Source organism: Pelobates fuscus, chromosome 5, assembly GCF_036172605.1.
Source record: "Pelobates fuscus isolate aPelFus1 chromosome 5, aPelFus1.pri, whole genome shotgun sequence".
In the NCBI taxonomy this organism is placed as follows: domain Eukaryota; kingdom Metazoa; phylum Chordata; class Amphibia; order Anura; family Pelobatidae; genus Pelobates; species Pelobates fuscus.
Window position 1 is genome coordinate 338,490,684 of NC_086321.1, and position 72,089 is coordinate 338,562,772.

At 43.0% G+C, this 72,089-nt stretch overlaps 1 protein-coding gene across 3 annotated transcripts; it reads left to right on the forward strand.

The window, feature by feature from the left end:
- Positions 1-25,823: 25,823 nt before the first annotated feature.
- On the forward strand, positions 25,824-53,646 carry SMIM19 (small integral membrane protein 19). Of its 3 annotated transcripts, none has more exons than XM_063453266.1 (5): positions 25,824-25,921; positions 31,605-31,641; positions 33,365-33,501; positions 33,868-33,989; positions 53,136-53,646. In XM_063453266.1, exons 3-5 carry the CDS (start codon positions 33,368-33,370, stop codon positions 53,189-53,191), a joined length of 312 nt encoding a protein of 103 aa, XP_063309336.1. In that variant the 5' UTR covers positions 25,824-25,921; positions 31,605-31,641; positions 33,365-33,367; the 3' UTR covers positions 53,192-53,646. The 3 variants fall into 3 exon arrangements, with proteins under 3 accessions (XP_063309336.1, XP_063309337.1, XP_063309338.1); XM_063453267.1 differs by lacking the exon at positions 25,824-25,921 and adding an exon at positions 25,957-26,047; XM_063453268.1 differs by lacking the exon at positions 25,824-25,921 and adding an exon at positions 26,075-26,095.
- The last annotated feature ends 18,443 nt before the right edge of the window (positions 53,647-72,089 follow it).

Here is a 72,089-nt window from a genome sequence, read left to right on the forward strand (position 1 = left end):
CTACCACATGTTGAAATGCTATATAATGCTTGTAGCGACTGTTGTGGCTATGCTCGCCTGTTGTTAACTCATACACAAGTAAAAAAAAAAAAATATTGGATGCAAAACTAAGAGGGGGTAAGTACAAATTCCCCTCCCCAGCTAACTCCTAGCGTGGCACCAGGGTTAACGGAGGCGATGCTAACCCCTCCTGACGTCCATGTTCCCTTGACTACTGAGCCGGACTATGGTCTCAGTACCCCAGCGGAAGAGCTGGCAGCTGGACAGAGCGCAGTCGGCCTCTGCCCTACCTTTGTCCCTGGTCCAGAGCCTGATGTCCTGCAGGCTACCCCAGCGGAAGAGCTGGCAGCTGGACAGAGCGCAGTCGGCCTCTGCCCTACCTTTGTCCCTGGTCCAGAGCCTGATGTCCTGCAGGCTACCCCAGCAGAAGAGCTGGCATCTGGGCAGAGTGCAGTTGGCCTCTGCCCTTCAAGTACCCTCGGCATGTGGCCTCATTACCACAGCCAAATACCCAGGTGCAGTAACTGTGTGTTGTGGGTGGGCTGTTCCTGTACTTTGATGTTGTGGGGGGGCTACTCGGACATCTGTTTATTGTGGGTTGGTGGATCGACTAACGGAGGCACTGACCGACAGAAGGTCAGGTGCCTGGTTAGTCTTCCCCCCAAAGGGGAGATGTGTGACGAAGTGCCCTTCGCCACTTTGTCCTGGAGAGGCCTGCTTGCCTGCCTCCTCCCCTGCGACTATGGTCCTGGACTATATTGCACTGTAAACCCTGTATTCAGGCATATGGACTTGTATTAGACTGTCTTTTACCCTTTGTTGTGGCTATGCTCGCCTGTTGTTAACTCATACACAAGTAAAAAAAAAAAAATATTGGATGCAAAACTAAGCTTCTAAAGGGGAGAAAATTAAAAATATAGCGGGTCAGATGACCGCGGCCATTTTGGATCATATCGGGCCAGTCACATGACCACGCGCAATGGAGCATGGGAAATGTAGTGCAGCCGGGGTCTGCTTATATCCACAGACTACATGAAAGAGGGAAGCTCCTCTTAAAAGGGGCAGGGAGCTAGTAATGAATATCTTCCTATGAGAAAATGGAGGATATGGAGCATTTAGACTCCACATGGTGGTGGCCATGTTTTTGGAGTCTTTACTAAGGAAACCCATGTAGGGAAATATGTAAAAAAAATATGTAAAAAAAATAAAATAAAAGCCTATATTGGCAAATAAATGGACGTGAGTAATAAAAACAATAATATAAATCATAAAATAAGAGGGAAATACATAATATAAACAGGTAATATACATCTTTTTTTTTTTTTTTAAATTCTTTATTTTTGTTGAGGCATGTGATTATGGGGGTACAGAAAAAAGAGAGGGAGACGTTCAAGAGTTGTACAGGATGGGGTCGTCATAACATATTGACAAAGTCTCCTATGATTATCAACCTCATTTTATATATAGTAACATGCTGTGGCTAAATACTGTTATCTCTCGCTTTAATACTGTAATCTCTCGCATTGATACTGTTTTCTCTCGCTTTAATATTGTTATCTCTCGCTTTAATACTGTTATCTCTCGCTTTAATACTGTTATCTCTCGCCTTAATACGGTTATCGCTCGCTTTAATACGGTTATCTCTCGCTTTAATACGGTTATCTCTCGCTTTAATACGGTTGTCTTCTCGACTTAATACTGTCAACGTATAGTAGCTTACATGCAAGGCTGTACTCGGTTGGGACAGGTTAATTATTAAACGTTAGGTTACATGCTAGACAGACATATTATATAATAAAGACCACTGACTACCAATTGTATTGTAGTCAAGGATAGCTATAACAAAATGAGGGTATGTTAGGCTAGGTGATATACAGTGCTCTGCATTAATGTTAGGTACACACAAATATATGTATAGTAACAGCCGCATAGTTACTCTTTCAGGAGATGGAATTACCCTTGTGAGTACACTTTTGATGGGCAGTCAGTGGTCGCCTGCCAAGGGACCCCCCTAAATATATCTTGAAGCAGTTAAATAAAAGGGGTATAAGGACTGCTATGGTAGTTATAGTCCCGATGTGTGTCATGTTCGTATGGTGGCAGTCCCTGTATGGGCTATCCAGACGAGTGTCTGTCTTAGGCGGGAAAAGAGTCCCTGTTGCCGTGCCGATCATCGTGTACAGTATGGTGGCTGTAGGTGGTTAATCCGCGTTCGTTGGCCCGCATGCAGTGTGGAAGGTAAGGTTAAGTTGTTGTCCCTCTGTAGTGAGGCTAGTGGGGTATGAGGATGTGCTCGCCTGTTCCTGCTTGGAGTCCTTCGGCAGTCCGTCCTTGAGAAGTCAGAAGGGAGGGTGCCTCAGTCAGCCCTCGGGCATGGATAGCTGGGCATGCAGTCTCCGCCATTTTAAAGGTGGACTCTGCGCTCTGTGGTCTCTTGTGAAGGTGCCGCTTCTAGCCGGTGCTGCCCGCAAGTTTATTCTGTGCAGGGGGAGCGGTGTGGGTCGCTTCTGAGCCTCACTGCCGGTTTTGGTGCCAGCATCCTTGGTCTCCGCCATCTTGCACGCTGCGCTTTGGTGCTGGATCCAGGCGGCCCTGCTGCTGCTCCCGGGATGGTCGGGGCATGCGGGGGTGGGGACCGGGATCACCCCCCCGGTCCATAGGGGGGGGGAACGGGGCCACAGCTCCACGGGTCTGGCTCCTGTCTGAGCACCGATGAGCAGGATAGCGGGGCAGCGACCGTCTGCCCCACTCACCGCCGGAGTAGGCCTCGTTGATGTCAGTGAGGATTCATCCCCCTGGGGACTGAAACCGGTCGGGCCAGCCTCACCCTGGGTCCGGTACTCTCCACCCGATGTGTTTCACTGATTTTTGTCAACTTTTTATGCCAAAATAAACTGATTGCTTGTTCTTTCATTGTAAATTTCGGGAGCTGGTCTGACATGCGACCATCTCGCGCGGCGGCCTGGCCCCGCTCCCAATATACATCTTAATATAACTAATTAATTAATCTGGACAAACCTGGTCCCCATGGCTGTACCTTGTTTTTAAATATAAAAAGAATCTAAAAACCAAAAATAATGGTTATTTAAAATTATATTAATACCTTCTATAATAAAATTGATCATTTCTACTGGGACATTTTTTGGTTCTGCTGGGCATTTTTTTATAATCTATAAAAAATGGGACCAGACAAGGGTGTCCTCTCTCTCCCTTACTGTATATAATGATGCTTGAATCCTTAGCAATTTAATAAGACAGAATTAAAAAATAAAGGGTTTAACGAATTCACTAGGACAAACCAAATTAAACATCTATGCAGATGACATCCTATTAACATTAGAAGAGCCAAACATTTCGGTCCCAGAACTACTGAAGGACATAAACAACTACTCCAAAGTCTCAGGACATAAAATAAATCTGGAGAAATCAACATTTATAGCTAAAAATATGAACAAAAGGACAATCAAACTACCCATGCAGTAGAAAACAGTGATAGACTAAAATGTCTGGGTATCAACATAACTACAGAATTAAAAGATTTAATAGAAGCTAACTTTCTACCCCTACTAAAACAAGCTAAACAAAATTTAGGGGACTGGAAAGGCATGGGTTTTTTAAGGTCGGGCAGGATTAACATCCTAAATGCATATATCCTGCAAAAATGGCTGTACCTGTGGAGAATGATTCCAATTAATTTCCCAGAAAACTGTCTGTCTCTACTACATTCTTCCTTTGTTAAATTTATTTGGGGGAGAGAAGGGGGGGGCCGGAAACCAAGAGTAAAAATTAAAGTATTGGCTAGATCAAGACAGGATGGAGGCTTGGGGTTTGCAATGTTATCAGGGCAGCAGACTATTTCATATAATGCTTACACAAAGCAAGGCGGCTACTCAAGGAATATGGTATAAAATGGAAAAAGCTAAAACTGTGGTTAGAAACTGTGACGAAACCAATCTCGCCACATTGTATTGGAGGAGCCTGGTTGCCCGCCTGCTGCCTTTGGATTATGGACCGGCAGCTAAAGGGTTAATTTTACTGTGCAGAAGGATTTATTTCTCCCTTTCTGCACAGCAGTTCGGTAGATTTCATATACCGAACAAACAGCCGTTCACCAACCTCCCCAGAGCCGTGGGAAGCCGGCCGGCGTTGTTAATTGGCCACCCAGAAGCTGGAGTGTGCTGCCAATTTACCTCCCTGAAGCTGCGGTTAACCGCAGCTTAATTGCTTGTTAACTGTGTGGCCGCTGTTACACTTTGCGGCCGCTAGGTGGCGGTGTTCTGGAGCTCCCCGGGCAGCCAGCGCTTTTCTGCCCGGCTTTCATGCACCAAAATCGGACACTTTTACGTGCAGGCACCGCTGAACCTCCAGCCCCTGGTTCTAATTCGTATGGATTTGGTGAATGCAGGGAAATTCGGTAGTTTGTTTTATGTGAACTGTAGTAACCCAGATAGCCTGCCATGGAGCCTGTTCGTATAATTAAAGACTTTGGCTCCATGGCAATTAAAATGTATTTGTGTGGTCTGGGTGCCATTCACCTAATAATGTGCACCCAGACCTGAGCTATCTGGGGATATGTTACATGTCTGTGTTTTATGTATAAAATGTGTCTGTATGTATTTTAAAGTGATAGTCTGTTTCTGTGTCACCATGTGCATAATGGAGTCTTGCCTTTGTCCTAGGAGATAATTGAATTACTTCATTAATTATCTCCAGGGCAGGGAGGAGGAAACCAAGATGCATGGTGGGAAAGTATTGTGGCTGTGTGTACGAAAATGATACATGTCTGTCTGCTGTTTCAGTCTTCCATCTGGTCCCCTAGGGGAGTGTCCACCAGGTGGGAGACCTGCAGAAATACAGGGGCAGGTAGCCCTGAATAAACAGACCACTGCTTGACCTTCAACACAGAGCCTTGTCTCGTTCTTGGGGGGATTCACTGTATGCTGATAGGGACTGACTGCCAGGAGTGTAAGCCGCTTGGGAGCTTTTCCTGTTCGTCTGCTAGCAGCAATTCGTGAGGTTCCAGTTCGGGAGTTTGGAGTGCTACCTTATTCCCTTGTATGCAGTTCGGGAGTTTGGTGCATTCACCTATATCCAATTCGTGAGTTTTGGTGCTTTTACAGTAGCTGTGCCTTTTTGTGAAAAGGGGATTATCGCCTAAACGGATTTTTCCCCTTTTATGCTGAAACGGTCCGTAACAGAAACTTATCCTCATTATTTTGGGTTGTTGAGGCAAATAAAAAAAATGTATTAGAAGGGGCGGGGCCTGGGAACCAAGATGGCCAGTCAAGCTTTCTGAGAGCTCCAGCACCATCGGGCCCAAAAACGCTATTTTGGACTAAACCAATAACCCCAGCAGCTCAACGTGCCCTAAAAACACTACAAAATCGAAAAGGGAGCAGGGGGATACCTTACCTGACCCGAAACGCCAAGAAGCAGCGGTGACCGGCCATGCGGCCTACTCTGAAGCAGAGCCTAGAGTCCGGGGGAGGCGGCCGATCCCCCAGTACGGGACATGCTCACACACAAGAGTCCACCACAGCCCTGCTGCCCCCCCCCCCCCCCCCCCCCCCCGGACTGGTGGGGGTTATCCCGGTCCTCGCTGGGGACGATCACCTCAACAAATCAGCCTGCAACAAATCAGACCCAAAGTTCCCCTGCAACTGACACCACAGTAGCAGCCACGCAACGCAGGGAGAGTACGGAGAGCCAGAGAAGGCTGTAAGCGAGCCGCAAGGCTGGAAGCGACATTCCAGGCGTTCTGGAACAAACTCGAGCGACGCATGCAGCAGCACGCCAAGCATGCCAAGCATGAACAGGGCACCCGTACCCTACAGCCTCGAGGAGCGCATAAAATGGCTGCCGCAAGACGACCCCAACGCTTGAAGGGCTCACAAAATCGCCCAGCCCCACTCACCTTACCGGGCGCGAGCAACCGTCCAGAGCAGCAGACCTCCCTCAGGACTGGGAACCCGGGGAGGCCGAAAGCTCACTCAATCCACGAGCACCAGAGCTTGAAGCCAACAAACCCACCTATCCACATCGTCCTGGCCTCACCACGCTCCGACCCGGCAAATACCAACCCCTCGTTACCAACTCACTCTGGCAGCAGAGACACACATCACAGGGCCAACCACAGGCACCGAAAGGACCCAGGGAATCTGACCCGAGTCAGAGGCTACAATACCTGACAGCGGTGCAGCGATGTAGAGAACTTCGGCACTGGCAGCACATACGCACTCTTAAAGGAGCACTCTCGGCGGTGGCCTACCAACCGTGGGCATCGGATGATCAACTTACCACACAGACCGGCAGGGAAATACTGTGGCTCAGTAGTCTGTCAGTTAAATTGTGTAATCAGTTACAGACGAGTCTCTAAAATCTAGGGGCCTGGAACTCTTAAGCTAGATACGTATATATTGTTTAATTCAGTAGAAGAAGTGGACTACAGCCTAGATTTGTCTCATATTTTGAATTCCATGGTTGCATAGCACTTGACAGGCTCCATACTGAACCTAGCATGTTACATCTCTCACCACCTTGCTCTGACCAGCGGAGGAGCAAAGTGTGCTTCATTTCCGCTGGTCAGAGCAATTTTCCCATAATCCTTACCTTTCCTCTGTGTTCCCGCGATGCTTCCTGTCATTTTAGACGAAACTGCCGAATTGCGTTCTAACTGAATGAGAACAGTATGTTCGTTTGTTTTAGAACGCAATTCGGCACTTTGTTCGGATCGGAATTTCATTCGAATGAATGAAACTCCGATCCTATTCATTGCTGTGGCTGCATCTTGCAGCCGCTTAGTAGATAACTCCCTAATTCCCACGGTATTAGGGAGCTATCTACTAAAAGGCTGAAAGACCTAAATTGGTCTTTCAGCCAAATTTACTAACACTAAGTAAAAATGACTTAGTATTAGTAAATAATATGCCCCTACTCGCTATACCGCGAGTAGGAGCATGTCTAATAAGCAGTGAGCAGCCTGTGGCTGCTCACTGTAAAAAAACCAAAAACCTATTGGCCCCCACCCCTAAACGACGGGTGGGGGCCCTAAAGTAAAATAAGGGAGGGAGACCTATTGTCCCCCCCGCCCCCCACCCCTGAGCGGTGGGTGGGGGCCATAAAGATAATGAGGGAGGGGGGGACCTACTGTCCTCCCCCCTGGCCCCCACCCCTGCGCGGTGGGTGGGGGCCATAAATTACAATGGGGGGGACCTACTGTCCTCACCCCCGGCCCCCACCCCTGGGCGGCGGGTGGGGGCCATAATGGTAATAAGGGGGGGACCTACTATCCTCCCCCCCCGGCCCCCACCCCTGGGCGGCGGGTGGGTGCCATAATGGTAATAAGGGGGGGACTTACTGTCCTCCCCCCCGGCCCCCACCCCTGTGTCAGGGTACCTGAGGCCTCTACCTCTAAGGGAGGTAGAGACTTGGTGGTTTATCCGTCCAGGCGAGCTGTTTCCTCCGTTCCTCGCGGTTCATCCAGTCACTTAAACACCGGCCGCGAGGAATCCACGTCCTTTTCTAGCAGGACGCTCAATACGTGACGTCATGACGCTATCACGAGCGACCTGTCACTCAAGTCTCCGATATCCAATCGGTACTTGTCAAAGGCGTGATTACCATCCAGAGCCAGGGTATTTAAGCTTACTTCTCACTTCAGCTCATTGCCCTGTCGTGGTTCTAGCTTGTCTAGTCACTCAGCGCTCTGGTATTCTTGTTTGCTCTATTGGTTTTGACTCGGCTCGTTGTACTACCCTGCTTCTCTGTTATCCCTTGACCCGGCTTGTCTCTCGCTTATCTGTCTTCTCGTTCCCTCGACCTCGGCTTGTCTCTGACTATTCTCTATTACTCTCGGTACGTTAGTCCGGCCATTCTAAGGCCCGGTATACGTACCTTTCCTCTCTTTGTACTCTGCGTGTTGGATCCCTGTCCCGATCCTGACATTACGACAGGGCCAATGGATCCTGCAGGTACAAACAGTCAGCTTGGTTCTTCGGATCCCAGGTTTGACGCCATGGAGCATAGGATGGATCAGATGGCTTTGGCACTACAGGCACTTTTGTCCCGTGCTAGTAATCCACCTGAGGAGACACGTACTCCTTCTATTTCTCCTGCAGTCTCAGGTCTAGAGGTAGCCACTGTAGGTGCTTCTTCCCGTATTACCCCACCAGTACGTTATGGCGGGTCACCGGAGAAGTGTCGTGGCTTTCTAAACCAGATTAGCATCCATTTCGAATTACAACCCCGCTCTTATCCTACTGATAGAGCGAAGGTTGGATTTATTATCACTCTACTCATTGAAAAAGCTTTGAGATGGGCCAATCCTTTATGGGAGAATGATAACCCACTAGTCTATAATTATAATGCCTTTGTAGCTGCGTTTAGAAGAACTTTTGACCCCCCTGGTAGGAAGGTCAATGCAGCTAGATTACTGTTGCGCCTTAGACAAGACAATCGAACACTTGTGGATTATGCACTAGAGTTCAGGTCCTTGGCGGCAGAAGTTAAGTGGAACGAACAGGCTTATATAGATGTGTTTCTGAATGGGTTATCAGATGTAATTCTTGACGAGGTCGCTACTAGAGAACTCCCTGAAAATTTGGAGGATTTAATTTCTTTTATATCTCGTATTGATGAACGCTTAAGAGAGAGGCTGAACACTCGAGATAGGACCCGTAGACCCTCCTTTAAACTAACGCCTACCTTTCAAATTTCTGAGTTCGAGGACTTAGGTATTCCTGAACCTATGCAGATAGGCAGTACTCATCTCACAGAGAGTGAGAGACAGTACAGGAGAAGGGAGGGCTTATGTATGTATTGTGGAGTCAGGGGTCATTTACGCCTAAACTGTCCCAATCGTTCGGGAAACGCTCGCACCTAAGTTCCTCTAGAGGACAGGTCTTGGGTGTTTCTACTTTGTCCTCTATTCACAACTACAAAGAGCTCAGGCTTCTGTTACCCGTTTCTTTAAAGTGGGAGAAGGGAGTAGTTAAGACTATGGCACTAATCGATTCTGGAGCTGCTGAGAGCTTTATAGATCAGGGTTTTGCTGCCAAGCATGCTATTCCATCCCAGTTAAAAGAGACACCACTGGCCGTTGAGGCCATCGATGGTAGACCGTTACTTGAGCCTGTTATTTTCCATGAGACCATACCGATTAACTTAACTGTTGGCATCCTACATAGAGAAGACATATCCTTACTGCTCATTTCTTCTCCGTCTATTCCCATAGTGCTGGGGTACTCCTGGTTGAGGAGACATAACCCTATTATTAATTGGGAGTCAGGGGAGATAGTTTCGTGGGGACAGAATTGTCAAGAGAAATGCTTGCGGAAAGTCTCACCTCTCGGCTTAACCAATACAGCGGCTAACTCTGATAATCCTACAGAGACACAAATTCCGTCTCAGTATCTAGATTTAAAGGCTGTATTTGACAAAAAGAAAGCCGATACCTTACCCCCACACAGGTCCTTTGATTGCAAAATTAACCTACTCCCTGGTACCATGCCGCCCAGAGGTCATGTATACCCGTTATCTACGAAAGAGAACTCAGTTCTAGAGGAGTATATTCACGAAAATTTAGACAAGGGATTCATTAGAAGGTCCTCCTCCCCTGCCGGGGCTGGATTTTTTTTTGTTAAAAAGAAGGATGGTTCTCTGAGGCCTTGTATTGATTATCGAGGCCTAAATAAGATAACCATTAAAAATGCCTATCCAATCCCCTTGATTACCGAACTCTTCGATCGTTTGAAGGGCTCTACAATTTTCACCAAGTTAGACCTCAGAGGGGCATATAACTTGGTGAGAATCCAGCAGGGACATGAGTGGATGACGGCATTCAATACTCGATATGGTCACTATGAATATACTGTTATGCCTTTTGGGTTATGCAATGCACCAGCTGTATTCCAGGATCTGATAAATGAGGTTCTTAGGGAATTTCAGCAAGATTGCGTCATTGTATACCTAGATGATATACTCATTCATTCTAGTGACATTGAGATTCATCACAAGCAAGTCAGGAGGGTTTTGCACAAGCTTCTCCAGCATGGCTTGTACTGCAAGTTGGAGAAATGTAGCTTTGATCAAACCCAGGTAACCTTTCTCGGCTATGTGATCTCTGGGGAGGGATTTAAGATGGACCCGGATAAGCTCCAATCCATTCTAGAGTGGCCTTTACCCAAAGGTCTTAAAGCCGTACAGAGATTTATTGGTTTTTCTAATTATTATAGGCGCTTTATTAAGGGCTATTCTTCCATTATCGCACCTATCACTAACATGACCAAACAGGGGGCTGATACTAAGAATTGGACTACTGAAGCTCTCCTGGCGTTCAAAACTCTCAAGGAGCTTTTCGCTTCCGCTCCAATTTTAGTTCACCCCGACACTTCTCTGCCTTTTTTACTTGAGGTAGACGCATCAGAGACTGGTTTAGGTGCTGTCCTATCTCAAAGGTTGGGTGTTGATAAACCATTACATCCATGTGGATTTTTCTCTAAAAAATTGACCGGTACTGAGAGCAGGTATGACATTGGTGACAGAGAATTACTAGCGGTTATCAAGGCTTTGAAAGAGTGGAGACATTTATTGGAAGGTACTTTACATCCTGTTACCATTCTGACAGACCACAAAAACTTGTCTTATATCGGAGAGGCCAAACGTCTGTCCTCCAGGCAGGCTCGTTGGTCGTTGTTTCTTACCCATTTCAATTACGTTCTGACTTACAGACCTGGGTCAAAGAATTCTAAAGCCGATGCGCTATCTCGCCAATATGAGCCCTCTGCCTCAGTTGAACCACTGTTGTCCTCCATTGTACCCAAATGCAATATTATTGCTAATACCAGTCTCAAAATTCATTCTCCGCTACTTGACCAGATCTTGAAGTCACAACATCTAGCTCCTGGAAACACTCCTGAGGGAAGAAACTTTGTTCCTCCTGAACTTCAACTGGAGCTCCTACAATGCTTTCACGAAAGTAAAATAGCTGGTCATCCTGGTATTCGCAAGACATACTCTCTGATATCCAAGGATTTCTGGTGGCCTTCACTTCGAAAAGATATTGAGGAGTTCGTCGCAGCTTGTGAGACTTGTGCCAAGACTAAACTACTTCATGCATCTCCATGTGGTCTGTTACACCCCTTGGACATTCCTGAGAAACCTTGGTCCTGTTTGTCCATAGACTTTATTGTTGATTTGCCTGCTTCCAAGAGACAGACTGTTATTCTCACGGTGGTGGATAGATTTACTAAGATGGCCCATTTCGTGCCATTACCTAAACTTCCGACTTCTCCTGAATTGGCGGAGATTTTTGCGAGAGAGGTTTTTCGCCTACATGGGATTCCTTCAGAGATTGTTTCTGATAGAGGTTCTCAATTTGTCTCACGTTTCTGGAGATCCTTTTGTTCTCAAATGGGCATCAAATTGAACTTCTCCTCTGCCTATCATCCTCAGTCTAACGGAGCTGCTGAACGTACTAATCAAAAGATCGAACAGTATCTACGTTGCTTTGTTTCCGAACACCAGGACGATTGGGTCGGTCTGATTCCTTGGGCGGAGTTCGCACACAATAACCTTGTTTGCGATTCAACTCGCTCTAGCCCTTTCTTCATGAACTATGGCTTTCATCCTTCGATTTTTCCTTCGGTTTCCTCTTCTCAGGGGATACCGTCGGTTGATGATCATGTCGCCAACCTGAAGAAATTATGGGATCAGACTCGGCAAATTCTATTACATAGTTCCTCGCTGTTCAAGAAACACGCTGACAAGCATAGAAGAGCGGCTCCTGTTTTTGTTCCTGGGGATAGGGTGTGGTTGAGTACCAAGAATATTCGCCTAAAAGTTCCATCTATGAAATTTGCTCCTCGTTACATAGGCCCTTACAGGGTTCTCACTCGTATCAATCCGGTTGCGTATCGCCTTGCTCTGCCACCTGCCTTACGCATTCCTAACTCCTTTCATGTCTCCTTGTTGAAACCTCTTATTTGCAACAAATTCTCCTCTAAGGCCTCCTCACCTCGTCCTGTTCAGGTGGAGGGTCGGGAGGAGTACGAGGTCAGCTCCATCATTGACTCCAGAATTTCAAGGGGTAAATTGCAATATCTGGTCAACTGGAGGGGATATGGTCCTGAGGAGAGGAGTTGGGTACCTCAGGAGGACGTTCATGCTTCTCGCCTTCGCAGAGCATTTCACCTCCGCTTCCCATCTCGCCCCGGTTCATTCCGCCCGGTGGGCGTATCTGAGAGGGGGGGTACTGTCAGGGTACCTGAGGCCTCTACCTCTAAGGGAGGTAGAGACTTGGTGGTTTATCCGTCCAGGCGAGCTGTTTCCTCCGTTCCTCGCGGTTCATCCAGTCACTTAAACACCGGCCGCGAGGAATCCACGTCCTTTTCTAGCAGGACGCTCAATACGTGACGTCATGACGCTATCACGAGCGACCTGTCACTCAAGTCTCCGATATCCAATCGGTACTTGTCAAAGGCGTGATTACCATCCAGAGCCAGGGTATTTAAGCTTACTTCTCACTTCAGCTCATTGCCCTGTCGTGGTTCTAGCTTGTCTAGTCACTCAGCGCTCTGGTATTCTTGTTTGCTCTATTGGTTTTGACTCGGCTCGTTGTACTACCCTGCTTCTCTGTTATCCCTTGACCCGGCTTGTCTCTCGCTTATCTGTCTTCTCGTTCCCTCGACCTCGGCTTGTCTCTGACTATTCTCTATTACTCTCGGTACGTTAGTCCGGCCATTCTAAGGCCCGGTATACGTACCTTTCCTCTCTTTGTACTCTGCGTGTTGGATCCCTGTCCCGATCCTGACACCCTGGGCGGCGGGTGGGGGCCATAATGGTAATGAGGGGGGGGACCTACTGTCCTCCCCCCCAGCCCCCACCCCTGGGCGGCGGGTGGGGACCATAATGGTAATAAGGGGGGGGGGGACCTACTGTCCTCCCCCCCGGCCCCCATCCCTGGGCGGCGGGTGGGGGCCATAATGATAATGGGGGGGGACCTACTGTCCTCCCCCCGCCCAACCCCTGGGCGGCGGGTGGGGGCACTAAGTCAATTCCCCCCCAGCCCCCCATTGTCCCCAAACCCCTAGTCACCCACCCCCCACCCAAATAAAAATGCCCCTACCTACCCCCCCTCACCCTAAAAAATAGTGAGGGGGGAATAAAATTGCTAACCTGTAAAGTAAAATTAAACTTACCATTCAACGTCTTCTTTTTTCTAAAATCTTCATTTTTCAGCCCCAAAAAAGGCCAAATAAAAAACCATCATACCCGTCGAACTAAAAATAAAATAAAAAACCTGACCACAAAAAAAAAAACGACGAAAAATAAAAAACCCGAGCGCAAAAAAAATAATCCATCTTCACCCATGGAGGGCACCGCGCAGACTGAGCTCCGCAGGGCGGGGAAAGGCTTATAAAGCCTTGCCCCGCCCTGCAATTAGGCTAAGAACACTCTGATTGGTGGGTTTAAGCCAATCAGAGTGCTCTTTGACATTTTACAAGCGTGGGAAAGTTCTTCGGAATTTTCCCACGCTTGTAAAATGACACAGAGCACTGTGATTGGATGGATTTCAAGCCATCCAATCACAGTGCTCTGTGTCATTTTACAAGCGTGGGAAAGTTCTTTGGAATTTTCCCACGCTTGTAAAATGACACAGAGCACTGTGATTTATTTAACTGGAAGACCCATAACTCCTCCTACACCGATAAACCTCAAGCCATGACAGATTTGATTACCTCCATAATCCAGACACATAATCCCACTTGGGCTGATTGCCAGCAATTGCTTATGACATTGTTCAATAACGAGGAAAGAACACGGATAAATCAGGCGGCAATTAAAGCGCTTGAAGAAGTGGCCCGTACTCAAAATCAGGCCAACCCGGCAGCATGGGCCGCAGCCCATTATCCAAACGCAGATCCGAATTGGAATGTCAATGGCGCAGACATGGCCCATTTAAAAGCTTATAGGGACGCCATTATTGCTGGCATAAAAGCCGGAGGGAAAAAGGCGATCAATATGTCAAAGACATATTGCAGAAATTAGGTATTGCAGAAATGTGATGAGTCGCCCAGTGCCTTTTATGATCGATTATTGGAGGCATACCGGTTGTATACCCCCTTTAATCCAGAGGCTCCTGAGAATTCCCGGATGGTTAACTCTGCCTTTGTCAGCCAGGCCTACGGAGATATAAAGAGAAAGTTACAAAAGTTAGAAGGGTTTGTAGGGATGTCTATAACTCAACTAATGGAGATAGCGAATAAGGTATATATGAATAGGGAGACAGAGACGAAAAAGGAAGAAGAGCGAAAGATGAGAAGGAAAGCAGACATGTTAGCAGTAGCTATCGCGGGTGTAGATAGAAGGGAAAAGGAAGTGTATAGGGGAACTGAGAAAAGCGAGAATAAGTGGAATAGGGAGCCTTTAAGTAGGAACCAATGCGCGTATTGTAGGGAAGAAGGGCATTGGAGAAGTGAGTGTCCACAGAGGGAACAACATGAGAGAGATAGAACAAGGGCAGAATATAGCAATAATTATAGAGGCAGAGCGAGAGGAAGAGGAGGCCCTGGAGGAAATGGTGGGAATAATAGAGGAAGCGTTAATGGGGATAGGTATTACCCAGCAGCGCAGAGACCACGAGAAAGAGAAGATAGGGACTTTGTGGGTTTGGCTGACACTGTCATGGAGGACTATTGATACCGACCGGGCTCCATCCCCCTTGGCCAAGCGGAGCCTATGGTCAATGTAGCAATAGGGGGAAAAAGGAGTTTTTTCATGATTGACACTGGTGCTGAACATTCTGTGGTGACTGACCTAGTCGCTCCTCCTTCAGGAAGAACTATCAACGTAATAGGAGCAACTGGAAGGAGTGCTGGTAAACCGGTTCTTAAAAGTCGACTCTGTACATTGGGAGGCCACGTAGTAAAACATCAGTTCCTTTACATGCCTGAATGTCCAGTCCAACTGCTAGGACGTGATATGTTATCAAAATTACAATCACAGATAACATTTCTGCCTAACGGAACGACATCCTTGAAGTTTAATGGACCCTCAGGTATAATGACAATATCAGTACCAAAGGAAGAAGAGTGGCGACTTTATACAGTGTTGACCAGCCAAAACCCTAAGAGTGATGAATCCTTGTTTAATGTACCAGGAGTGTGGGCAGAGAGCAACCCACCAGGACTTGCTCGCAATATTCCACAAAAGGCAAAGAAGAACATACAGTCTTATTTGGATAAGTTCATAAGGTATGGTATCCTAAAATTCTGTACTTCCCCCTGGAACACCCCATTGTTGCCTGTTCAAAAGCCCGGGACAGATGAGTATCGCCCTGTGCAGGACTTGAGAGCAGTCAATGATGCGGTAGTAAGTATACATCCAGTTGTGCCCAATCCATATAACCTGCTTGCTTTAATTCCGGGCGGGGCTACTTACTTCACAGTTTTGGACCTCAAAGATGCCTTATTTTGCCTACGAATTGCTACAGAAAGCCAGTGTATCTTTGCATTCCAATGGGAAAATGCTGTAACGAGCTCGAAACGCCAGATGACTTGGACAAGACTGCCCCAAGGGTTTAAAAATTCACCTACCCTATTCGGATCAGCATTAAGTCAGGACTTACTAGATTTCAAGTCCATCCCAGGGGAATGTGTACTACTACAATACGTAGATGATTTGTTGATAGCGGCAGTTACAAGAGAGATATGTCAGCAAGCAACATATGGATTTACTGCACATTCTTTGGAAGGCAGGATACAAGGTGTCCAGGAAGAAAGCCCAGTTGTGTCAGCCAACTGTCAAGTATCTGGGATTCCATATCTCTGAAGGTCAAAGGATAATGGGGCCAGAGAGAAAAGAAGCTGTATGCCAAATACCAACACCCAAGAATAGAAGACAAGTGCGGGAGTTCTTGGGGGCAGCAGGCTTCTGCAGGATATGGATTCCCAGTTATGCGATATTGGCGAAACCCCTTTATGCAGCTATAAGAGGCACAGAACACGATCCCTTCCTGTGGACCATCGAACAGCAGAAGGCATTTGAGGATGTTAAGAAGGCATTGATGAGCGCCCCAGCATTAGGTCTACCTGATCATACACGTCCATTATACTTATATGTACACGAGCAAAGAAGGATGGCTGTGGGAGTACTGACACAGTACTTGGGATCATGGGAACGACCTGTTGCATATATGTCCAAACAACTGGATGCAGTGGCCAGTGGCCTTCCACCTTGTCTAAGAGCCGTAGCTGCCGCCGCCCTGCTGGTAGCCGAAGCTGATAAGCTCACTCTGGGCCAGGAACTCTACGTGCGAGTCCCACACGCAGTACAGACGTTGCTAGACTATAAAGGCAATCATTGGTTTTGCAATAGCCGTATGACTAAGTATCAAGCTATGTTATGTGAGAACCCGAGAGTGCATCTTGAGACTGTCAATACCTTGAATCGAGCTACCCTTTTGCCACAACCTATTGAGAGTCAACATGATTGCCTGGAGGTGATGGATGAAGTGTTCTCAAGTAGACCAGACCTTCGTGATTTCCCCATCCAGAACCCCGATGTCCAGTACTATACGGACGGCAGTAGTTATGTGAAAGAAGGGATTCGCTACGCAGGATATGCAGTGACAACCATAGACAAGGTGATAGAAGCTCGGCCATTGTCAAAAGGAACATCGGCACAGAAGGCAGAACTAATCGCTCTCACACGAGCGTTACAATTGGCTGAAGGATTGAGGGTAAACATCGATACGGACTCAAAGTAATCATTTTTAACCACTCATGCCCATGGAGCCTTGTATAAAGAAAGAGGACTACTGAACTCAGAGGGTAAAGAAATCAAGTACGCAGCTGAGATATTACAACTATTGGAAGCCGTGTGGGAACCGAAAGAAGTTGGTATCATACATTGTCGAGCGCATCTGAAAGGTGATGGTGATGTAGTGAAAGGAAATCGGATGGCAGATAATGCAGCCAAGCGTGCCGCTGAATTGGGACAACAGGAATATGTGGAGTGTATAGCTGCTCTCATACCGACCCCTCTGTCTCAGTGGACTCCAGTTTATACAGCTCAAGAAGAAGAGTGGTTAAAGACTGAAGCTGGAAAATACTTGGAGAATAAGTGGTATCAGTTAGAAGATGGAAGGATAGTTATTCCAGCATCGCTAGCCGTAGAAATTGTCCAGAATTATCACAATGGGACACATTCAGGGAGCGATAGTATGGAAGAATCTCTTAGGAAGCATTTCTACATACCAAGATTGTCCAACTTGGGGACGGGGCCGGACCGCCACGCTGACTGGAAGCACGGAGACAGAGCTCCTGCAGAAAACTCGAGTTTTTAGGCTCTATAGCTCGGCAAAACGCTGGTTAACAGCCAGAAACTTGTACCCCAGTTCGTGAGGCAACCCTGGTCCCGAGGAGAGACTTGCCACGCGGTTCTAGTCCCTCGGTGGGGCGATCCCAGCCGACCGTGATGGAGACCACCCGGCGGTGAGTGGGGTGGACGGCCGCCGCCCAGCTATCCTGCCCACCAGCGGTATAGCTGAAACGCAAGGCTAGGCGGGTCTGGCCCTGTTCCCCCCCCCTATGGACCGGCGGGGGTGATCCCGGTCACCACCCTGTGACCCAGAGAAGTGCCGCAACGCCAGCGAGTGTCCGCTCCCAAAATGGCGGAGACCACCCGGCACCCCCGAAGAGAGGGCCGCCGGACGCACCCTCCTCTCCTGCTCCCATACAGGCAGAACGAGGACCGCACCAACGAGGGCACCGGTGAACAAACACTTACCTCGCACAAGTTGAGGAGGAAAACAATAAAAAAGGCTGCGCCACAATCAGTAATAAAAAGTCCAGTTAAAAGGCAAAAGTCCAAAATATATTATCCTTACAAATGGTCTTTAGTGATGAGGTCTTCTACTATTGCAGTGGATCCACTTTATATGAAAGATAAAAAGAGAGAAGGACAACCAATGGTGCAGTATGTAAAATTCAAATATAGACGTAAAGGAGTAATAATATAAAACTCACATTTGCCAGAGCTAATAACCAGCTCTGGGGTGAAGCGCATACAGCGGTATAATCCCCGCTTGTGGGATATAAATGGATTCCTCTCCGTCACTGTTGTCCAATTCTCGGATAAAAAGAGACAACCAATAGTGCTCACTGTATGGTAATATTGATAAAAGAATAAAAGAATGTACTTACAAGACAAGAGCAGACCAACTGCTCTGTGATGACAGCGTGGGTGGATTTATCCCCACCTAAGGATTTCTATAGGTACAGGAAACTTCCAAAGATGTATTTCAGAGGTTTTACATAAAACCAATAAAAGGTGAATAAGATAATACTAAAAAGCCAGGGTAAAATAGATTATGTGTCTATAAAAAAGGTAATTGGCCCCATACCAGAAACAGTCGTATCAGAGGCTAAAAACCACATAGCAGACGAATCGCTACAACATCTGAAACAGACAATAACTGGTAATTTTCAGCCACAATAAAACATACGACTACGATTTACAAACCCTATAACCTTACCCCCGCCCCCAAACTGTTCTACCTACCCCCCCCCCCCCCGACGTAACCTAGACAACACATCCAAATGCCTCCACAGGTACACCCGATACGGGAAATCAAACAGGAAGGAATAACTACCCAAGACGGGCAAGATCGATTAAGCCCACAGTATTGGTCTCAGCGCAAACCAACTGTATGATACCAACACTCAATGACCATGCTATTAACCAAAACCTTCCTTTCTGTTAAACCACCTTAATAACCACAAGAGCATAGGCTTCTGCGCAAGCCACCCTAAGTTCTCTTCTCCACACCTGTTGATGTTTTATATTATGTTTTATATTAAGTTTTGAAAAAAATGTATACTAACTGGTAAAGTCTGTCAAAAAGCACATCGTCTAGATAGATACGAGCCCACAACCGCAACGACACTGTTCAGGTGAAAGACACGTTATAAGATCTCCTACACACAATCCATTCACTCTATACATTGTCTTCAACTGCTAACTCAAACGCCTGACAAGCCCGGTTATACCTATACTCATTCATAGTTTTAGACTTAATATTTGTTGTCTTAAAAATGTGCGCAATGTTATTGATATGATATGCTTTGTATCATTACTCAAGAATTCTCTGTAACTATTGTGATCCAGAGAACCTAAATGTCACTCCGTGCATAAAAGAAAATAAGGAATCCATTTTTAATAAAAAAAAAAAAAAAAAAAGTAAGTATATGGGAACGACACCCCCAATATTGGTTACAACCATAAACAATACACGGAATCATCATTGGAACAATGATAGAGACGCAAAGTAAAGGAAAATGTACCCTACTCCCCACCCTTTTCATTTCTGTTCCCCACCCCAATCCCCAGACACAAAAGATATCGACCAGATGGTAAAAAATGTTTATTTACATTTACAGCAGGTGGAAACCACCAACAGTTATATGTTAGAAACGCTTGAACTGTTTGTCTACCGCAAGAAATACAAGATAGTTTTGTGAAATTTGTACAACAACTTTTTAATCCCCTGTTTTCTTTTCTGTACCCCCACCCCATAAAACAAAAATCTTTCAAAATAAAGAATTTATAAAAAAAAAAGGTAATTGGCACAATAAAATGACCAAAAATACTTTAATATATATATAAAAGAACACAATATTAGATATCCATAACGCGTTTCGTCAAAAAGACTTTTTCAAATGGAATAACGTTTCAAGTGGAATAATCGTTATTCCATTTGAAAAAGTCTTTTTGACGAAACGCGTTATGGATATCTAATATTGTGTTCTTTTATATATATATTAAAGTATTTTTGGTCATTTTATTGTGCCAATTACCTTTTTTATAGACACATAATCTATTTTACCCTGGCTTTTTAGTATTATCTTATTCACCTTTTATTGGTTTTATGTAAAACCTCTGAAATACATCTTTGGAAGTTTCCTGTACCTAAAGAAATCCTTAGGTGGGGATAAATCCACCCACGCTGTCATCACAGAGCAGTTGGTCTGCTCTTGTCTTGTAAGTACATTCTTTTATTCTTTTATCAATATTACCATACAGTGAGCACTATTGGTTGTCTCTTTTTATCCGAGAATTGGACAACAGTGACGGAGAGGAATCCATTTATATCCCACAAGCGGGGATTATACCGCTGTATGCGCTTCACCCCAGAGCTGGTTATTAGCTCTGGCAAATGTGAGTTTTATATTATTACTCCTTTACGTCTATATTTGAATTTTACATACTGCACCATTGGTTGTCCTTCTCTCTTTTTATCTTTCATATAAAGTGGATCCACTGCAATAGTAGAAGACCTCATCACTAAAGACCATTTGTAAGGATAATATATTTTGGACTTTTGCCTTTTAACTGGACTTTTTATTACTGATTGTGGCGCAGCCTTTTTTATTGTTTTTCTTGTCTTATTTTAAAGGGTTTGAGGGATTCCTTTTAAGGTTGCTGCCTATAAGTTAAGTAAGCGCTGTCTCATTCTTCCATTTTTTTTCAACAAGTTGAGGAGGAGCAGCGTGGCAGCTCGACCCACCAGTGCTCTTTGAACCCGAGGGAGGAACACAATACAAGGCCTCGGACCACCCTGGCACACAGCCCAGTACCCCGTTGGGAGCCTGAAGTGGAGGAATGACCCACCCACAGCCACTACAACCGGGACTCACCACAGGCCCAAGTCTAGTGCTCAGCTGGAACACAAGTGACCCAGGAATGGAACTGCGACCCCCCCTTTCGGGTCACCCAATGGGACTATAAGCACAGAGGCAGCCATTAAGCATTTTACCACAATACAACATACTGCACTGCTCACTGAGAGGTCATACTGTATCCTGTATATCGACATGGACTCTTGCCTGACTGTTCCTGGGTAAACATGGGGTGGTTAATATAAGCGTATCTTAAGCATACTTTAAGCATATTCTAAGCAATTTTAAGCATATTCAGCGCTGAAGCAAAATATCTGCTGTTGACACTGCTTTTCTGTTATCAGCCTATGTACTTATCAAACACTCTATTTCTTAACATTCTATGTACACTCTCATGCACATGCCATGCTCCCCTCATACGTTTCTTCTCTACCTGTTTCTCCATGACATGGGCAATATGCAACCATATTTCAAACCAAGCGTGAACCTGAGCTACTGTTTTTGAATATTATAAAAATGTGCCTGTAAATCAAATGCCATAACATGCCATATCAATTGTTTACCTATTCTACCGGATGTCGCTGTTGTGGCGCACGCCGGCTATTTGTTCACTCCGTGCACAACCAAAATAAAGAATTAAAAAAAAAAAAAAAGATTGTCCAACTTGACTCAAGCCATTGTACGAAGATGTGTGTTATGTGCCAAAAATAACGCAAGACAAGGTCCAGTAAAACCACCGGGAGTCCAGTATATGGGAGGACTCCCTATGTCTGATCTCCAAATAGACTATACGGTAATGCCTAAATCCGGCGGACATCGTTACCTACTAGTAGTTGTGTGTACCTACTCAGGATGGGTAGAAGCATGTCCCACTCGTACAGAGAAAGCAGGAGAAGTTGTGCGATTTCTGTTGCGGGAAATAATACCCCGATATGGACTACCATGTTCTGTAGGATCGGATAATGGTCCAGCCTTTGTTCACCAGTGCCTACAACAACTGACTCATATGCTTGGTATAAAGTGGAAACTTCATACGGCATATAGGCCTCAGAGTTCTGGGAAAGTGGAAAGGATGAACAGAACTATTAAGAACCAATTGGCAAAGATGTGTCAAGAAACCCAACTTAAATAGAATGTTCTTTTGCCAATAGCTCTGTTGCGCATTCGTAGTACACCTACCAGAAGGATGGGTCTCTCACCTTTTGAAATTATGTATGGGCGTCCACCTCCAGTACTTGGTAACTTAAGGGGGGATTTGAGTCAGTTGGGAGAAGGAATTACCCGGCAGCAGGTTGTAGAGTTGGGTAAAACTATGGAGGAGGTACAGAAATGGGTACAAGATAGGTTACCTGTGAATATTTATCCACCTGTCCATTCTTATCATCCAGGAGACCAAGTTTGGATAAAGAAGTGGAATAGTGTACAGTTGGGGCCAAAGTGGAGGGGTCCTAATGTCGTTCTTTTGTCTACCCCAACAGCTATAAAGGTGGCCGAAGTGACTCAGTGGATTCATCACTCCAGGGTTAAACCAGCAGCAGTTGATTCTTGGCAAGTTACACCAGATCCTGAGAATCCCTGCAAGATCCGGTTGAAGCGTGCAACTCAGTCGGAGTGACGAGGAAATATTGGGACTTCTAGAGTAATCATAGAGATCAGCAAGTAGGTGTTTTGACGGCCATAATTAAGCCTGACCACCTGCCTACGTTACATAGTCAGAGTGTCTTGAAGGGATCTCTGTGAAGGAAAGTGAGGATCAGGAGGACTCCATTCCCTGCAGCCCTCACATTCCTGGAAGCTGAGGTGCCATCGCACGGTCGAAGAGTCAGGACAAAGATGTCAGGAGTGATGTGTTTGATAATATGTATATTTGTGTTTTTAATTATTCAGGAAGGTAGAGGTACCGACACACCAGGCTTTGAGGTTTGCATTAAGACTGCGAAAACAGGCAATAACATTTCCCAGACCCTTATTTGGCATTCACAATACGAGTGTAAAGGACATGTATCTAAGTGTAGATACTTAGGTACAGATTATAGTGTATGCCATTTAGGAGCAGGAGAACCTAAGTGTTTTAGCCCAGAGTATCAACCCCGTACAATTTGGTTGACTATTCGGAATCGAGACTCACAGGGGACCCTGATACATAAGACCATACTAGAAACCGTACATTCTTCAGGTGTTCTGCTATTTGATGCATGTAAGGCGATATCAGGTGGTAGAAAACCGTGGAATGTATGTGGTGATCCTAAATGGGAAAGAACGTATGGGTCTAATGATAAGTATATTTGCCCCAGTAGTAAGTACAAATATATGGATCCAAAATGCCCAAATAAAGATTATAATTATTGTCCGTATTGGTCCTGTGTGGGGTGGGCAATCTGGGGACAGACACTAGATAAGGATATGATTGTCACTAAGTTGCCTACCAAACCATATTGTAAGTCTATGGAGTGTAACCCAGTCCATATACTTATCAATGACCCAGAACTATTTATAGATAGGTTTGGGAACTTATTTGGGTTCCAGATATATGGAACAGGTTTGGATCCTGGGACAATATTATTTATAGGGATAGAGACCGATACTGTGGCAACCCAGACTCATCAGGTCTTCCATTCCTTCTATGAGGAGATGAGTGTGGAAAATAAGATCCCCCATAATGCGAAGAACTTATTTATTGATTTAGCCGAGAGTATTGCTGGTAGTCTTAATGTAACCAACTGCTATGTGTGTGGTGGTACTAATATGGGAGACCAATGGCCATGGGAAGCAAAGGAGGTAATGTATTCCGGTTCTGAGACAGTTGAACAGTTAATATCTTCTCAAACTGATTATCAAATGAGTGTTAGAGGTAAATCTGAGTGGCGATTAAAGACCTCCATTATAGGTTATGTTTGCATAGCAAGGAAAGGAATAATGTTTAATACATCTGTAGGAGAATTGACTTGTCTAGGGCAAAAAGCTTATGATGATAATACAAAAGATACAACTTGGTGGTCAGCTTCAAATGTCTCAGAACCACCTAATCCGTTTGCAATTTATACCAATTTAAAGGATGTGTGGTTTGACTTATCTGCTACATCTAGTTGGAAAGCCCCAGCAAATTTGTACTGGATCTGTGGTAAGAAAGCCTATTCGGAGTTACCACAGGACTGGGAAGGGGCATGTGTATTAGGTATGCTCAAACCATCCTTCTTCTTGTTGCCAATTGAAACAGGAGAGACTTTGGGAGTTAAAGTATATGATGTGAATCATAGAAAGAAAAGGGGACCCCTAGAGATAGGTACCTGGGAAGATAATGAGTGGCCTCCCCAGCGTATTACAGATTATTATAGGCCAGCTACTTGGGCAGAAGATGGTACTTTTGGATACAGAACCCCAATATACATGCTCAGCCGTATCATAAGGTTACAGGCAGTGGTTGAGATAATTACCAATGAAACATCGCAAGCGCTCAATCTCCTAGCAAAGCATAACACTAGGATGAGGACAGCCGTCTACCAAAATAGATTAGCCTTGGATTACCTATTGGCAGTAGAGGGAGGTGTATGTGGGAAGTTTAATCTAAGCAATTGTTGTCTTCAAATAGATGATGAAGGGCAAGCAATAGCTGAGCTTACTAGCCATATGGTTAAACTAGCACATGTGCCTACTCAAGTATGGAAAGGGTATAATCCGAGTAGTTGGTTTGGTAATTGGTATGAGCAGCTTGGAGGACTCAAGGCATTGGTAGGTGGAGTCATGCTAATCTTGATGCTGTGCCTTCTCCTGCCATGTCTGATTCCTTTGGTAGTTAGGTCTGTGCAGAGCATTATAGAGAATATAGCAGAGAGAAAAGCCGCTGCACAGATAATGGCTATTTACAGGTACGAGGCTCTAAATCAAGGAGAACATGTACAGGAAGAGGAATGCTGAGGGGTTCATATCTTTAGAGAGTCGCAAAGTCTAGTCTGGTTTATGGCAACTTGAGGTGTAAGCAAACTCTGATTAAGTGATGCATCTGGAATTATGAAATATCAGAAGCATCAAAGGGGGGAATGTGGTGGAATCTCGGTAAAAATAAATTTAGTAGGCCGAGATTGCCACGTGGTATGTGCACGTGTATATTCTGATGTATCGGTCGGTTGGTTGCACGTGGCAACGATACAATCAGTAGTGTACGGAGCATGTGCAGGAATACAGGATATAGAGAATTCCCCTCCTCCATTGTGCTGGGCAAGCCATGTGGTCAAACAGGAAGTTAGTCTTTATTCTGTTGATTGGGTAAGAGTACGTGTGGGTGGAGCTGATTGTGGGAGGAGCTATATACCTATATAAGGGACCTACACTGTATGATCAGAGCTCAGATTTTGCTGTTTTTGGTGACTCGAATAAAGATCTCTTCCTTCCTGAAGAAACCTGTGTCCATCTCTCTGTGCTTGGCTTCCGTCAGTTTCTCCGGTATCAATACAACCTAGAAATTTTGACTTGGGGTGCCATGAAAAAATATTGAAATATTAAGGGCGCCTTGAAACTAAAAAGTTAGGGAACCACTCCTATAAACAATAGGAATGAGTAGTCCCTTATATTGTAAAGCGCTATATAGCGAACCTGTTGACGCTATATAAATGGCAATAATAATAATAATAATAAAGGATATACCTCAGCTTGTTGGCCAAATGATAGAAAAACAAATTAAAAGAATGGAAAAAAGGAAAACAATTGGAAAATAGAAAAATGGGTTCCATTTCACCCAAACGTAAAATGAATGTTTAGGCTGGCAGGTACTGTGGGTACCACCAGGCAATGTTCCTGATGTCATGAAATTTCTGTCTTTATTTATTTTTCATTAAGTATTCAAATTAATATCCTATTATCATATATTTGTCACTCTCTTACACTCTTTTTTTTTTTTTTTTTTTATTAAGAAAGATTCCTGAATGATTAAAAATAATGTTCAGAATCTTATAAAAATTTGCATCTCAGTCTCCTCCCCCCATCTTAAAAAACTAGCCACCCCCAACACAATGTAAACAAACAGCAGAGTATGTACGTCACAGTATGTCTACTGTAAACCTGATCCTGCATTTACCCCTAAAGAGGAAGTAAACAAGAAGCATCTCGTCCAATCAGAGTCGGCGGGCGCTGACCAATCACGGAGGAGCTTTCATTCGCTATCCCGGAAGTAACCTGAGTTAGCCAAGGCCAGTGGGGAAATTGGAACCTTGCAAGAGCTACGTTCTGCACAAACGCCGTACTCTATGGTAAGTGTGCTGGAGCCCGGGGAACATTGATACACGGTATACTCTATGGTCAGTGTGCTGGGATCCGGTGTTCTATATTTTTTCTTAGGACACTCAATGGTAAATGCCCTGAATGTACTCTCTATGGTAAGTGAGATGCTGCAGGGCACTGAGTACACAGCCAGCCCCAGGCAGGTAGCAGCCAGTGTGTAGTCAGGGGTGTACTGTCAGGCTAATGTGAGATTATAAGATTTCCATACTAAACAGAAAATTATAGTGTATGAAAAAAATCTAAATAGAAGCAAAAATAGTTGATTAATGACCATTTTAACACTCTCCCATTGCAGCCTATTTCCTGAACATTGCAATTTGGGTTTTAATTTATTAGAATTTGCTGTTTTAGTAAATAAGCCGTAGTCATGATCGAAGTCGTGTTTTGTCGCAATTAAAGCGGCTCAGTCACCGCCTTTTTATAATTTTGCAAAGAACTCTTGACGGTGACTTCACTGCTGAGGATCCAGTGGCCGTGGGGGATAGAGGAAGGTACGTTGTACGTGCCCCAACCTGGCCCTCGCAGGCGCCGCTGCCCTCTTCTGTTCGCTCGCTCCTCTGTAGCTATGCTTCAGCTGCCAGGAGCCAATGTCAGCGATGTACTGATGCGCATGCGTGAGAGTACACCATTGAGGTCTGTGGAGGAACATGCAAGACTGTAGGATCCTCCAAAGAAAGAGGTTTTTGTTTTGTTTTCCTTATAGCTGTCACTGGTGACGGCTGGAACATATGATAAGCTTGACAAAAGGTAGCTCTGCTTTTGTCAAGCAGAGGAAAAATACGGAGTCAAAGTAGTCCCTACTCTGTCTTAGTATAAATTCTGACTGTCAACACATTCAATGTTAGTGAAAACATCTCAGGCACTCACTGTGATTGTTCCAGGAAGATTTATTGCAACATTTCGACCTGTAACCAGGTCTTTATCAAGCTTGATAAAGACCTGGTTACAGGTCGAAACGTTGCAATAAATCTGCCTGGAAGCAATCACAGTGAGTGCCTGAGATTTTTTCACTAATATGGATCTCTCGGTAGTTGCTGACCCATGCTCAGTAACACCCTGTGTTGGAAATTTGTGGCTGAGTGCAACTCTCCCCTTTTTGTCAACACATCCAATGTAAGTATTTCATAAATATATACAAAATATAGGAGAATACCCTTAATCTCTGTCAAACTTCAAAGTATATTACCAAAGGATGATATCCTATGGCAAATGATATTCTATTTCAGTGACAATATATATTACATGAAAAAGAATAATCTCATAGAACAGAAAACTATATATGTGAAACTGGATGAAACAGACTTAAATGCAAATAAAAGTCCAGTGAGAAGTCTGTGTAGTTGATAAATCCAGGTGATCTCCCTGGATGCTGCTATTCCATGATATAGCTCCAGTCCATTAAATATAAATGACAGAAAAAAACAGAAATTAGATGATAGAACCTATATAATTATTATACACTATATACCAACGAAAGGATTAGTGCTAAAATTTAATTTATTAAAATCATAGCTTCATAAAACATGAAAACTAACATGTAAAAACTACAAAGACTCTCTGTGGTCTATATGATCTCTAAAACAGAGAGAGCATGAGAAGTGCCGACCTTGAATGTATTGCTCGGCGTCCCGAGTCAGTAGAAAGTGGAAGTTTACTGATAACAGACGTGAAGGCAGAGACTCAGTGCTGGCTCTCAGTGATGGTCGTGCAGTCTTCTCCAAACGCGTTTCGCCGTTACCGCGGCTTTTTCAATGGATACAGACTGCTTATTGCTCTCTTCTTATATAGCGACATAATCAATCAATTTGCAACAATATAAATATACAGTGTATTACATCTATAGTGATATCACTCGGTTATAATGTTAAATACAATATTAATCATCCAAAAGGAAATTCACATATGTGTATTAGATAACCAAGAGAAAATTTAAAGAAAAAATTAAAACGTGTAACTCTATGTGTTTACACATCACATATATAATGTCTTAAAGGGAAAAAAAAAAAAGGTCATCTGTCTCTAGCCATCTTATAAAAAGGGAAAGTGCATCAATGGAGAGGTGGATATTCAACCCAAAAAATGGCATAATTCAAACTCTGCATTTAATCCGTTTGGTTGTAGTGTATCTAAGTTGTAAATCCATTTCATCTCTTCTATTCCTAGTTGTTTATTATAGTCCCCACCTCTCCAATTTTTCTTCACTTTGCAGATAGCCTTGAAATTGAGGAGACTCATATCTGATTGATGATATTGCGCAAAATGAGATAATACAGTATGTTGTAGATACTTCTTTTTGATGTTCAGCATATGTTCTCTAATTCTGATATATAGTTTCCTCTTGGTCCTCCCTACGTACTGGAGCCCACATGGGCACTTAAGTACGTAGATCACATTAGTACTATGGCACGTAATGAAATCCCTGATCTTAAAATTTTCATGTGACTTACTTGAGTTTCTTTTTGGAATCTCATATACTCCTTTCGTGATTTTCAGCTTACTAGTTCTACAGGAAATACAATCCTGACAGTAGAAAAAAACTTTTTTCTTTGGTCCTATATTTTCTTCTTTTCTTTTGAGGTGGTTGTTAGTTAATTTCCTCTTGATATTCTTAGCTCCCCTAAAGATTATGCGTGGTTTTTCTGGTAGGCTACTAGCAAGTAGTTTGTCCTTCTTCAGTAAATGCCAGTGTTTTCGAAGTATCCTCTTCCGCAGAATCATAGTTTTTGGCTAAAAAAATTTCTCCCACGTTTTTTGCTTGTTCCATAAACACTCGATGGTCTGTGCAATTACGTCTTAATCTTCTAAATTCATTATACAGCAGATCGGAGGTTGAATTTTTGGATCTCACCATTTATATAGAGTCTGACGTGATTAAAACTAAAACCCACTTCAAAGAAGTTGATGTGAACAGCTTTATCTTAAAAGAAAGCTGTCATCTTCCTACATGGTTAAAGAATGTTCCATATAATGAATTTAGAAGATTAAGACGTAATTGCACAGACCATCGAGTGTTTATGGAACAAGCAAAAAATGTGAGAGAAAATTTTTTAGCCCAAAACTATGATTCTGCGGAAGTACATGATGCACTTGTGAAGGTGGAAAAACTAGAACAGAGTGACCTACTGGAAGAAAAAAGAAAGATAGAGACATCAGAGTCAGATAAGAAGTTTCCAGCGATAATCCTGGATTATAACAAGGAAAATATTCAACTTAAGAGGATACTTCGAAAACACTGGCATTTACTGAAGAAGGACAAACTACTTGCTAGTAGCCTACCAGAAAAACCACGCATAATCTTTAGGGGAGCTAAGAATATCAAGAGGAAATTAACTAACAACCACCTCAAAAGAAAAGAAGAAAATATAGGACCAAAGAAAAAAGTTTTTTTCTACTGTCAGGATTGTATTTCCTGTAGAACTAGTAAGCTGAAAATCACGAAAGGAGTATATGAGATTCCAAAAAGAAACTCAAGTAAGTCACATGAAAATTTTAAGATCAGGGATTTCATTACGTGCCATAGTACTAATGTGATCTACGTACTTAAGTGCCCATGTGGGCTCCAGTACGTAGGGAGGACCAAGAGGAAACTATATATCAGAATTAGAGAACATATGCTGAACATCAAAAAGAAGTATCTACAACATACTGTATTATCTCATTTTGCGCAATATCATCAATCAGATATGAGTCTCCTCAATTTCAAGGCTATCTGCAAAGTGAAGAAAAATTGGAGAGGTGGGGACTATAATAAACAACTAGGAATAGAAGAGATGAAATGGATTTACAACTTAGATACACTACAACCAAACGGATTAAATGCAGAGTTTGAATTATGCCATTTTTTGGGTTGAATATCCACCTCTCCATTGATGCACTTTCCCTTTTTATAAGATGGCTAGAGACAGATGACCTTTTTTTTTTCCCTTTAAGACATTATATATGTGATGTGTAAACACATAGAGTTACACGTTTTAATTTTTTCTTTTAATTTTCTCTTGGTTATCTAATACACATATGTGAATTTCCTTTTGGATGATTAATATTGTATTTAACATTATAACCGAGTGATATCACTATAGATGTAATACACTGTATATTTATATTGTTGCAAATTGATTGATTATGTCGCTATATAAGAAGAGAGCAATAAGCAGTCTGTATCCATTGAAAAAGCCGCGGTAACGGCGAAACGCGTTTGGAGAAGACTGCACGACCATCACTGAGAGCCAGCACTGAGTCTCTGCCTTCACGTCTGTTATCAGTAAACTTCCACTTCTACTGACTCGGGACGCCGAGCAATACATTCAAGGTCGGCACTTCTCATGCTCTCTCTGTTTTAGAGATCATATAGACCACAGAGAGTCTTTGTAGTTTTTACATGTTAGTTTTCATGTTTTATGAAGCTATGATTTTAATAAATTAAATTTTAGCACTAATCCTTTCGTTGGTATATAGTGTATAATAATTGTATAGGTTCTATCATCTAATTTCTGTTTTTTTCTGTCATTTATATTTAATGGACTGGAGCTATATCATGGAATAGCAGCATCCAGGGAGATCACCTGGATTTATCAACTACACAGACTTCTCACTGGACTTTTATTTGCATTTAAGTCTGTTTCATCCACTTTCACATATATAGTTTTCTGTTCTATGAGATTATTCTTTTTCATGTAATATATATTGTCACTGAAATAGAATATCATTTGCCGTAGGATATCATCCTTTGGTAATATACTTTGAAGTTTGACAGAGATTAAGGGTATTCTCCTATATTTTGTATGTATTTTATTAATAGGTAGTTAGGTCTCCTATTTGTTTTACCCTTTCTCATATCTACTATATATCTGACATTTTCTGGCGCTCCACTTATACGGATCTCATATTTCATAAAGATGTTACTCCACCCTTTTATACATTGATGACTTATTTCTGCTTTTTTTTGTAATTTGCCAAAAAAAAATCAATCTTTCTGATATTTTTTTCCCCTCCTTTTGAGATACGTAATGCTCAGTTTTTTCCTTATGATTTTAATATCAATTCCATTATCAAAACAAGATAAATGAGTAATATTACTAGGTGAAGGATTTTTTTCTTCCTTTTAAAATTTGCTTGCTTACCTGTTACAGTGAGGTGCACTCGTAACAGGTAAGTCTGAATATTTGAAGTCTGAAGCACTATATAAAGCAGGCTTCCCCAAACTCCGGCCCTCCAGATGTTGCTGAACTATAACTCCCATGATTCTATGAATGACACAGGCTGAGAATCATGAGAGTTGTAGTTCAGCAACATCTGGAGGGCTGGAGTTTGGGGAAGCCTGATATACAACAACAAAAAAAGTCAAAAGGACCTTAACCTGTGAGCAGCCTTCCAAGTTGATCTGAGGTCCGCAGTAGCATGTAAAAGCTCTTTCCTTGTCATTATACCAATATATATTCATAAGGAAAAGTGGTAGCAACAAACTGTTTCAATGCATGGCTGCTGCCTCAATGACTCTGTTGATAAAACAAATGTGATGTCATAGCCAACTTGCATGGGTGATGTCATAATTAAAAGACATACAATTTGCCTGGCTTAAAAAAACAGCACTGGCACCAGCACAAATTATTTTACTTTTTGTTTGCCTCAACTCTGTTTATTTCTGTTTTTCAGGTGAGGAAGGAACTTTTCATTGCATCCAGGCCATCCTGTAAGTACATAATAGACGATTCAATGTATCCATTTGCTTATTTGTAAAGCCCTTTTAAAGCGACACACCTAGCAGCATCCTTTCTTTCACCTTTTATCTCTCAAGCATTTAACAGCAAGCTATTATATTACATTGTATGCACACATACTTTTGTGGTAGTATTGTGCGTATTTTGTATTTTTACACATGAGTAATGCAACTCAATAAATTAATTAAGGCTGCATAGTGCGTTTTACTTATGTGCACAAAAACGTCATTTATATATTTTTATTTTCCAAAATCCAGTAGAAATATAAGTAGTGCAATCTGGGTGTTGTTAGTGCCAGCATATCTACTACATACCACCAAATCTCTCCTGCTCAGGGCTTTATGAAATACATATAGTGCTGCCATAAGGGAGAAAAACAATGACGTCCAGGATTGACTGTGAGGCCTCAGCCAGGTTCTTGCCTCAGGAGATAGCCTTGCAGAAGCTAAAATAAATTCATAAACTAACAAAGACATAAAACACACACAAAAAAAAACCTGCTGCCACCCAAACTCCACAAAACGCAGAATATACAAATAAAACACCATACAGAGGCTTAATGGCGTAAATAGCAAGGTAAAACTGTAAATTCCCCAGAAGTTGCAGACTAGTATTTATAAAAATAAAAAGTGTGAATTATTTACCCCCAATACTAAAAGTCCTCCCTGACCCCTATTTGCACTACAATGGTATTTTACTAACCCTTTTCCACCACTGAGACGCCCATTGAGCTGCTGACCTTTTCCACCGCCTGTGACTTCATAGAAGAGTATTGGGGATCCGATGTGCATGCGCTGCGGACCACATGCATCTCATTGCTTCTCATAGGAAAGCATTGAATCCAATTCTTTCCTTTGAGCTGCAACCTCAAGTGACTGAGTTCTACCTTAAAGGGACACTTTAGTCACCTGAACAACTTTAGCTTAATGAAGCAGTTTTGGTGTATAGAACATGCCCCTGCAGCCTCACTGCTCAATCCTCTGCCATTTAGGTGTTAAATCCCTTTATTTATGAACCCTAGTCACACCTCCCTGCATGTGACTTGCACAGCCTTCCATAAACACTTCCTGTAAAGAGAGCCCTATTTAGGCTTTCTTTATTGCAAGTTCTGTTTAATTAAGATTTTCTTATCCCCTGTTATGTTAATAGCTTGCTAGACCCTGCAAGAGCCTCCTGTATGTGATTAAAGTTTAATTTAGAGATTGAGATACAATTATTTAAGGTAAATTACATCTGTTTGAAAGGGAAACTAGTTTTTTTTTTCATGCAGGCTCTGTCAATCATAGCCAGGGGAGGTGTGGCTAGGGCTGCATAAACAGAAACAATGTGATTGAACTCCTAAATGACAGTGAATTGAGCAGTGAAATTGCAGGGGAATGATCTATACACTAAAACTGCTTTTATTTAGCTAAAGTAATTTAGGTGACTATAGTGTTCCTTTAAAGGTTTAAAACTACAGGACCACTGCACCCAGACCACTTCATTAAGACAAAGTGTTCTTGGAGACTTTAGTGGTCTTTTAATACAAAGATGCAGGTGTTTAATTGGGAACAATGTATGATAAAATAGCTGTAGAATATTACTATGTGTTCAATTTGGTTATCGCATTGTATTATCAACACGTACTTCTCGGACACGGTGTCAATATTGTTGCTCCTAAAATATTTAGTTCTAACCTATTTTTCTATTGCACAGAATATGGCTGGAGGATACGGTCTAATGGCTGATGATGGTACTATTGACTATTCTGTTCACGAAGCATGGAATGAGGCAACCAACGTCTACTTGATAGTAATTCTTGTTAGTTTTGGACTCTTCATGTATGCAAGAAAGTGAGTTAAGCTTGTTTTTGCAATTTTCTAAATGGTCTCCTCTATTCTTCAGCTACACTTTGAAAGCAATCACATTTTTTTTCCTTGAAAGTACCACATGGCAAACTGTTTTTTTCAGGAATATGGCAAACTGTATTTAGGCACATTTTGAAAGAAAACTGTTAATTTCACAGCATTTATTTTCTTTCAAAAAATAAAATAAATTGTGCGGGGGTGGGGAACCCACATCACAAAAAAATATGCATACCTCCGGGTTGGCACCCTTGGCATCTTTATAGTATATGAAATTGTGTGTGTTTTTTTTTGTTTTGTTTTTTATATATATATATATATAATTTTATTGTGTCTGTGTCTGTGTTTGTCTAGGAATAAAAGAAAGATTATGAGAATTTTCACAGTGCCCCCTACCGTTGAAACCTCTGAGACAAACTTCTATGATGACATCAAGAAGGTTCGCTTGCGTCAGCAGCTGGAGATGTATTACATTGGTGAGATTTCTATGCATAGGCCAAATTTAAATTGATATTCAACAAGGCAAGCACTATACATTGCCACCGAATACACCACTATAGATGGAGTGTTATGATTTCCTCTCTAGGATCAGATTCTTAATTAGTAGAATAAATAACTCCTGAAGTGTCTGGGTCAATTTAAGTGGCATTTACTTTATCATCTACTGGTTTTTTTACTACAGTGAGAATTCAACGTTAATTTCAAATTTAAGGCCAGAGTAGCCAAACTGAAAGAATAGATGAGTTGGATTTTTTTCCAGTATAGGCATTTGGACCTTAAAGGGACATTATAGTCACCAGAACAACTACAGCTTCATGTAGTTTTTTTCTGGTTTCCATTATGTCCCCCGAGGACCTCCAGCCAGGGCACCTTTCTGGGCCCTTGTGGAGTTGTGATGTAATTCCAGTAAAATACAAGTTTAGCAGGCTAAGATTGCCACAAGGCATATGTATGTATATGTGTTTGTAGTATCAGTTAGTTAATTACACGTAGCTAAGATACTGTTATCACTGTACTGACCAGGTGCAGGAATGTAAGAACTGGAATTACGCGTCCCTCTCCTTTGTATCAGATGAGCCACGTGGTTAGACCGGATGGATGAGTTTAGACTCTATTTATTAAATAGGTTAAGGGTATGTGTGGGTGTAGTTAATTGTGGGAGGAGCTACAGTGCTATATAAGGAATGTACTCTATGTATTCAGTACTCAGACTTTGCTGTATTTTGGTGACGCTAGTCCCTCTGAGTCCCGATCGGTGATCCAATAAAGAATCTCTTCCTTCCTGAAGAAACCTGTGTCCATCTCTCTGTGCTTGGCTTCCGTCAGTTTCTCCGGTATCATTTGGTGCATTGGCCGGGAAACTCATCGTTCAACGGTAGCTGAGAGGCAGAGGCGTGAGACGGTCTATCTTTGCCCACGTTCTCTACGGCTGCACCCCTGAACTTCTGCGTGGACCTCCCTTCGTCTCGGCGCCACTGGTCTGTTGTCCAGGAGATCATCGGCCTCTACGTGAGAAGTGCTGGGGTGTCCCCGTCGATGAGTGTGAACTCAGGTTCAGGAACGAGGAGGTAAGACAACTGCTGTTTTAGACGGCAGGACCCACTAGGGGTATACCGATTGTGCGGTAGGCCCAAAGGGGTTTTGAATCTGTGTATCTGCCCCCTCTGTCGGAGGGAAGGAGCGAAGGCGCACCGCTCGATCGAACGCTCTTTAGTCAGACCGTTTGATTTGGTTAGTCAGGCGGGGTCCTGGTGTAAATAGCCCTAGCCGGACACCGGTGTCTTGTCTAGACTAGCGTTCTAGGGTGTATATTACGTTCGCTAGGTCGGAGGGACCGGGAGACTAAGCGGCGCCTGTGTAAATTCGGTTCGCTAGTTCTCATCCTATCTGGGCTAAGTGGGAAGGCGTGTAAATTTGGAACCCACTAGACTTTTGATAGTGCGACTAAGAGGCGCCTGTGTAAATTCGGTTCTCTAGCTCGCTATATATGTGGTGATTGGGCAGTGTGGCTAACCAAAACGGGTGTATATAGTTTTAGGTAGTCCATTCAAGGTACTGGCCAATAGTTTAGTTGGGAATTGTAAATGTGTTAACGATTGTTTTAGTAAAGTGTATATCTTGTTAGATAGCGCGAGCTCAGCCGTCTAGCGAGAGTGTTAATAGTGTGTTGCTGTATTATAGTGCACGGTACCATAACCCTGTATATTTACTGACATTATATAATAAGTACTAATCATTGTCGTCCATTGCATGTTTAACACCATAACCACTAATAATTGTATTGTGACCTTAACTTGTGCTTTGACCTATGCTAACCGTACTGTAACCGCTATTTGTAAAAGACGATGTTACTGGGGTGTGTTATAGACGGGTAATTCGTATATAGAGAATTATAGCGTGGGTGACTGTATAGTTACGCCAAAGGGCATAATATTGATTATATAGTGACTGGTGTAACAGCTGTGTGTGTACGGGAATTCCCTGAGTGTTTATTGTTATTGTGTACGTTTCACTTGGTAACCGTACCACGTGGTGCTGTTGCCAGAGGAAACGGGTGTGACTGTTGAATAGTACGCGTGTATAGTATTCGTTGTCGACGACGTTCCATTGTTAAGTATGGGTGCGTCGCAGTCAACGATTCCGGATCCCTTAGGATGTATGGTTAAGAATTTTAAAAAGGGATTCAAAGTTTGTGATTTTGGGGTAAAGATGTCTCCTGTACGTTTGGTCACTTTGTGTACTAGGGAGTGGCCTACTTTGGTTGCGGCATGGCCGCCACGTGGCAGTTTGGATCCAACTCTGGTACAGCGCTTACACGTGGCTGTATCGGGTAGGCCTGAACTTTACGGCCAGTTTCCTTATATTGACTGTTGGAGACAGGCCGTAAATGACTCGCCAAAATGGCTCCAGACATGCCACGAGGAGCAGTGTCGCCTCATGGTAGCTAGGACTTGCTCGTCCACTAGGACTGGTGTTAGGCCCATTTTGGACACGCCCCCTGAGTCCGAGATCCCTTTGCCGCCCCCTTACTTTCCGTTAAGAAGAAGTGACGCAAACGCAGGAAGTCCTGCACCCCTCCCCTCATTACCCTCATCCACTTCCGCTTCCTCCTCCAGTACAGGATCCACCCCCCCTCGTACTAAATCTCCCCTTCCGGAACCAGAATCCACCCCCATTAGAAACGAATATCCTGATTTGGCGCCACTTCAGACTTCCGGTCAAGCTTCATCTAGCTCGGCTCGAAGTGTTTTATTTACGACCTTTTCCCAAAACCGACCTCCCACATCCCCATACCCTATCTCTCCCCGACCGGAACCCATGACTGACGCCTCTCTACGTAGCCCCATCCAAACCCGACAGTTGACTGGTGCCCAACAATTAAAGCACTATCAGATGCCTCTTCGTCTGAATCCCGGGTCAGCTTATATCGATGCCGCAGGTCAAATGGCACACGCTGACCCAGTCTTCGTATATGTCCCATTTACCACAACCGATCTTTTAAACTGGAAGACCCATAATTCCTCGTATACTGAGAAACCACAAGCTATGACTGATCTGTTCACCTCAATAGTACAGACGCATAATCCGACATGGGCTGATTGCCAGCAGTTACTAATGACTTTATTTAACAATGAGGAAAGGACAAGAATAAATCAAGCAGCCATTAAAGCATTAGAGGATAGAGCCCGTGCTTTGAACCAAGCCAATCCAGCAGCATGGGCCGCGACACACTATCCCAACACCGATCCCGATTGGAACGTAAATGGTGCTGATATGGTTCAACTCAGAGCCTATAGAGACGCTATAATTGCTGGCATGAAAGCCGGAGGAAAGAAAGCCATTAACATGTCGAAGACAGTTGAGGTGATCCAGAAAAGCGATGAAGCGCCCAGTGTCTTTTATGACCGATTATTGGAGGCATACCGCTTGTATACCCCCTTTAATCCGGAAGACGCAGACAATTCCCGAATGGTTAACTCCGCCTTTGTCAGCCAAGCATACGGAGATATTAAGCGCAAGCTACAAAAGTTAGAAGGGTTTGCAGGTATGTCCATCACCCAACTAATGGAGGTAGCAAATAAGGTCTATATGAACAGGGATACAGAAAGTAAGAAAGAGGAAGAGCGCAAGATGCGTAAAAAGGCTGATATGCTAGCGGTAGCGATCGCAGGCGTAGATAAACGGGGCCCAGATAGAGGCAATAATAGATGGAGTAGGGAGCCTTTGAGTAGGGATCAATGCGCGTATTGCAAGGAAGAAGGGCATTGGAGGAACGAATGTCCGCAAAGAGAGCAGTACGAGAGAGACCAACCCAGGGCAGGCTACGGAAACTTTAGAGGTAGAGCGAGAGGTAGAGGAGGCCCCGGAGGGAGTAATGGTTATAGAGGGAGTAATGGGAACAGAGGAAGTGTTAGGGAAGACAGGTATATTCCAGCAGCGCAAAGGTCCCGCGATAGAGAAGGTAGGGACTTTGTAGGATTGGATGACACTGTCATGGAGGACTATTGATACCGACCGGGCTCCATCCCCCTTGGTCGAGCGGAGCCTATGGTCGATGTATCAATAGGGGGGAAAAGGAGTGCGTTCATGATCGACACTGGTGCTGAACATTCAGTGGTGACTAATCTAGTTGCTCCTCCATCTGGAAGGACTATTACTGTGATAGGAGCAACTGGAAGAAGTGCTGAAAAACCGGTTCTTAAAAGTCGACTCTGTACATTGGGAGGCCACGTAGTAAAACACCAATTCCTTTATATGCCTGAATGTCCAGTCCAATTGCTGGGACGTGATATGCTATCAAAATTACAAGCGCAGATTACGTTCCTACCAAATGGAACAACATCCTTAAAGTTTAATGGACCTTCAGGTATTATGACTTTATCCGTACCAAAGGAAGAAGAGTGGCGACTTTATACAGTGTTGACTAGCCAAAACCCTAGGAGTGATGAGACATTGTTTAACATACCAGGAGTTTGGGCAGAGAACAACCCACCAGGACTGGCCCGCAATATTCCACCAATAAAAATTGAACTGAAACATGGGGTTTATCCAGTGAGCCTAAGACAATATCACATTCCGCAGAAGGCTAAGAAGAACATCCAATCCTATCTGGATAAGTTCATACGGTATGGTATCCTAAAATTCTGTACTTCCCCCTGGAACACCCCATTGCTGCCTGTTCAAAAGCCCGGTACAGATGAGTATCGACCTGTACAGGACTTAAGAGCAGTCAATGATGCGGTTGTTAGCATACATCCAGTTGTACCCAATCCATATAACCTGCTTGCTTTAATTCCGGGCGGGGCTACTTACTTCACAGTCTTAGATCTCAAAGATGCCTTCTTTTGCCTCCGAATTGCCGCAGAAAGCCAATGTATTTTCGCTTTCCAATGGGAGAACGCTGTAACGGGCTCAAAACGCCAAATGACTTGGACAAGACTGCCCCAAGGGTTTAAAAATTCACCTACCCTATTTGGTTCAGCTCTAAGTCAAGATCTACTGGATTTCGAGTCTATCCCAGGAGAATGTGTATTATTACAATATGTAGATGACTTGTTGATAGCAGCAGTTACAAAAGAAAAATGTCAGCAAGCAACGCACGATCTACTACATATTCTCTGGAAGGCAGGATACAAGGTGTCCAGGAAGAAGGCTCAGTTGTGTTTGCCAACTGTCAAGTATCTGGGATTCCATATCTCTGAAGGTCAAAGGATTATGGGGCCAGAGAGAAAAGAAGCTGTCTGCCAAATACCAATACCCAAGAATAGAAGACAAGTGCGAGAATTCTTGGGGGCAGCAGGCTTCTGTAGGATATGGATTCCCAGCTATGCGATACTGGCAAAACCTCTGTACGCAGCCATCAAAGGTACAGAGCACGACCCCTTCTTATGGACCCAAGAACAGCAAACAGCATTTGAAGATGTGAAGAAGGCTTTGATGAGTGCCCCAGCATTAGGTCTACCTGATCACACACGACCATTCTACTTATATGTACACGAGCAAAGAAGAATGGCTGTGGGAGTATTGACACAGTACTTGGGATCATGGCAAAGACCTGTTGCCTACATGTCTAAGCAACTGGATGCAGTGGCCAGCGGACTTCCACCTTGTCTAAGAGCCGTAGCTGCAGCCGCCCTGCTAGTAGCTGAAGCCGATAAACTCACTCTGGGTCAAGAACTTTATGTACGAGTCCCACATGCAGTACAGACGTTGTTGGATTACAAAGGAAATCATTGGTTTAGTAACAGCCGTATGACCAAGTATCAAGCAATGTTGTGTGAAAACCCAAGAGTGCATTTAGAGACTGTAAACACCTTAAATCCAGCTACCCTTTTGCCGCAACCTACTGAAAGTCAACATGATTGTTTGGAAGTAATGGATGAAGTATTTTCAAGTAGACCAGATCTTCGTGATTTTCCCATCCAGAACCCCGATGTTCAATATTACACCGACGGCAGTAGTTATGTGAAAGAAGGGATCCGCTATGCAGGATATGCAGTGACAACAATAGACAAGGTGATAGAAGCTCGGCCACTGGCGAAAGGAACATCAGCACAAAAGGCAGAATTAATAGCACTAACACGAGCGTTACAATTGGCTGAAGGTTTAAGAGTAAATATCTATACGGACTCTAAGTATGCGTTTTTAACCACTCATGCCCACGGAGCTTTGTATAAAGAAAGAGGACTACTGAATTCAGAAGGCAAAGAAATCAAGTACGCAGCTGAAATCCTACAACTATTGGAAGCAGTGTGGGAGCCGAAAGAAGTCGGTATCATACATTGTCGAGCGCATCTGAGAGGAGATGGTGATGTAACCAAGGGAAATCGGATGGCAGATAGTGCAGCTAAGCGTGCTGCTGAATCAGGAAGACAGGAGTATGTGGGGCATATAGCTGCTCTTATACCAACTCCACTGTCCCAATGGACTCCAGTTTATACAGCTCAAGAAGAGGAGTGGTTAAAGACTGAACCGGGAAAGTATTTGGAGAACAAGTGGTATCAGCTAGAAGATGGAAGAATAGTCATACCAGCATCACTAGCGGTAGAAATTGTCCAAAATTATCACAACGGGACACATTCTGGGAGAGACAGTACTGAAGAATCTCTCAGGAAACATTTCTACATACCAAGATTGTCCAACTTGACTCAGGCCATTGTACGCAGATGTGTAACGTGTGCTAAGAATAATGCAAGACAAGGACCAGTAAAGCCACCAGGAGTCCAGTTTATGGGGGGACTCCCCATGTCCGATCTACAAATAGACTTTACAGTAATGCCTAAATCGGGTGGACATCGTTACCTGTTGGTAATTGTGTGCACCTATTCAGGCTGGGTAGAAGCATGTCCTACTCGTACAGAGAAAGCAGGAGAAGTTGTAAGATTCCTGCTACGAGAAATAATACCCCGATATGGACTACCCTGTTCTATAGGATCGGACAATGGTCCAGCTTTTGTTCATCAGTGCCTACAACAACTGACTCATATGCTTGGTATAAAGTGGAGGCTTCATACTGCATATAGACCCCAGAGTTCTGGTAAGGTAGAGAGAATGAATAGAACTATAAAGAACCAGTTGGCTAAAATGTGTCAGGAAACCCAACTTAAGTGGAACGTTCTCTTACCCATAGCTTTATTGCGAATCCGCAGTACCCCTACCAGAAGGATGGGCCTCTCTCCTTTTGAAATCATGTATGGGCGACCACCTCCCGTACTTGGTAACTTAAGGGGGGACTTGAGTCAGTTGGGAGAAGGAATTACCCGGCAGCAGGTTGTAGAGTTGGGTAAGACTATGGAGGAGGTACAGAAATGGGTACAAGATAGATTACCTGTGAATATTTATCCCCCTGTTCATAGTTATCATCCAGGAGACCAAGTGTGGATTAAAGAGTGGAATAATGTACCGTTAGGGCCCAAGTGGAGAGGTCCTTATGTTGTTCTTTTGTCTACCCCTACAGCGATAAAAGTAGCCGAAGTAACTCCGTGGATACATCACTCCAGGGTTAAACCAGCAGCAGTCGATTCTTGGCAAATTACAGCAGATCCAGAGAATCCCTGCAAGATCCGGTTGAAACGCACTACTCAGTCGGAGTAACGAGGAATTATTGTGGATTACAAATTTTATTGTTACAGGTGTGAGTGAGAAGGCCATAATAAAGCCTGTCCGCTTACCAACACATAGTGTATAAGCCAGGAAAGTCTCGAAGGGACACCTGTGAAGACGAGCAGAACTCCATTCCCTGCAGCCCTCACATCCTGGAAGCTGAGGTTCCATCGCACGGACGAAGACTGAGGATGACGGCGAAAGATGTGCTTTTGATTGTGTTTATTTATATGTGTTTTTATATTCAGGAAGGTAGAGGTACCGACACTCCTAGCTGTGAGGTATGCATTAAGACTACGAGAACAGGTAACCATATTTCCCAAACCCTAATTTGGCATTCACAATACGAATGTAAAGGAGAGGTATCAAGATGTAGATACCTAAATATAGACTATAGTGTGTGCCATTTAGGAGTAGGAGAACCTAAGTGCTTCAGTCCAGAGTATCAACCTCGTACAATTTGGTTGACTCTCAGGAATGGAGATCCTCAGGGGACCCTAATTAATAAGACGGTGTTAGAATCCGTACATTCTTCGGGTGTTCTGCTATTTGATGCATGTAAGGCGATATCAAGTGGTAGAAAACCGTGGAATGTATGTGGGGATCTTAGATGGGAGAGGACGTATGGGTCTAATGATAAATATATTTGTCCCAGTAGTAAAAATAAATATGTGAGTCCTAGATGCCCAAATAAAGACTATAACTTTTGTCCATATTGGTCTTGTGTGGGGTGGGCGACTTGGGGACAGACAGTAGATAAAGACATGATAGTGACTAAGTTGCCGACTAGCCCTTATTGTAAGTCTATGGAATGCAACCCAGTCCATATACTTATTAATAACCCCGACAAGTTCCTAGATAAGTATGGAAATTTATTTGGGTTTCAGATATACGGGACGGGTTTAGATCCTGGGACATTATTGTTTATAGGAATAGAGACTGATACGGTATCCTCCCAGACTCATCAAGTATACCATTCCTTTTATGAAGAGATGAGTATAGATAATAAGATCCCCCATAACGCTAAAAACCTGTTCATTGACCTAGCTGAAAGTATTGCCGGTAGTCTTAATGTTACCAACTGCTATGTGTGTGGAGGTACTAACATGGGAGACCAATGGCCTTGGGAAGCAAAGGAGGTAATGTCCGGTTCTGAGGCAGTTGACCAACTAATATCTACACAAGCCGATTATCATTTGAGTGTTAGAGGTAAATCTGAGTGGAGATTAAAGACCTCCATCATAGGTTATGTTTGCATAGCAAGGAAAGGAATAATGTATAATACTTCTGTAGGAGAATTAACTTGTCTAGGGCAAAAAGCTTATGATGATGATACTAAAAATACAACTTTGTGGTCGGCTTCAAATGTCTCAGAACCATCTAACCCGTTTGCTAGATATGCCAGTTTAAAGGATGTGTGGTTTGATTTATCCATCACATCTACCTGGAGAGCCCCAGCAAATTTGTACTGGATCTGTGGTAAGAAAGCCTATTCGGAGTTGCCACAGGACTGGGAAGGGGCATGTGTGTTGGGTATGCTCAAACCATCCTTCTTCTTGTTACCGATTGAAACAGGTGAGACTTTAGGTGTTAAAGTGTATGATGTGAATCATAGGAAGAAAAGGGGACCCTTAGAGATAGGCACCTGGGAAGATAATGAATGGCCTCCCCAGCGTATCATAGATTATTATGGGCCAGCCACGTGGGCAGAAGATGGTACCTTTGGTTATAGAACCCCAATTTATATGCTCAACCGTATTATAAGATTACAGGCGGTGGTTGAGATTATTACTAATGAGACCTCACAAGCACTCAATCTTCTAGCGAAGCATAATACCAGGATGAGGACAGCAGTGTACCAAAATAGATTAGCCTTGGATTACCTTTTGGCAGTAGAGGGAGGTGTATGTGGGAAGTTTAACCTGAGCAATTGCTGTCTTCAAATAGATGACGAAGGGCAAGCAATAGCTGAGCTTACTAGCCATATGGTTAAACTAGTGCATGTGCCTACTCAGGTATGGAAAGGGTACAATCCAAGTAGTTGGTTTGGTAGCTGGTATGAGTGGTTTGGAGGGCTTAAGGCAGTGGTAGGTGGAGTCCTACTGATTTTACTGTTGTGTCTACTCCTACCGTGTCTTATACCCTTAGTAGTTAGGTCTGTGCAAAGCCTGATAGGAAGTATAGCAGAGAGGAAGGCTGCTGCACAGATAATGGCGATATATAAGTATAAGGCTCTAGATCAAGGAGAACCAATGCAGGAAGATGAGTGTTAAAAGATTCACATCATAAGATAAGTCTGGTCTGGTTCATGGTAACCTGAGGTATATGCAAACCAAGGTTAAGTGATGCCTCAAGTAATTGTGAAATATCAGAGGCATCAAAGGGGGGAATGTGATGTAATTCCAGTAAAATACAAGTTTAGCAGGCTAAGATTGCCACAAGGCATATGTATGTATATGTGTTTGTAGTATCAGTTAGTTAATTACACGTAGCTAAGATACTGTTATCACTGTACTGACCAGGTGCAGGAATGTAAGAACTGGAATTACGCGTCCCTCTCCTTTGTATCAGATGAGCCACGTGGTTAGACCGGATGGATGAGTTTAGACTCTATTTATTAAATAGGTTAAGGGTATGTGTGGGTGTAGTTAATTGTGGGAGGAGCTACAGTGCTATATAAGGAATGTACTCTATGTATTCAGTACTCAGACTTTGCTGTATTTTGGTGACGCTAGTCCCTCTGAGTCCCGATCGGTGATCCAATAAAGAATCTCTTCCTTCCTGAAGAAACCTGTGTCCATCTCTCTGTGCTTGGCTTCCGTCAGTTTCTCCGGTATCAGAGTCATGTCCAAGTCCATTTTTAATGGTGGTATAAACATTACAGAAAACTACTCTGGTATTGTGGAGACTTTTATTGTGATGAGAAAATATTAATGAGATTGCCTCTTTACCAAGAAACATACAGGTTCCGAAGGATCTGGGCTAAATGCTATTGAAGCTCTTTGGCAAATGGACCTGGAAAGCTAATAATCCATGGGCATTCTCATCCAGAGTTGAATTTCTCTACAAGTTCTCCCTAATGCTGATGAACATAGTGTTTAGTGAATAACCACATTTTGTTTTGAATATTTTTATTGGTGTCGCAAAAAAGCATGAGCAGGCATAGTACAGGGTGATAGATGTAGTATATGGTTGCCTGCGCAGAGGCACATAGGTCAGAATAAACAAGCATTTAAGGAAATTTAATACAGCATGCGGTACGGTAATCATAGATGGTAATATTATTATATGAGACAGGCGTCTCCATGCAATGAAAAATCCTATCTATTAACATTGTGACAGCGGCCAATTAATCGCAAAATAAGCATGCCGCGAAGTGAATGCATAATCATCAGAGCTGATAGTTTTTATATATATATATATATATATATATATGCCTCAATGAGCATGGTTGTTTCTATGGTTAGATTGAAGCTTATTGGTTTACGTCATATAATGCAATCGCCTGACTATTTTAGTAAACAACAATGTATAGCATATGCATTCTGAAACTGATGCGAAGGGTCACTCAACTATATGTCAATTAAGCAGTGACGTAAAAAGCTTATTGACTAAGCCATTAACAGTAGTCTTTAACTCCGTGGGAGCATTTTTGCATTTCTAAGCAAAACAAATTGTGCGATTTCCGCTGGTAACTAGGCAACTTAAACAGTATCTATATGACAGAGTGAGAAAATTTTCGCAGCAATCATGAATTTAAAAATGCGTAAAGACAAAAAAATCCTAATATGCATCAAGAAACTCTTCTTAGGCGAGCTGCCATTTTGTGATCGCGTAGTCTGTTATTAATCTGATTCAGGATCTGTTATGGAGCAATGTACATGCGTATATGGGCCATCTAACAGATCCTGAATGCTTTAAAGACCTGTATGTTTATGCTAACGGTCTAAAAAGTAAATGCTTGGAAACCGTTGCGAGCAATGTGATGTTGGTACTAGATTATATAAACTAATATAACGTATATCATGCTGTTTTCAGTACAGTTCAGTTAACGTAAAACTGTAATATTAATAACTTTGACGCTTTTAACCGCAAAACAGAGCTGGGCTGTTCTCAATATCCGTTCACTGGGAGCTGCTCATTGCACAGCTGAATAACCACATTTTGTATTGGCTAGTGAATGTCCTTTTTTTTAATAAAGACTTCTAAATTAATAACATAAGCTCATCTACACTGTGCTATTCAAAAAGCATACAGAAGAATTGTATGAATTATGCTTAATAACCACTTTAGTACCAGAATACAGTACCGTATATACATCATTTTTACCTTAATGTATTTTTTAGTCCGTAAAGCCTCATGCACCCTCATTTATACTATTGGAATGATTGCAAGCCTAAAGAGGAAAATATTTGTTACTCTTCCTGATCTAACACCTGCATGTTTGCTGTAAAAGTCTGCTCACCTCCAAACAGTAAAAGAAGTAACAAATGCAATCTACCGTTTAACTGTTAGCATTATGCTCATTCGCTTTACCTTCTGTTGCCTTTTTCAGTTAGCTGCACTGCTAGTAATGCTTTTAGGGTACTTTAAAACTACCTGTAAACAAGGTATTTGACCATAGCCTTGATTTACCTTTTTAGACAAGCATTTCAAATGATTTAATGTTTTTGGCTAAACTTTTAATATGATATAATTGAAAATGTTTCAATATTTTTGAAATATATATTTTCATTAAAAAAAAAAAAAAAAGAATTTTGAGGTTTTTATCTAAAAACCATAAATAAATTGAAAAGCTTTTCCAAAAAATATTTAAGAAAAATAGCATTTTTGCTTTTATACAAATATTTCAGATGCTCTGTGACCTATTGCATGACTGTATATTATCTAAAGGTTTTCATTTCAATAATACTTGTATAAAGGTTGAAAGAATAAGTTAAAAAAATGTCAGTTTGCGTCAGTTTAGGTTTTCTGTTTGTGTGCAATCAAATCAGTCAAAAAGTGCTTGGTAGTGAAGGGGTTAATGGTCTTTGATCTTGAACCGGTCCTCATGAAGTTAAAAATAGTTTGGTTTTCTATTCCTGGTTCTGTTCCAATGCTAAGGGTGATAAACGGAAAACGTATTGAAAATGTGTGTGTGTGTGTGTGTGTATATATATATATATATATATATATATATATATATATATATATATATATATATAATCAGAAAAAATGAGAGCACTCACTGGGTTTGTAGTAAATCTTATATTAAATCAGCAAAAAAAAAATCAAAGTTTCGACCGTCTGTCTTTATCAAGATGCCACAACAATGCACAAGTGAAATATATATCATACAATATTCAAAATATGTTAAACTTGCCCAATCACCAAGTAACCCCGTTAATCCGACCTTTCCTGTGTCAGACGCCGCTGAGTGCGTCCACCCGTACGTGCGTGATGACGTAATGATGTGACTTACAACCCGACATGTTGCCTAGTAACGTCAAAACACTGTGAATACGAGGATCGTGAGAGTTAAAACCATGCATGGAGGAGAAATTCTACTGTAATGAAATGTTTACATTAAACCTATTATATATAAAAGCAGAAATAAATGTGCCACCAGTTTACATTAAGACACTGATGTACAGCTACTACCAGGCGCTCAGTGTCATGTAAATCAATCTATAAAAATGTGATGATCTGCTAAGTGTGGATGTCAAAGCTAACCATGTAATATGGGGTCTAAGAATTATGAAAAATAACAGCGTGTTGTGTAGATGTAATGAAAAGTTGTGGTGTGAATGTGAAGTGCCAAACAAAACAGCCTAAAAAAAGCACACTGTGAAAAAACACTTGTGGACACATGCTTACAGGATCTCCATTTGCACACCCACACACAGGCAAACGGATTCAGATTAAACATTGTTTAACCTGCCTCAGTGATCATGTAATTTATCTTATTTCATGCCCTTTTGGCAAGTACTATGTAGGCAAAACAGACATGACAGTACGAGATCGCATCCGAGGCCACAGGTCAGGGATTAATTATGACGGCCTTTCGGGGTGGAAAGACTGAGAAGCCTGTTGCGAAACACTTCCTCGACACTTCCAACATCGCTTACCAACCCTAAAATTAATTGTGATTGATCATATTCCACCATTGGTCAGGGGCGGTGATAGATTGAAGGCTTTATTACAGAGAGAGACTTTCTGGATTATGAATCTGGACACGGTCCAACCGAAAGGACTTAATGAATATAATTAATTTAGTTGTTTTTTGAATATTCATTAGATCTATTTTTAATAAGTATAGACAGTTGTCTGATTAGAGAGTATGGTTTATTTAGAGCATTCTAAGTAATCATATGCTGATATTTTGTGTTTAGTTTGTGATATTTTTTAGTGACAATTTTTTGGGGGGGGCAGATCATAACACGTCTGTGTTGCAGATTTATAACAGCTGGTCTTTGCTTCTGTCACTTTTTTACAGTATAAGACCCACCGGGTGGTCGTTTAGCTACTTTATCTCCTTACACATATTTCCGTCACTTAGACACATTTGTTGCATGATTTTGTTTTTTCACAGTGTGCTTTTTTAGGCTGTTTTGTTTGGCACTTCACATTCACACCACAACTTTTCATTACATCTACACAACACGTTGTTATTTTTCATAATTCTTATGCCCCATATTACATGGTTAGCTTTGACATCCACACTTTGCATATCATTGTGGTGTATTACCAAACTATAAATTATTATGTACATATGCACATATAAACTCTGGTCCGTCTACTTTAACAAATATTTATTCAGAGACAAAACAACAACAACATGCAAATAATGACACACAATCTAACTAACTATACCAACAACAACAGCAACAACAACCTAACTAACAATAACAACTAAATCTTATAAAATCACCAGATCCCACTCACAGTTCACCATGATAATAATTAGCCCATGTCTGCTTAAGGGTCTGCTTAGTAGCACAGCCAAGAAGGAACAAAAAGGAATGTGGATAGGGGGGAGTGGTTATCTCTTTCCTGACCTGTAAAGGTATTGAATTACCATATCAAAGGTAAAGCTTATCCCACTGTGAGAAAGGCATACATGAGCTTGGTCACATGACCCCTGGTCACCATATTAGTTTGATGACAGAATGTCACCACAATCATCACATTTTTATAGATTGATTTACATGACACTGAGCGCCTGGTAGCAGGGCCGCCACCAGAAATTTTGGGGCCCCTAACTCAGCTCAGGGTCTGGGCCCCCTGGGGCCCGCCTCCAATCCCGCCCACAGGGTCCGCCTCCAAATCCCGCCCACAGGAATACACACAGACACACACACACACAAAAATACATACTAACAGACACACATACTGAAACAGAAATACACGCATATAGGCATACGTACTGACACACACATACTGAGACATACACACATATACAGACACACAGGCATACATAGTGACAGATAGACACATACTAACATACATACATACAGACACACATGCATGAGGACTTACACACACATACACCGACATCACATACATACACACAGACATACATTAATTCATACTGGCATACATACATATAGACACACTGACATACTGACATACACACACAGACAGTCACAGACATTCTGACATACACACAGACATTCTAACATACACACGGACATTCTAACATACACACAGACATTCTAACATACATACAGACATTCTAACATACATACAGACATTCTGACATACACACAGACATACTAACATACACACAGACATTCTAACATACATACAGACATTCTAACATACATACAGACATTCTGACATACATACAGACATTCTGACATACACACAGACATACTAACATACGTACAGACATACTGACATACACACAGACATTCTAACATACATACAGACATTCTAACATACACACAGACATTCTAACATATACACAGACATACTGACATACACACAGACATTCTAACATACATACAGACATACTAACATACATACAGACATTCTAACATACATACAGACATTCTGACATACACACAGACATTCTAACATACATACAGACATTCTGACATACACACAGACATACTAACATACACACAGACATTCTAACATACACACAGACATTCTAACATACATACAGACATTCTAACATACATACAGACATTCTGACATACATACAGACATTCTGACATACACACAGACATACTAACATACGTACAGACATACTGACATACACACAGACATTCTAACATACATACAGACATTCTAACATACACACAGACATTCTAACATATACACAGACATACTGACATACACACAGACATTCTAACATACATACAGACATACTAACATACATACAGACATTCTAACATACATACAGACATTCTGACATACACACAGACATTCTAACATACATACAGACATTCTGACATACACACAGACATACTAACATACACACAGACATTCTAACATACACACAGACATTCTAACATACATACAGACATTCTAACATACATACAGACATTCTGACATACATACAGACATTCTGACATACACACAGACATACTAACATACGTACAGACATACTGACATACACACAGACATTCTAACATACATACAGACATTCTAACATACATACAGACATTCTAACATACATACAGACATTCTAACATACACACAGACATTCTAACATATACACAGACATTCTAACATACACACAGACATTCTAACATGCACACAGACATTCTAACATACATACAGACATTCTAACATACATACAGACATTCTGACATACACACAGACATACTAACATACGTACAGACATACTGACATACACACAGACATTCTAACATACATACAGACATTCTAACATACACACAGACATTCTAACATATACACAGACATACTGACATACACACAGACATTCTAACATACATACAGACATTCTAACATACATACAGACATTCTGACATACATACAGACATTCTGACATACACACAGACATACTAACATACGTACAGACATACTGACATACACACAGACATTCTAACATACATACAGACATTCTAACATACACACAGACATTCTAACATATACACAGACATACTGACATACACACAGACATTCTAACATACATACAGACATACTAACATACATACAGACATTCTAACATACATACAGACATTCTGACATACACACAGACATTCTAACATACATACAGACATTCTGACATACACACAGACATACTAACATACACACAGACATTCTAACATACACACAGACATTCTAACATACATACAGACATTCTAACATACATACAGACATTCTGACATACATACAGACATTCTGACATACACACAGACATACTAACATACGTACAGACATACTGACATACACACAGACATTCTAACATACATACAGACATTCTAACATACATACAGACATTCTAACATACATACAGACATTCTAACATACACACAGACATTCTAACATATACACAGACATTCTAACATACACACAGACATTCTAACATACACACAGACATTCTAACATACATACAGACATTCTAACATACATACAGACATTCTGACATACACACAGACATACTAACATACGTACAGACATACTGACATACACACAGACATTCTAACATACATACAGACATTCTAACATACACACAGACATTCTAACATATACACAGACATACTGACATACACACAGACATTCTAACATACATACAGACATACTAACATACATACAGACATTCTAACATACATACACACAGACATTCTAACATATACACAGACATTCTGACATACACACAGACATTCTGACATACACACAGACATTCTAACATACACACAGACATTCTAACATACACACAGACATTCTAACATACACACAGACATTCTAACATACACACAGACATTCTAACATACATACAGACATACTAACATACGTACAGACATACTGACATACACACAGACATTCTAACATACATACAGACATTCTAACATACACACAGACATTCTAACATACATACAGACATTCTAACATACACACAGACATTCTAACATATACACAGACATTCTAACATATACACAGACATTCTAACATACACACAGACATTCTAACATACATACAGACATACTAACATACATACAGACATTCTAACATACATACAGACATTCTAACATATACACAGACATTCTAACATACACACAGACATTCTAACATACATACAGACATTCTAACATACATACAGACATTCTGACATACACACAGACATTCTAACATATACACAGACATTCTGACATACACACAGACATTCTGACATACACACAGATATACATACACAAATACAGCTATTTTTTCTTACCTTTTTTTGCAGGTGGAAGGCTGTGGCTGATGGGAGTCGGCGTGGCTCCTGCGGGCTGCAGGCCTGTCCTTCTTGCCTCCCGCGCGGTGCTGAGGGGAGGGAGCTGGGAGGAAGTGACGGCCACTTCCTCCCAGCAGTACTTTGCGGTTGGGATTTTTTTTAAAGGGGCCCGGTCGCGCTATTGCACGGCCGCAGCGCTGACCGGGCCCCTGAAGATACAGGGCCCATGGGGTGGCCCTAAGTGAGTGGGCCACCCGATGGGCCCCATCAGCATGCGCTACACGTGGGGCCCGGGCGGCCGGGCCCCCCAGGGCCGCCGGGCCCGTGACAACCGTTATGGTTGTCACCCCCTGATGGCGGCCCTGCCTGGTAGTAGCTGTACATCAGTGTCTTAATGTAAACTGGTGGCACATTTATTTCCGCTTTTATATAAAATAGGTTTAATGTAAACATTTCATTACAGTAGAATTTCTCCTCCATGCATGGTTTTAACTCTCACGATCCTCGTATTCACAGTGTTTTGCCGTTACTAGGCAACATGTCGGGTTGTAAGTCACATGACATTACGTCATCACGCACGTACGGGTGGACGCACTCAGCGGCGTCTGACACAGGAAAGGTCGAATTAACGGGGTTACTTGGTGATTGGGCAAGTTTAACATATTTTGAATATTGTATGATATATATTTCACTTGTGCATTGTTGTGGCATCTTGATAAAGACCGCTTGACGGTCGAAACGTTGATTTTTTGTGCTGATGATTTAATATAAGATTTACTACAAACCCAGTGAGTGCTCTCATTTTTTTCTGATTACATATTTGAGCACAGAGAAGCACCCTGGTCAAATTTTTGGGGAATTTATTTGAAGATACAGGGGAAGAGTGCCAGAAATTTCGTTGTGTGTGTATACATAAATACACATGTTATGTGTGCAGATATATAAAAAGTGGCAATATCTGCAATTTATTAATCGAATAAATTCTATTTTGATTTAACTATTAAGAACTGTCACTTGAAGATGTGTTTTTTTTTTTATCTTATTTTCTGTTATGAGATGGCCTTTCTTATCTATTGCTATTGATTATAAAACAGATGCTCAATGATTGCTTGATCTTCATATTTTTTTCCAGCTCGGAAGCATGATCATCACACTCAAAGTGACAGTGTCCAGCTCACCGTGGAGTGAGTGAAGGTTTCACATTCTGAAGAATGCCTTGCCAAACCCAGTGATTAAGTGGTTAAACTGGGAAGGAAACGTCTGACACAATCCCAACACTGTGTCAGTATAGTTATTTAAACTGCAGATTCCCTGCCTGTGTATGAATAGATTCTATGTATATTAGAGAAATATGTCTTCTGCAGTGGTAATGCGGTTTCCTATGTATTAGCCAGAGGTGGGTTAAAAAAAAAAAAAACAGCATTTCATATCGATGGTGGACGGTGAGGCCTCCAGGAGTCAGTCACCTGCTGTTTTTCCCTGGAGCCTCCATTTTGTTTGTAGAAATGGCTGCCAGCATAAGATCTAACAGTCAATACAAGACTACACATCCTTTAACTTGTTTATTGAATTTATCTTCTTAAACTGTACTGTTGGTAACTTTAATTGTAGATTATTTGGAGTTAATAAACCATGCAATCTATCTTTTTTCTCTATTTTTTTTAACCATGAAATGAAAGATGTATGCATACCTTTGCAGTATATATTTTACAGAAATGTATGGAAGGGTGAGTATGTTACTAGTATTTTGTGCATTTTCGGTATATGAAGAAATCTATTGTATCTTTGTAAATATTTATGAATTTTTCTTATTGCGGGGGCTTGTCTGAGCCACCGAGCAAGATGGCAGCTTGAAGTCCGAGCTTCAACTCACCTTCCGCTGGCAAGTGTTTTTTCCATCGGCTACTGCACTGAAAATGGCACTCTGATCACCTGGTTGCAGGGAAACCTTATTGTGGTTCCCGATTGCTGCACTTGAAACACAGAGACAAGCCTTGAATTGAAATACTCTCTGCCTGTCTCACCGGAGTTAGTGATGGACCTCGACTACTGCTGGGAGGACTAGACTGGATGAGCTTGCTTGGCCCTCTCTACTAAAACAGACCGGCAGGAAGTAAGCTTCTGTGAAGGCAGATATCCAACGCCTGCATGAGGATATACAGGGTCTGGCGGACCACGTGGGCAGGCTCGAAGATGACACTGACATTATGTTGGCAGCACAGTCTGACACACTGCAATGCCAGACTGGCATATAAATATATACTCTACTCTCCAAACACAGGCCAGGCTGCCACCACCAGCTTAGTTCAGGAAGAGCCCAGGGATAATTTTTCTGCTGCTTAATTGCAGAATATATGTGATAATACACCATTGCTCACTTTCCAGGAAATGGTTTACAAGCTACTTACCTTGTTATACAGAATGTGGCAAGTGATGAAGGCAATTGACCCGTCCCAACGTGGTCTCTGCTGGAGATGCAGACAAGCTCAGGGCTCAACTTTGCACATCTGCTGGGAATGCCCTTTTATAAAATATTTCTGGAAGCAGATGCACACTGTTTTATGTCTTGTTTTTCAAACAAGCCGTCACCTTTTAAACCAGCCCCACTCCTACTCCACACCACGACCCTGACACGAGTCAGTGTATAAGTAGTCAATGACACGCATATTGAATTTAGCCAAAAGCCTGAATTATTTTATAGGCAACCAACTCAGCCCCAACCAGGAGCTGTGGTACTCCCGTATGAAGGTGTTGTGCTTAATGCAGTAGCTGGTGTTTGGCAGATCAATGTGACAATATGGATGCAGTGGATGTTAACAGCTAGTTTAGAAACTTTACTCCCCGTGTAAACAGATCTTTCTTTTATTCTCCCTTAAGACAACAAAATTACCTGTAGCCTTATCGACTACCATATTATCCCAGTTTGGGAACCAAGACTGTAGAAGTTAATCCATAAATCTGGCCACTTGTGCCTGTTCCTGATATAACTATAATCTAATTTTATTTCACCACCTTCCCCCTTACTAATTATTATTTAGTATAAGAATAATGGTAATAATGAGTAAGGAGGTATTTATCTGTAATAAATTGCTGTAAACTAGAGTGTATAATGTAAAAGAATGCTCATATTCTTGACATATGGAGTGAAATATTACTGTGAAAAAAAAAACTGAAAAATAATACTGTAGTGTCATTCAATACACTAACAACAATTTAATGTGCAAAAAAATATGTATTTTGATTAAAAATAAAGCAGGATTTTTGTCTTCTATAAATTAACGATTATAGCACATTGAGTTCCTGATTTTTAGATTATACTATGCGATTATTGGTAATTTTTGATGGATATTGCATATATATAACTATACAGTTTTGGCCTTTGGCACTCTCCAAGTGTTGAAATCCTGTGCATCTGTGTTCCATGATTGGAAATCGTATATGTCTGACCTTCACAATTAGATGTGCATGCATCGGACTGCATCCGTTATCTCAGACGACCAATTTTCAGGTAATTTTATATTTAAGCTTATGGCCTCCAAGACTAACCCTTACCTCACATACCTGTCTCTTGCCCTCTCCTAAAGGGCAGCCCACCTTATTTGATTGCAAATTCCTGTCCTAATGTGTTTTACACCCCACCTCCTATAGAATGTAAGCTCGATTGAGCAGGGTCCTCTTCAACCTATTGTTCCTGTAAGTTTATTTGTAATTGTCCTATTTATTATTTTATAGGTAAATCCCCTCTCATAATATTGTAAAGCGCTACGGAATATGTTGGCGCTATATAAATGGCAATAATAATAATACCCTACCTTCAGATCACTTATGGAAGATAACTGGATTTGCTGAGATATATATATATATATATATATGAGAGAGAGATTTTTCGATTATTTATTAATCAATGTTTATTGAATAAGTGCCATCAACATTACAGAATAATGTAGAAGATAAAATTTGCTTCTTTAATAAACACAAAGACTAATAATGCACCAAATATAAATAAATAAAATTACATTCGCCGACTGCTGTTTGCCATCTGCCAATCTCCGATAAATTCTAAGTAAGTTTTGGGTTGCTTTTTCATCATAGCATTGAGAGTTTTGCAGATACTGATGCTATTCAGGTCCAGCCTTATCTTGACTAACTATAGCATAGATATAAAAAGAGTTTGGTCAAGTTGATTTCTCCTATAGAACTTTGCATACAAGGAATAACCTGCCAGAGAATATTACATATATATTAAAATATAGTACAAGGTTCATTTCTATTGAAATCTGCACATTTTGTAATAAGGGGAAAAATAAGAGGACACACTCTTTACACACAAAGTACTTCAGCTAAAGTGCTTGAGATGCATGGACCGTTGCTTTAAATGCAAGTATGGTAGTGTCAGACACAATACAGCAGTGGCTGTTTGTCCAGACACACAACACAAAATAGCTCTGAAACTTCATGGCGTTATGTATATTAGTACACATAGTAATAGGATAGAACAGAGAGCTGGTGATATATAACCATCTAATTATAATCCAACTACTGTTTAGTGCTATAGTTTTTTGTTTTTTTTACATTCATTCTAAGATTGGGCTCTAAATATAGAAATATAATAATTGTTTTAACTTTACTGCAAGACTATCATCACATCCTCTCTAGACTGTAAGCTCGTTGTTCCTGTAACAGTTTTGTAATTGTCTCATTTATTGTTAAATGTCCCACCTTTTTATAATATTGTAAAGCGCAGCGGAATAAGTTGGCGCTATATAAATACCAATTATAATCATATCATGTAATCATCTGAAAGGTTAACACTGAGTAAAGAAGGGACATGATTTTAGCAAGCTCCTGTGAAGTACCAATTGTAATAAACCCTGTGCTTTGTCAGAAATGGCTAATATACAGCAAGGTCTTGTTTAACCCCTTCCCGACCGCTGACTGTTCAGGACCGTCATCGTAAAAATCCCCTTGAGGACCGGTGACGGTCCTGAACCGTCATAACGGTAAGATGTACGATTGTCGGCGTTGCTCCCGGTGTGGGGAGACTGCATGCAGCCAATTAGGACCCCGCGGGCCATGTGATCGCTCAACAGATCGATCACATGGTCACAACAGATGCCTATGTACCTGCCTGCACGGGGACTGTCTGTGCTGACAGGCAGTCTCCCTGCAAGTGTCAAGTGTAAAATCAAATTTAAAAAAATGTTAATAAGAAAATATAATTAAAAATGTGTGTGCCGCCGACTACATAACCACTCTTTCATTGCTCTACCAACTTAACACACTCAGATACTGCTCACACCTCACGATAAAAACAGCTAACAAAGCCCTTGCACACCACTGCAACAAACACAACCCCACTCCAACACAACATGTTGAAAGCAACACTCCCCAAGGTTACTTGCTTGTTTGTTTTCTGTTATTGTTCTACTTTGACTACAAAAAACTAAACTGACAGAGAGCGACCATGTCAACCACAACAACAGGAAGAAAAACCTCAACAAAATTACTCTCTACTGTCTTTTCCTTTCTGTAATATATAGTTGACATATGTACTATCATATGGCTTTTGCATAAGCCTCAAAATGTTACTTTACCATACGATCTGCCATTGCAAAAATAAAGATTTAAAAAAAAAATGTGTGTGTAAAATATATATATATATATATATATATATATCTCAAACGAAGTGTATTCTTATATTAATATATACGTATTAATATAAAAATACACTTATAATTAAATTACACACGTATATAATATATATATAATAACGATATATATTGTGTGTATATATATATATATATTATAAAATACAAATAATTAAATTAAAAAACGTAAAAATAATTAAAACATTTTAAAAACAAAATTAGATATATCACATTTTATTCTAACTGTATTTTGATATTTATATATATATATATATATATATATATTTTTTTTTTATTCTTTATTTTTGTTGTGCGGGTGGGTACAAGGTTTCAACAGACGCCACAACAGCGTATTGCAGGATTAAAACATGTTTAGCAGTGGCATGAAAAATTGCACAGTTTTTAAATTTTTTATCTAGCTTAACTAACCGAGTGTATTGTCAGAGTTAAATTAAATGAAACAAGTGTATAACAATTTATGCTTTATAGATCCACATGACTAGGTACACGCTAGCTGGGTCATCGCTGTAGTCACTTAAGTAGATGGAGATCCTACATTTGCATATAACATCTGCTCTTAACATTTGCTTATAACAATTGCTTATTACATTTGCCTATATAATTAGCATTTAACATTTCCAAATAACATTTGCCTATATCATCTTCACATAGTATTTGCAAGAGAATTAGTATGTAGCATAAAAGCAGGTAAAGCAAAACATATGGCAAACTATGTGTGTTCGCTGATTAAATCTTAGAGCAGTAGAGGGGAGGAGCCTGACCTTGAGCCGGAGCGGTCGCCATCTCGCAACGCACCGATCTCGAAACTGAATAATCAGACGATTCTCGAGGGACTCACCCCATTATCGCTCATATAAGCACCGGCTCACCTTAAGGGGCACACCAAGAGGCACTCTATGCCATTCCTACACACCGCCAAAGCAAAACAACAAAAGTGGAGGTCTGGGGCCTACAGGCCTAGACTTGTCGGCCATACTTCACGGCCTAGAGCCCCTGGACGACTCGGACACTAAGGCTTACCTGCTCGCTCTGCCACTTAGCCAGACACCAACCATGGGGCGCCGGACGCAGACGCAACTAAAATGGCGGCAACGGGGGGCGTGGTCTGACCGTCGATGAGACTAGACGTGTCTCACTAGAGCTCCCGGCGAAACGCGCCCAAAATAGCTAAAATCAGCGACCTTACCCAACTTTTGGTTACCCCAAGATATCTGCTGACATGGAGAAGAGGCCCCCCCCTAAAAGACAGCAAAAGCGGGGCACGGAATCGGGCGGATCGGTCCTAGACCTCATGTCGGCACAGAAACAGGGCCGGTCGGGGCCCCAAGATGGCGCCGGAGCGACCCCTCAGGCATCACCTCGTGCGGACAGGGAGGCCTCCCCCGACGACCGGGACACTATACTGGCTAAACTGGCCGAGTTGAAAACGTTCCTGGCAGGCGAAATCGCCAAATCCACGGCGGTCCTCCAGGCCGAGATTGGGGCCTTGGGAGAGCGTACCGCGAAACTTGAAGACCGCATGGAGGCCTCGACTCAGGCCCACAACGCGGTTGTTGACAGGCTAAATGGCATGGCGACCCAGCTGGTGGCGATGGACCTTGCTTTTGAAGATCTAGCCAACCGGTCCCGGAGAAATAATGTCCGCCTGCGGGGCCTACCTGAGAGCGCTGGTGAGGATTTACAGGGGCTCCTGTTCACCGTCCTGAAACCGCTTCTTCCGCAATTGCCAGACGATCAGTGGCACATGGAGAGGGCTCACAGGGCCTTTAGGGGCCAGAGGAACGACGTCAACTCCCCGAGGGATGTCGTCGTCCGCTTCTTATACTACCGCACCAAGGAGGCGTTGATGAAAAAGAGCCGAGAGGGGCCCATTCGATATGCCGGTAACGTGATTACCCTCTTTCAAGATCTAGCTCCCTCCACGCTGCAACGGAGGAGGGATTGGCGGCCCATCACCGAGGCCTTGCGGGCAGCCGGCATCAGGTATGCATGGGGATTCCCCTTCAAGCTGATGGTGTTCCGGGGAGATCGAGTGCACGTACTCGCACCGGGAGGGGACCCCCGCCGCATGCTCAACGGCCTGGGCATACATCCGCCTGCTGACCTACCCGATTTGGTGATATACCCGGAGGATCTCCCTCGTTTGGTGTCGGAGTGGAAGGAGGCAGGATCGCGGGGACGCAGTTGAAGGTAGCCTGCATCGTTTTTCCCTTCTAGCTGGTGTCCCTGGTCTCCCCGGCTTATGCTGGCCAGTGCCTTGCGGAAGGCTGGAGGTTTTTTCCGTAAAGTTTAATTGGGGTGGGGTATGGGATGGGGCCCAAAGTTGTGGGTATGTTTTTCTTTTTTATTGCCTGGTACCCCCCCCCCCCCTCCCTGTGGACGCTACCCGGCCATGCCCTTTGGGCCTGCGGAGTCGCCTACCTCAAGTTACAGGAGCGCTGAGGACTGCCCTTCTCCTCCTCTGTCACCGGGCTGTATTTTTTCTTTTCTGCCCGGGAGGGTCTGGGAGGGCTTGCCGTTGGTTTGGGAGGGGTTTCGGGTTATGCTGCTTCTACCTATAGTTCTATCCTGTAACACGGGGTGTTACTTACCTGGGGACGAATCTTCCAACGAGAGAGGATCGGACTGGACTTCTCCGGGTTGGTTTGCTTACTGGTCCCTTTCCCCTGCTCCTATTCCCTAATAATGCTCACTCGACCTCTCTGCTTCCTCCCCCCGGGGGGCGCCTTTTTCCTGGTTGGGGCTGTAGGGGCTTCGGTTCCTCTCCCCGTTTATCCGGGCCTGGTCTCCGGCCTGGTCCTTTTTTCCTCGGCTGAGGCCCTGCGCCCCCGGGGGGGACTGGAGAGGGTCGGGGTTTACGGGTGATGGTGGCTACACCCTTGCTGAGCCTGGGGTGTGGCAGCTATACACTTAAAGAAATTGTTTAAAATTTAAAATGTAAATTTGTCTATGGTACAATGGTGTGGTAAACACCGGAGCGGAGAGGATACAGAGCGGAACACTTTGATAGCCTGAGGTGTCCGGTTTACCAGGCTACGTATTGCTCACCGTTACCTAACACTTTAACAAATATATAAATAAGTTAAACTTTAAAAAAAAAAAAAAACTGAAAAATAATAACAAAATGTATAAAATGTATATCTGTTTAGGGCGGAATTGTTTGCCGAAACTGGAGCAATGGTGACAAGGGGCACAGCAGTTTGATAGCCCGGTCTGCACGTATAGCCTAGTTACACTTTGCTTTTTTGTTCAGACACCGGGGCATGGGGGACAGGGACCAGGACAGTCTTTAGAACCTGAAGTAAGCTGTTAGCTTCGTACTATTTTGCTTATCCCCATAATATTAGAAACGAAACGACAAAAAAAAAAACACAAAAAAAATAAAAATAAAAAAAATATAAATGTATATATGTTATATGTTCAATTCATCCGGTAAAACTGGAACAGAGGGGACGAAATGCTAGGTAGTCTCAATAGCTTGATGTATACCGCTCGCCAAGTTACATTGCACTTTCTGTCACAAACTGTATATATGCTTATGGTAAAATTGTGGGATGCAGCTGGAGCACAGAGGACATAGAGCAATGTAGGTTGATAGCCTGCTGCGTGCTCTTTGCCTAGCTGCATTTTGCTTCTCTACAGAAAATATAAAAAACAACGAAAAACAGCAAAATATAAAAAACAATGTATATATGTTAAGGGTAAAATTGTATGAGGACACCGGGGCGATGGGGACAAAGAGCACCCTTTGCCCTTTCTCCAGTATGGAACATTTCAAAGCTTGTGTATCTATACTAATGTACGTTTTATTGCGTGTTATGCTTGTTTAAAAATAAGTTATTGCTACATTTAGTTGTTTGAGGGCCTGATGCATGCTGGTAGCCGAGTCGCATTTCTCCTATCAAATTCCAAAACAAACAGGGGGAGAGAATCTGATCAACCAATGTGTAAAAACCTAATGTGGATATTGTAAACGCGACATGCTCTGAACTGTTTTTGAGACCTAAATCCCGTATGTATGATACTTCACGGGTGAAGCCATGGGTGGCTAACTTGTTATTTTCACTGTTAGGTAGGCTCTGAGCTTATTTTTGTTGGGGGAGGGGGTGGGCACGGAAATGGAGGGGCCGAGGGATGGTTGGGTCCCCTTGCGAGGTGCGTCAGGCTTGATCCCATTTTTTCCCAGTTAATTTTCTGAACGGGGCCCAGTACTGTGCTCCCTACAGACATCCGCGTAACGCGGGGTTGACTATTGCTTAGTCGATACAGGCGCCAGGGGGGGGTGTACATATCTTTCGATATCCCTTTCATATATTATACTCCATCATTTGCCCTTTTTAATAAATAAAAAACAACAAAATGGTGAACCTATTAAAATTACTCCAAAACCACGTTTTGGAGATACTAGCACGCAAATGTTCACCGGGCGACCGAACAGCTGAGTTTTCGGCCTACCTCATATTGTAACATTATGTGATGCGGGTGGTCACTGTCACACCCTTGGGGACGTACAGGCAGTCTTATTGTGCTGAGACTAGGGGCCGTAAGCCGCGTGTCCACCCATATGACTTTAGTTGAATGGAATTTAGGGGACCCTCAGAGTAATACTGGCCCGTCCAAGCAATGTGGGCGGGGGTTATGTCTCCAAGGTTGGGGATAATGTTGATTTTGTCGCCAGACTTTTACTATACTAGGCGATAGTTTGAGTTTTTTCCTGCTCAGGCACTACTGCAGGGAAGAAGGGACTAGCCTAGGGTTGTTGGAATGGTAGTGGTGGCTTAACCAGAGGCAGGGAGCAGCGGCCCCTCATTAGCTGCTGTGTGTTTTCAGGGGTGAGGGTTTAAATGGTGGTTGGAGACAGTCCGGTAAGGGGGTTACCGTAATTTATGTCCACCGGGTGGGATCCGGGATGGTTGGGGGCGGGATACCATTATGCCGGTAAGGTCTCTATAGAATGCTTGGGGCGCGGGTGGGCGGGGCTTTAGGGATCCTCAGTATCCTCCACACGTTGATCGTGCAGGGAACGAGGGCCCTCGCTACCCAATATGTTCTGGCGAGTTGTAAGACCAGAATTTTCACCGCATCGGATTTTATCCGGATGCCTTTCTTTCTGTCATATTCTTTCTTCTGTCTTTCTCTTTTCTTTTCCCATCCTGACCCTTCCCACCCTTTTTCGCTCCTGGGGGGGGGGGCGGACGAGTGGACCATCCCGACGCGGATCCCTGTTGCTCAGGGGATCCTCCCTAATACAAACAGTGGCAGCAGAGCGTTAGCGGTGAGTAATCTATCACACGATGGCGATTAAGATTACCACTTTAAACGTCAAGGGTCTGAACGCCCCTAAAAAGAGACGTCTAATGTTTAGGGCCCTGAAAAGGATGAACTCAGACGTTGTATACCTTCAGGAAACTCACCTACCTAAACAGGCTAATTTTCAATTACGTGACCATGTCTACACGGGCTCCTTTGAAGCCAGGTCGCATCGCAAACGGAACGGTGTCGCTATAGTTATCAAACGCTCTTGCCCCTTCCAGCTGTCTGCCCAGGATGCGGATCCGGGGGGACGATACATTATAGTTACCGGGACTCTCCATTCCCACGTTGTACACCTGATCAACATTTACGCCCCGAATCAGCCAGATGCTGGGTTTTGGTCTACACTGCGTGATAAGGTTGCCGCGTTGCCACACGGCATGGTCCTTATGGGGGGAGATTTTAATGCTACACCCTGTCCGGCGATGGATAGGAGCTCCAGGGCTGGAGGTCCAAGATCGCAGGGACGCGGGGGACAGGACCGCCAGCTTAAGACCTTTATTGCGGAAACAGGACTGGTGGATGCTTGGAGGGCGCAACATCCTATGGACAGAGATTATACTTTTTACTCTGCTCCCCATGGAACCTATTCCAGAATAGACCTATTTTTAATAAATGCAGCAAGCCTTTCCAGGCTCTCGAGCTCAGAGGTGGGGAATATATCCTGGTCCCTGGTCTGACCATGCTGACGCATCTATAGTCTTAGGTAATCTTTGCACGGCGAGCCCATGGTCCTGGAGACTGAATTCATCGCTGCTGAGAGATGAGTCGATTCTAGACAGCATTCGGAAGGCTATTACGGATTATTTTCAGGTCAACACCACACCTGACGTAAGCAACAGCACGATCTGGGCTGCACACAAGGCGGTCATAAGAGGGGAACTGATTAAACTGGCCACAAGAAAGAAACGACTGAAACACCTTCACCTGGAAACTCTGCTTAAACGGTTGAGGAACCTTGAGCAGCAACACCAGGCTACCCCGGACGCTGAAATACACGGTAGACTGGAGGCAGTCAGACGGGACATACGCACACTTCTGCTAGATGACACGGCTAAGGCCATGACGTGGTCCAGACGGACCTATTTCGATAAAGCCAATAAAATGGATACGCTATTGGCCAGGACGCTTAGGCCCAGGCAACAACGGCCTCACATCACGGCCATCAGACACCCAGATGGTACGACAAAAACAAAACCGACAGACATCGCAAAGGTATTTGAAGAATATTATAAACAATTGTATAATCACTCCCCGAACGGCCACTTGATGGGAGGCCAGGAGGACCGAAGCATAACACGATTTCTCGATGGACTAGACTTGCCCAAATTGTCAAGCGACGCTGCCGGGAACCTAGCGGCGGAGATCAGTATTGAGGAGGTAGACAAGGCCATATCGAGCCTTAAAGGGAACAAGGCACCAGGCCCTGACGGATATGATGGATCATATTACAAGGCCTTCAGGGAGGAGCTAGCGCCTCACCTGGCGACGCTGTTTAACTCCTTAAGACAGGGAGGAAGATTGGGCCCTGACATGTCGTTGGCTACGATCGTATTACTACCCAAACCGGATAAGGATGCACACCTACCTGAAAACTACAGGCCTATATCGTTGATTAACCACGATGTGAAGATCTTGGCCAAAATACAGGCAGACAGGCTGAACCCACTTCTGACTACTCTTATACATGCCGATCAGGTGGGGTTCATACAAGGCCGACAATTGTTCGAAAATACAAGGCGAACGGTTGATCTGATCTGGAAACAGGTGGCGACGAATACGCCCTCCCTGGTAATATCTATCGATGCCGAGAAGGCCTTCGACAGGGTCAAATGGAATTTCCTATTTGCTGTATTGTCACACCTGGGATTTCCGGACGAGTTCGTGCAAATCACGAGGGCAATGTACCATGATGTAAGGGCTCAGATACAGATTTCAGGGGCCCCGCTTACTCCTTTCCACCTACATAACGGAACCAGGCAGGGGTGTCCTCTCTCTCCCCTCCTCTTTGTGCTAGCCCTCGAGCCTCTTCTACAGGCGATCCGCAGGCATCCGAACATTCATGGAGTAGAAGTCGGAGGGGTAGAATTCACCGTATCTGCCTACGCAGATGATGTTCTCCTCACCGTTACGAACCCGCTCGAGTCGATGACCGCATTGCAGAGAGTTATAGGAGAATACGGGGACCTATCTGGATACAAAGCAAACATTCCAAAATCCAGCGCGATGCCAATCGGCATGACAGCTGAAGATGTGGCTCAGATACAGAACACTTACCACCTACGAATGGAACCGCACTCCCTCAAATACCTGGGAGTTCACTTGACGGCAGACCCGAACCGACTGTACTCTAGCAATTACGAACCCATGTTACGGACTTTAATGAATGACATGGACAAATGGACCGATAAACCTATCTCTTGGCTGGGTCGTATTCACTCCGCCAAGATGAACATCCTCCCTCGCATCCTATTCCTGTTTCAAGCCCTCCCCATCCGCGTCACGAAATCTCAATTACAGCCGCTACAAAGGGCGATCTGTAACTTCGTGTGGCGGAATAAGCGGCATAGAATAGCCAGACAAGTCTTGTATAGGTGTAAAGATAGAGGGGGATTGGGGCTTCCAAACTTGTACTATTACTATTTGGCGGCCCAGCTGTCCCAGGTGATCATGTGGCATTCCCCCTTGGGTGAAAGGAGATGGGTGGAAATAGAATCTTTGATGGTCGGTCTTGATGTTCCCCAATTCACTATGTGGGTCCCGAGAGAACATAGGCCCATGATCAGAGCAACCTGCCCGGCCATCCTTAATTCTCTACGATTATGGGATGTGAACTGCACCAAATTCGGACTCACCTCCTCTCCCTCCCCTATGACTCCGATACTTAGGAATCGAGCATTTCCACCTGGTATGGCCCCGAGGAATTTTCGCAATATAGAAAAAAACGGGGTACAACGGTATTACCAACTCTATCGAGGGGGGACTGTGATCCCTTTTCAAGACCTCCAACAAATCACCCACCTGACTCCGACAGATTATTTTCGATACCTCCAGGTGAGGGACTTTGCTAGGAAACCAGATATTATAGCCGCGGCCAAGGGGCAGTTTACCTTCTACGAGAGACTTTGTAGAGATGCATCTGCCCCCAAGGGGATGATCACCCTCATTTACGCTCATCTAAGTACAGAAACTAGAGAATGGGGTAGACTGGCGTACATTGACAGATGGGAACAGGATTTAGGGGAAGCACTTTGAAGGTATCGAATGGCAGGAAATCTGGGAAGCCACCAAGAGCGCCTCTATATGCGTCACACAACAAGAACAGGCATGGAAAACCATGCTCAGATGGTACACTACCCCGGCCATTTTGCACAAAATGCACAAACTAGACTCCGACGATTGTTGGAGGAGCTGCGGTTTCCGGGGTACGTATCTTCATATGTGGTGGGAATGCCCGGCGCTCCAGGGTTTCTGGAAGGCTGTTGAAAACCTACTGAGACTGACATTTGGCAGACCCCTCCCCCTAGACCCATGGATCTATCTTTTAAATAGAACTATAGAGGGATGGTCAAGGAAAGAACAGAGATTGGTGCGGACAATCACCTTGAGTGCGCGTAGAACTATAGCAGCGGCTTGGTTAACACCTGGAGGACCGGAGTTCGGGGGGGTGATCTCTAGAATAAGGGAAAGCAGGATCATGGAGGATCTTACTGCCAGGATGCGAGGGACCGTAGCGGCCTTCCAAAAAGTATGGGAACCGTGGGACAATAGCACCCCGGACACTGGGGATACTTAATGGGATGGGATCACGAACACTACTTGGGGGGTCCCTAGCTCGTCCACCCTCCCTCCCCCTCCCCCCCTCTTTATTCCTTTAATCCTTGTTTCTAGTCTTTCTTCTCTCTTCTTCTTCTCTTTTTATATTTCTACAAAACCCTTGATATGTATAGGGTTTTTCTCTTCTATACTGTCCTTCTCTCATTTGTGTTGTCTCAGTTCACTTGGAAATGGTTCCTTCCTAGCGCGGACATGGGTCATGATGGAGAGACGGGGATCCCTAGGGCTCATCCTACTTTGGGTGGCCTCTGGGCTATTGCTCAAGGTACAGGACCTGTCTAGTAGTACAATATACTTGCAGGGAGGCGGATAGCCTGGAATTCCGGGGGTGGATTACCTTTGGGAATGGTATGTGATACGATATGAGCTCTAGTAGGGGTTATCTAACGATGTATACTATTGCACAAGATTTACCTTACCGCTATTTCTCGCTCTGCTTCTCCTGTGTAACAGTAAGGAACTTAATTGGTGTTGCTACAAAAAAAAAAAAAAATCCCTCGATAGGGGGCAGGTATTACAGACTGCATACAGTGAATTGTTGTGGGTGCCAAAGGTGATATATATGTCTTTGATTGTGTGTTCCTGTATATTTTGGCTTCTGCGCAAGCTTACATGTCGTATTACTTTTGCCTTCCCTGTCGAGTGCAAAAATAAAGAATTTAAAAAAAAAAAAAATGGCGGCAACGGAACCCGAGACTATGCCGGCTGGCGCGGGTGGGACTCAGCCTGACTCGGCCCCTGAACAGGTACTTCACCCTGCAGGGGACACAGAGGGATCAGCCGCGGTCACACAACGCGACTTTCGCAACCTGGTCGCAGAGATAAAGGCCCGATTAGCAGCCCATGTGGCCGGGATAAAAGCTGACTTACAAGCAGTAACAGACAGGGTGGCAGTGTCAGAGGGCGACATCACCGACCTCCAGAAGGACCTGTCAGCCCTATCGGACACGGTTTTCACCATGCAAGTGACTTAAGCCCTGGCACTCCACTACACAGGCCTAGATGACAGGTCACGACGCAATCACCTGAAAATAAGGGGCATACCCGATCACACCCGAAGAGCTCCCACACTATCTGCGGAGGCTGGTGGCCTCGGTGCTTCCGCCAAGCCAGGCAAAGAGGTTTTCCCTGGACGGAATCTACCGCCTGCCGATATCAGGCAAAGCCCGGGCGTCAGTGACAAGAGACATCATAGTCCGCTGTTCACCCGCGCAAGATAAACAATCCCTGCTGACAGCACTACGGGGCAAGACACCGCTAACATTCGGAGGCTCCATACTCTCCTTCTACCAAGATCTTACCAGGTCTACTCTGCAATGGAGAAGATCTCTGAATCTTGTTACCAACCAGCTTTGAACGGCGGGAATGGAATATCATTGGAGATCACCTAGGTTCCTTGTGGTGTCTCACGAAGGGACAGTACATAAAATATCTACTCCAGCCGAAGCACCACAATTCTTACAGAAGACAACCCCTGCACAACGATCCAACCTGCAGGCGCGGGACCCACGGAGAACCGTCCCCTCTACTTCAGGGATGCTTCAGACCCCCTCATCGGGGACTTGAATACAGAGGACGTTGACAGTCGCGAAGCTGCAGTTCGAACTCTTTGTGTTTAGTGTGACAGCACACACAGTTTTCCTAATCAGTTTTATTACCCATGACTCAGACCATGGTTTGGCCTGATACAACACCAATGCCCACCCAAGTCCAGATAGTTAAAATGAGCCTAACCACCCATAGAGAGTTGCTCCGGCTCCCAGAGGAAAGAGCACTCACCCATATATGATAGGGTGCACTCCCACACTAATAACTCCCCCGCTGCCCCCGAGGTTAGGGGTACAATTAGAAGACAGCTGAATCACTTACCCGACCCTTAGTCACGAATCAGTAGGCGTAGACTATGCCGCTGCTCTCCCTAAGCTAATATACCTTCATGTTACAATGTCAATGTATGGTTGTTACTTTTTTGACCCGATTGTCATCTCAGGACATAAGTTGTCTCCTGTAACGAATTTTGCACCCCGTCCCTTCTTTATTTCTGTACCCAACCAAGCATTGACATAACAAAAAGAAAACTTTCAATAAAAATTGATTGACAAAAAATAAATTAAAAAAAATCTTAGAGCAGTAAAAATGCATAATAAACGTGAGAGTCACAGATATGCAAACTGTTTGTGTCCACTGGGTCCCGCATGTAGGTCGCTCCATTCCCCTTGTCCTGCTCCGTCGGGCTGCTGGAGACAGTGGGCTAAGCGATATGCCTGCTCTCCTGGGTTAGAGTGTGTCTGCTGGGCTCATGTAACAACGATGGGTGTAGTGTGTCGGTGAGCCGATCATCTATGCCCGGTGCTGGTCATGTCGTGCGTTCCTGTCTCGCCTCATGGCTGGCGGCCACACTTGCCTCTCCTGTACTGGACGTGTTGTGGTAGGTGGGTAGCTGAGGACTGGGTAGCCCTACCCTGTGGGGTGCCATGTCGTCTTGGTTGAGGGTTGGGCAGGTGTACCCCGTTGCTGGTTGCCTGTTCGCTGGAGCTCCAGTCCCCTTGAGGAGGTGAAGTGCTGCTCAGACAGCCGCGAGGCAGTGTGGCAGCCGTTTTAGGTCCGGTGCCTCTGAGTGCGCTCTGCAGGTTTCAACGGGGGTCGCTTTGTTGCCCCCCAGTGTGGACCGGGATATCCCCCCGGTCTAGAGGGGCCTGTGAGGTGTGCCCCAAAGTTGGCGGCCCGATAGGCAAGTAGGCAGAGTGGCGGCCGTCCATCCCGCCTCTCTCATGTGGAGGCCGCAAGCTCCAAAACTCCCGATCTCGGAGCCTGCTGTTGCGCTAGCCACAGCTCCGGCACCCTGATGTTTCCCTCCGGCTCTGGTATAGGCTGTAAGCCCAGATTATCGGTCGAGAAGGCCATATTTTTGCAGGAGCCTCTCCCTCATGTGACCGGTCAGCATGGCGGGCAGGCCCCGCCCCCCTATATATATATATATATATATATATTTATATCAAAATAAACTTAGAATGAAATTCATAAATCAAAATAATACAAAATATATATATCCCTATTCAAAATTACATAAATAATTTCATAAATATACACATAGAATCAAATAAATAAATATGCATATAGATTTAAGTTCTTTGTGCGTATTTATGTATTATTTTTACATAATTAAGTAATTTTATTGATTGCAGTTTGAGGGACCTGCCTGACAACCCAGGCCGAAAGTCCAGATAATTTAATTAGCTAGGACTGTATTTAACCCTGTAACTTTCTATGACACCCTAAAACCTGTACATGGGGGGTACTGTTTTACTTGGGAGACTTCGCTGAACACAAATATTAGCGTTTCAAAACAGTAAAACATATCACAGCGATGATATTGTCAGTGAAAGTGATTTTTTTTTGCATTTTTCACACACAAACGGCACTTTCACTGAAGATATAATTGTTGTGATACGTTTTACTTGTTTGAAACACTAATATTTGTGTTCAGCAAAGTCTCTTGAGTGTAACAGTACCCAATGTACAGGTTTTATAGTGTTTTTGAAAGTGACAGGGTCAAATATTTTTACATTGAAAATTGTCAGGTTGGTTACGTTGCCTTTGAGAGCGTATGGTAGCCCAGGAATGAGAATTACCCCCATGATGGCATACCATTTGCAAAAGAAGACAACCCAAGGTATTGCAAATGGGGTATGACCAGTCTTTTTTAGTAGCCACTTAGTCACAAACACTGGCCAAAATTAACGTTCAATTTCGTTTTTTTTCAATTTTCACACACAAACAAATATAAATGCTAACTTTGGCCAGTGTTTGTGACTAAATGGCTACTAAAAAGATTGAATAACCTGGGTTGTCTACTTTAAAAAAAATATGTACATGTGAGGTGTGATTCAGAGATTTATGACTGATAACAGTGTTACAATGTCACTATTGATACATTTAAAAAATATATATTTTGAAACAGCAATTTCCTACTTGTACTTATAGCCCTATAACTTGCCAAAAAAGCACGTAAACACTGGGTGTTTTTAAACTCAGGACAAAATTTTGAATCTATTTAGCAGTTTTTTTCATTAGCTTTTGTAGGCAAGTAAAAGAGTTTTCAAGCAAAAGTAAAAAAACATGTTTTTTAAAAAAAAAATGTCACCATATTCTATTATTATTTTTAAAGTAAATTATATGACATGATACAAATAATGGTATGTAAAGAACGCCCCTTTTGTCCTGGAAAAAAAAACAATATATAATTTGTATGGGAACCGTAAATGAGAGAGAGGAAAATTACAGCTAAACACAAACACCACAAAAGTGTTAAAAGAGGTCCTTAACCTAAAACATGGCCAATACAGTCCGGTCCTGAAGGGGTTAAATATAAAATACCCACATAGGAAATATACAGTATTGGTGTAGTAACTGGACATTAACCCTTTAAGACCGGAGGGCGTACAACTACGCCCTATTTTAAGCGTCTCTAAACGCTGCCGGACGTAATTGTACGCCCTCCGGTCTTTTCTTACTTACCCGGTCTTTTCTTACTCCCAGGGAGCCCCCCGCGGCACATCCGTCCTCTTCCGCCCCCCGCCCCCCCCCCCCCGGGACTAACTGTAATGACTGGAAATGACTGGAATGGCTGGAAATAAAAAAAAATGTTAAAACAGTGTAAAAAAAATAAATATATACTTAGATCATATATATATATTATATATATATATGATCTAAGTATATATATACACAAATACATACACACACATACACTGTCTAGGTGTATTTTACTATTAATATATATATATAATTAAATATATATATTAATATCAAATTACACGTAGACGGATACTGATTAAATATATATATATAATTATTGTTATATATATATTTATATATAACATAAAAAAAATATGTAAATACGTTAAAAAATAAAATTAAAAAAATCATTAAAAATAAATAATTAAAAAATATATAGTTACATAGTTACATAGCTGAAAAGAGACTTGCGTCCATCAAGTTCAGCCTTCCTCACATATGTTTTTTGCTGTTGATCCAAAAGAAGGCAAAAAAAAACAGTTTGAAGCACTTCCAATTTTGCAACAAGCTAGGAAAAAATTCCTTCTTGACCCCAGAATGGCAGTCAGATTTATCCTTGGATAAATATAGATGTGTGTTATTTCGTTCTAACTGTATTGTGATATTAATATATATATATATTTATATCAAAATACACGTAGAACGAAATTATATATATATCTATATACATAAATATATACGTATATATC

What these genes read in the sequence shown, in the direction of transcription:
- SMIM19 (XM_063453266.1), top strand. Translation starts at nt 33,368, where the DNA reads ATGGCTGGAGGATACGGTCTAATGGCTGATGATGGTACTATTGACTAT. An exon ending in CTCTTCATGTATGCAAGAAA is followed by an intron (nt 33,502 to 33,867) that starts GTGAGTTAAGCT and finishes GTGTTTGTCTAG; the next exon opens with GAATAAAAGAAAGATTATGA. An exon ending in GCTGGAGATGTATTACATTG is followed by an intron (nt 33,990 to 53,135) that starts GTGAGATTTCTA and finishes ATTTTTTTCCAG; the next exon opens with CTCGGAAGCATGATCATCAC.